This window comes from Rutidosis leptorrhynchoides, chromosome 4 (assembly GCF_046630445.1).
Source record: "Rutidosis leptorrhynchoides isolate AG116_Rl617_1_P2 chromosome 4, CSIRO_AGI_Rlap_v1, whole genome shotgun sequence".
Classification (NCBI taxonomy): domain Eukaryota; kingdom Viridiplantae; phylum Streptophyta; class Magnoliopsida; order Asterales; family Asteraceae; genus Rutidosis; species Rutidosis leptorrhynchoides.
Window position 1 is genome coordinate 88,676,694 of NC_092336.1, and position 72,089 is coordinate 88,748,782.

The window sequence follows — 72,089 nt, forward strand, 5'->3', positions numbered from 1 at the left end:
AGTTTCTGAAAAACACCCCAAACTACGAAACTAGTTCTTCGAATTTTGGAAAAATGTTGATGAAGCAGCAAAAACTGTAAACGAGCTTAACAGTCAAAAGTTTGATGATAAAGAATGGTATGGTGGTAAAGCTGAGAAAAGGAGAAGGTTTGGAACTGAAAAACGGATTGAGCAAAGTATGAAGGAGGCTGTGGATAAATCACAAAGACTGAACCTGCCTTCAAAGAATACAAATGATTCAGTGTCTGCTGAAATCCTTAGCAAATACCTTACTCCTTACTCTAAAATCGTTACGGACAATATTCTGCATCATCATCATTATCTTGAATATTCTAAGATATCATCGTATCTTTCATTATAAATATCCTCAATATTTTTGAAGATAATTTCGTAACCATCTGAAATTATTCATTCCTTCACGCTATCTGTGTTACATCATAAAAGAAACTGTGTTAGTTTCTAAATTCTGAAAAATTCAAGTTTAAAATATGAATGTTTTGAAGTAGTGTTGGGAACTGAAGCATGAATTAGTATAATATAATGACGTCAGGCCAACGTGATTATATTACAGTAAGTCATGCTGAGTTTCTAATGGAACGTGATGAAGGTTCACAGATCCCACCCTCATCATGAACCATGTTACATAACTCTTTCATTCTATTTAATCTCTAAAGTTATTAAGAAAACATATTTCTTGATGATTCGGTCTTTTCCGGATATTCTAGTAATTTGACAAATCAAGATCGTGCCATTACAATTTCTTTCTTAGAACATTAGTTATGTTCATCTCAAAACATCATACCTACGAATTCTGGACCATTATTCGCTTGACTTAAAGTCCGGAAGAGAAAACGAAAGCATGAAGCTCCGAAATATAAAGGAGAATATAAGCCCAATAACAACCTCGAAATTTACAAACCGTGTATATCAATGTGTATAGCGATATAAAGAAACGGGAGAATGAAAAACACTATAACCCCAAGGTAATGGTAGAAGAAAGTAACTTCCTCTGGTGGTAGATGAAAAAGAAGAATGACGGATATGAAAGTTAGGAGTATATCAAGAATCAGAACTGGATGAAGCATTTCACAATCTTTTGGAAGTATGAAATGAGAAAGAAAATGTAGTAGTGGTGAAAATAATGAAACGGAAGTGGTCAATTTATAGTGAAATATCAGACATAGCAATCGAGGCAGATTACGCAAAACAAAATCTCCTTAATTCCCGAAGAATCAAATCTTATTTAGATTATGAAGATTTTCTATTCCTTAAATTCCGGAAATCAATCGTTACTACATCAAAAATTAAGACGAATCTCTATTCCTTCAAATTCACTATTATACGATAACTTCTCTCATACGCTTCGAGTAATCGGATTGTTATATCCATATTATTCAACGATGATAAAACTCTATTTATCGACTCATATACGTCATGAAAGCATTTTTATTGTTAGCCATGACGACCTCACTCAAATTTCGGGACGGAATTTCTTTAACGGGGGGATACTGTGATGACCCAGAAATTTCTGACCAAATTTAAACTTAATCTTTAACGTTTCCGACACGATAAGCAAAGTCTATGAATTTGAATCTCAAAATTTTAAACTATTCAAATACCTTTCGATTGTTCTCAACGATTCGCGAACAATTATATGTAATTAGATATACATACTATAACTTGGAAACGTAACAAAGTGTTATGAAAATGATACTGTGCATTAACCTTATTGGTTTGATTATCTGATTGATATATTTAACTACGGAGTTAAAAGATTATGCCAAACGATTGAATTAAAAGATATTTACTAAGTCTTTTAATGATTACGATGTTGTTACGGGTCTCTGTTGTGAGGTTCACGCTGATTTGAGAAATCGTTCATTCTTAACGATATTCAGAAAATATGGTAAAGTGTTTGTTTAAATAACGTAATCTAGACGATACAAAAATAAGGAATATTAACTGTTGGAATTGGATATATGAATAACTTGTGACGTATATTTAAAACGTGTTTATAAATATTAATTTGGTTACAAAACGTTTTGATTTAAAAACAATATTATTAAAAATACTTCGTTAGATAACGAGCCATTGATTTATAGAAGTAAATGACCAAAACACTCGAGAGTTTAAGATATATTTTGAGTGATATAGTTTAGGGATAATTTAAGGCTATATTTTGACAAAAATACGTGTCACGAAGTGTAAAATACAAGTTTTCTCAGTGTACGAAGGGACACTCGAAAAACCGGAACCGGAACATAAGTCGCGTGATGACGTACGACTTATCGGAACAAAAATTACAAGTCAACTATGCACATGAATTTAATATAATATATAATTAATTATATAAATTATATAAATTATATATATAATTAAATATTATGTCGACAAACAAGAAAACAAAAGTTTGTGAGCTGGATCAGAGGGCCATGCGATCGCATGGAAAATAGGCACAAAACCCATGCGATCGCATGGGAGTCAGAATCAGGAATTATTCTATAAATAGCCCAGGTTTCTGCCGAACTCTTTACCCACTTTCTCTCAATCTCTCTCTGTTATACATAAATATATATTATTATTATTATTATTATTATTATTATTATTATTATTATTATTATTAAGATTAATATTATTATTAATCTTATTATTTTAGTATTGATATTATTATTAATAATATTATACATAAAATATTACGACGTGAGTAGGTTCGGGTTATTTCAAACCAAGTTTTCAAATGAGTCAAAGCTAAGGAAACTATGGGTTATTACTAAGGAGGTTATGGGTATTGTTCGAGGGTATTGCTCGTGAGTCAAATTAGTGTTTATCATCTTCGTTGCGTCTACGTACTTTCCCTACAATATTAAATCTCAATATTGATACGTAAGTACTTATATTTTATCCTTTATAAATTAATAGTGTATACATGTCTAATGCTCGAGTATATATATTTATACATGCTTGTATGCTAAATTTCATCGATAAACAGTTTATAATGAATCACGAATTAAATACATATATTACTGGTAAAAGGTATATGATATACATGTTTTTGGAAAGCTGGCGAAAAATCAATAATTTTTCATTTAGATATCGAATAATTTTGATGAACGGATTAAAAGATATGATCAACTAAATTATGTTTGACGTTAAATGAAATTGCTTTTGAATCTGCAATTGAGATTTAAACAACTTGTTTACAAGATTGATAAAATGGATTTTTAAATATTACCAGCCGAGTAAATGAATCCTTAAATAAGGTACGTCTCGTTTTGTTGAACTATTGTCAAAATTGACTTTTTGAAATGACTTTGGATAACTTTTGTATGTCGATCTCGAGCATTAGGATTGTGATACACTATGACCAGACCTAGCTTGATAGACATTTATTGACCAACCTATGTTCTCTAGGTTGAGATCTACGATTATTTGATATTCTGAGTTTCGATCACATTACGATGAACAACTTTATATGCTGCTAAGGTGAGTTTCATATGCTCCCTTTTTAATTGCTTTTACAATATATATTTTGGGCTGAGAATACATGCACTTTATTTTAAACGCAATGGATACAAGTACATACTAAATTCTACACCGACTTTGAACCGAAAATCCCTTAGCTTTGGTAACTAGTAACTGTCGGTTATAAGAACCGATGAGCGCGAATAGAGATATATGGATCCATAGGGTTTGACATCCCCGTCTGTTCCAGGTATAGAAAGAAACTCTAGCCTGAACTATAAAACAGACGTATGCTATTTGAAGTTAGTACACGTTGGATTGCGTGTATTGTACATGTTGGTTGCATGTTAAACGAGGGGTACTTATTATAGACGTTAAGGCTTGGTTACCAGGGTGCTCATTCTTGTAGAACATTTTGATAAACGTTTCTGGATGAAACAACTGAAATCTTGTGATCCATTTTTATATACAGATTATGTGAAATACTAAAACTATGAACTCACCAACCTTTGTGTTGACACTTGTTAGCATGTTTATTCTCAGGTTCCCTAGAAGTCTTCCGCTGTTTGCTTATATGATATACAAGCTATGTGCATGGAGCCTTACATGGCATATTTTTCAAGAAAACGTTGCATTCACCAATTCATCACCATGTACCTTATTTTGACTGCATTGTCAACGAAAGCACTATTGTAAACTATTATATACGGTGATTGTCTATATGTAGAAATCATCAGATGTCGAAAATCTTTGATTTAAATATACATTTATGGTGTGCCTTATCAAAAGAATGTAATGTTTACAAAATGTATCATATAGAGGTCAAATACCTCGTAATGAAATCAATGAATGACGTGTTAGTCCATATGGATTTGGAGCGATCGTCACACTTATGGTCTTATTAATTTTACTAGATCTTAGCTTTCTAGCTTATGGTCTCATTAATCTTGTAAAGATCCAAGCTTTCTAGCTTAGGGTTTTCTTAATACTTGAGATCTAAGTTATTATTGTAGATCTCACTTACTTGGAACCTTTTTGTGATTGTTGTGATGATAAAGATCAAGTCTTCATCATCTCATATGATGAAGATGTATTAACTTGTGTAAAAAGGACAAAGGTTGAAGCTTTATTAGGTTTATGCAATAAAGAGGCAACCTTGATGTTCAAAACTTGTAGAATGTTAGCTTTTACTCTTAGTTGTGTGTTGATGGTTGAAACTTGGTCAAAGTGATGCTAAGACATCAAAGAGTTGTACACTTGAAGCTTACACGCATCAAGGATGAGAACCGTGATGAGCATCAAGCACCAAGTAACCCACTGAAGCACTTGTTTGCTGTTTTTCGGGGTCCGATCAGACTCCTGGACTTCTGGAAAACTGATTTTCAGATAGTTCATTTCGAGTAGATGACTTTTCATTTAGGCCTCGCCTAAATCCGATAAGTGGTTTAGGATTTATAGCCTTCCGAAAGTCACTCCGCCTTTGTAACGTTGTGCTGAAATTTCTGACCTACTCGTACTTAAACCGTCGCCACGATCAAACGACGTCGAGTTAGGTTCTGAAAATTGGACAGTGGTTAGAGGACTCACATAAGGAGCCTTGTCCACTGACTACTCATCTTTTTCGATTTGTATAGAGGTCGTAACAGCTGTCCAAAGTTAGCCTATTGTTTCGATCTCTATTCTTGTTAAACTTACTTTAGCTTTTATGAATGATGAATGATGATGATGACGATGATGATACTTAAGACTTAATTTATTCACTTTTAAACTTTTGGGGACAATATACTGACTTAGTGACCTTTGACTTAGGTTGACGACCTTTCGGACCGACTTACTACCTGCATACTTTTCATATCGACTTTTACTGCTTATTCACGGTGAGTTATAGCTTCCCTTTTTACTTTAACTATTTTTGTGACTAAGAATACATGCGCTTTTTATGTTTTACATACCAGACACGAGTACTTAAACTTTACATATGCGTGGGTGATATAACGGCACAAAGATTCCCCTTAACACGGTAACGTTTAATCATTTGGGTTTTGAACCGGTGAACGCGAATATTAGATATGGATCCATAGGGTTTGACATCCCCACTCGGGCTAGTCGCGCTAGCATTTAACGGGTGTTTGATACTTTGAGGACATACGCACTCGCCAAGTGTACTTTTAGGGGGTATTGTTATTACGTTAAGTTAGTTATCGGGTGCCCACGGATAAGCATATACTTTTCATACTGTTTTGAATACGAAATCTCGTGGTCTACATTACATTATTGAATACAAACTATAGCTCACCAACATTCGTGTTGACCTTTTAAGCGTGTATTTCTCAGGTGCTTAGACGTTGTTTCTTCCACTGTTAGACTTGCTGTCTTGCTGTTACAGACTCGCTGTGTTAGATTTCCGCTGCATTACTTAGAGATGTCTCAATCATGGAACTTTTATCTTGCATTCATAACTTATGTTATTTGAATAATGGCTTGTAACGACCTTTGTGTCGCGTTATCTTTTGTAAAACGTTACCCTTTTTTGAATGCAAAACTTGTTTTAAAACAGCATGTAGTATTATACCGTGTAATGGACCTGTTGTTGACGATTCGCACATGATGGTTTTGTACCGAGCGTCACATCTACACACTTAATGATTATCTTAAGACATCATTTAATTAATCTCTACATAATCTTAAAATGAACATGACTTGTGATTAATTGAAACTGGGAAGTTAATGACATATTGACTAGCCTTTAGAATTGAACCAAATGCATTAATGTGACTAACTAAGTCTTGACCAAACTGAGATTTTCCAAAATATCAATCAAGACACTTCTCCAAGAATGTTTGGTTTACCACTATTGGAGTGTTATGTCACTTTCACTCAATAAGACCAAATCTCACACACTTAATGTATATAGTACTTGTATAGGATGTTGGGTTTCTTTTGCAGGTGCTAGATGGAGTAAAGGTTCCAAAATGTGGTGTTCAAATCTGAATCAAACGTTCATACAACGGATACATATTTTGGACTGGAGCATGCACGGTCGAACCACGGTCAACCATGTTGGCAATCATGTGACAACGGCTATTTTTGAATCCTACTATAAAAGACAAGCATTGAAGAGCATTTGAAGCTGACCCTCTTGCATATTTCAAAAGCTTATTTTCAGAGATCACAAGGGCTCTAATTACTACTCAAATGTGATCAAGCAAAAGAAGATTATATGATCTTATAGATATAGAATTTGGTTGTTGTAAACTTACTAATCAAAATCATTAATCTTGTGAGTTCAATTAGTAGAAGCATAGGCTAGCTTAGTGATCTACTTCCTTAAAGAGACTTAGGAAGTTGATTAATCTTATTTGGAGATTAATACTTGTCCAAGGTGAAGACAAGTTGATCTAGTTTGGAGTTAATCTTTCAAAGGGATAGAAAGATTAGGTTTGTTGTCTACCAAAGAAGTTGAAGACTTGTAAATCGGATCTCCGCCGGGTTTGGAGAAAAGTGCTTAGTGAAGCAACAAATCTCGATTAGTGTAATCGGGGAGTGGATTAAGGTGGATTAGTTAACATCCACCCGAACCATTATAAATCCTTATGTCTATGTTCTTTACATTACTTTATTCATCATTTTGAACATATACACTACACACATCAAGTTTGAGTTGAGTTGGTTGATCATAGTTAATCGAATTTGGTGATCAATCGAAAAAGTGTTAAAAACGTATTAAGTAACTATTCAACCCCCCCCCCCCAGTTACTTACAAAATCAATGGCGATAGCCATAAAAGAGGTTTTTAAGACAACAAAACATAGACTGTGCATGTGACACATTATGCGAAAGGTGTCATCAAAGGTATGAATTTTGTTATTGAACAATAAATGTATTTAATCACATGTGATTGATATGTTTAATGATACATGATTTTCTTAATATGAATGATTAAACAATCATATGTAATTACGGATTCAAGAAGCAATTCCTACTATTGAAGACATTGAAGACGAAGTAGAAAAAGACTTCATGAATAGACTTAATAAGCTTGTTTGGAATATGTACATTGAACCAAATGTTTTTGAAGAAAGATGGGAAAAGTTGATGCATGATTTCTCAATGAAAAATGACAGTTGATTCAAACATATGTTTGATATTAGATCAACTTAGATACCATCATATTTTATCGACACTGAAATTTTTGGCTTGATGCGAACTACTTCAAGATCAGAGAGTGAGAATGCTTTTTTTTCAAACTTTACAAGATCAACAACAAATATGTTAACTTTTATGGACGGCTTTGAATCTGCAATATTAAAACAGAGGTCAAAGCAAGAATCTTTAGATACAAAGACAATCAACAAAAATCCAAAATTGTTAACTATGCTGAAAATTGAAAAGCATGCATTAAATGTTTACACACATGCTATTTTTGCAATCATTCAAAAAGAGATTTATGAAGCATTGTATAGCTGTTTATTGGATAAAATGGACAAGGAGGAAGATACGGAGATCTACGTTGTTAAAGAGAAAAAATAGAAGACAAAAGAGGGCTCGAATGAAGAAAAACAGTTCTTCCATTACAAGGTAAAATTTAATTACATCTATATTTATGTATATAATCACATGTGATTGCTGATTCAAAATGTAGCTACTTATATCAGAATCTGTGAAGATAATTTACATGTCTGTTTATATATGTAATCACCTGTGAGTGGTCCATCCCATAAAAACTTTTTATCAATCACATGTGATTGATTATATATATATATATATATATATATATATATATATATATATATATATATATATATATATATATATATATATATATATATTGTTTGAAGGTACTTCATAACAGCAAAGACGGATCAATGGTATGTACATGTAGACACTATCTACGATTTGGTCTTCTGTGTAGGCACTGTTTTTGGGTTTTAAAGAAAAACAACATAGAAGAAATCCCTGAAAAATACATAATGAGACGTTGGAGAAGTGACATAATACCACTTGAGTTAAGATCAAGGAGAAATGGATATGGCAATGAAAACATAGTTGTACAAGATTCTGTTAATGTAATCACCTCGATTGTTTATGATTTGTGTGGAACTTATTGGCAGTGATGAAAAGATGCTACAAGTGGTTCTTAAAAAAACTTAAATTGTTGAAGAAAGAAGTTGAATCTCAAGTGCCAAAACAGTCAAAGAAGAAAGATGATATAATAGGAAACATGATTGGAGTTTCAAAGCCTAGTACAATAGAAATACAAAATCCACCCATTGAAAATTACAAAGGATGTGCAAATGATAAGCGTCTAATGAGTGGAAAAGAGAAGGGAATAAAGGAAAACAAAAAAGAGAAAGATTACTTGCTGTGACAACCCGGAAATTTTCAACCAAATTTAAACTTTAATCTTTATATATTCCCGACACGATAAGCAAAGTTTGTAAGTTGAATCGCAAGAATTTTAAACTGTGTTCATACATTCATTTAACCTCGACCAAATTCCAAAGATTCACGAACCATTATAGGAGCGGATATGATTATATATGTATATATGTATATATTATAACTTGAAAACAGTAACAAAGTATTAGACGTATAATACTTTACATAAACGTATTTGTTTCGAAATATGTATTCAAATAGTTATCGATGGGATTAGAAGATGTTATCAAATGATTGACTTAACAGATACATTGAATTAGGATTACGAGTCTCTGTTAAGAGGTCCACTTTGATTTTGAAAACCTTTCCTTTTAACGATATCCGGAATATTTAATAAAAGTGATTTACAAAAGTGTCATTAACGTGAGTTAGTCAAAAGTTAGTAATCATTTCCGTTTAAATTTCAAAAATATACTTTACTTGATTAACTCATGTCCCTAGATAAAGCAACCCTTTAGTTTTCACAATAAAAACATTATTTGGCAAAATAACTACTATTATTTAAAAACGAGTTAAAACGAAATTTGAAATCTATTTGGTTTTGAAAGGCTAAATATTATATCATTAGTTAAAATATTTCAAATATAATTATTAGGTACAAATTTACAATTATATATATATATATATATATATATATATATATATATATATATATATATATATATATATATATATATATATATATATATATATATATATATATATATATATATTAATTTAGTCATAAAACGTCCCAATTTAAAATAATATATCTTGGTAAACAACGAGTCACTGATTTATAGAAGCAAATGACCACGACGCTCAAATTGTATAAGATACATTTTCATAAAGTAATTTATTGATGAATAAGTCAAATTATTATTAAGGGTACACGTCGCGTAACGTAAAAGGCTAGTTTTCTAAACGTACGAAAGTGCGCTCGAAAAACCGAAAGTGGTATATGAGTCGAATGACAACGTACGAGTCATTTGAACAAAAATTACATTTTTACTACGCACGTAAATATAATATAATATTTAATTAATTCTAAAGATTAAATATAATATATATTAAATAATATATAAATTTTACTTATGGTGTAATGTAAGAACGTGGGTGTCGGCAATTTAAAAGTCGAATGATGGTAGGTGGGCAAACATTGTGTTTATATACGAATGAAAACTGGTTCAGCTTCTCATTCAATCTCACGACTTCTTTCTCTATGTATATATATAATTATATTATTATTATTAATAATATTAAGATTATCAATATTAATCTTATTAATATTAATATTAGTGTTGGTATTATTAGGTAGTGTTATTAGCAGTATTATACGTAAAATATTTCGACGAGGTCATGAGCTAGTTATTTTCAAAATGGATTTTTTCGAGCGGGGAAGAGCAAAGGAAATTATGGGTTATAGCTATGGAGGTGATGGGTAATGTTCGAGGGTATGCTCGAGAGGTCAATCTAGTATTTATCGTCTCCGTTGTGTTTACGTACCTTTCCTGCAATATTGAATCTCAATATTGATATGTGAGCACTCATAACTTAACTTTTACATATTAATAGTGTATCCCTGACTAGTGCTCGGGTTTATTGGATTATGCATGCTTGTACTTTTGATATTGTCATTAGATAGGTTATGTTGAATCCTGAATTAGTTACATATGCGGTTGAGATAAGGTATAAGATATGCATGTCGTTGGAAAGCTAGCGAAAAATAGTTGAATTTTGGTTTAAGAATCGCTTGAATCCAAGTAACGGTTAGAAAGTTATGAAATAAACAAATTTCATAATAAATTTCGTAATTAAAATTGCTGATGATAATTAGTGAACTAATTTTCTGGGTTATAAAAAGTGGTTATTTGGATCCTACTCGTTGAGTAGATGAATTTTCATATAAAGCACGTCTCGTTTCGTTGAACGGTTGTCAAGTTATGGACAAAAGAAGTTTTGCAAATTTTGATGAAATGTCGAAACGGGAACTGAAATTCTCGCTGATCTGCGTTGTTTCAGACTTAAAAAAATACCACTGAATTCTTTGCTGTAAGGTCTAACAAACGACTCTGGCCGTTTGTCAATTCGAGTCTCGACGATTTTTCTAAAAATCGTCAAAGTTGACTGTTTGGTTACATTTTAAAATTCTGAAAAGAGCTGAAACTTTTTTGTTTAAAAATGTCAGTTTTGTATCAGTTGTCATGGTCGGCCTGATGTGTGTTTACTTTTGCCAAAAATCATGTTATATCTTTGTGGTAACGAGAATTTACAGGCTTTGACCGTTTGTCAATCCGAGATTCGAGGAATTTTCTAAAAATCTCCAAAGTAGGCTACTCGGTCACTTTTGTAAATTTATTAAAGCTGAAAAATTAACTTTGAAACGCCGAAACCGCGTTGGCAACTACGAGTTTTCTAGGTTTGGTTTACTTCTGTAACATTTGTGCTTAATCTTTTTAGTAATGTGTAACTTTTATCTTTGGCCGTTTATCAATCGTTGCTCCGATAATTTTTCTAAAAATCGCTGAAGTGGCCCGTTTAGTCATGTTTGACCGAAAATCATTTTTGTATAAGTTATTGTATATTTGCATGCGACCTCATTTTTACTTTGACCTTTGACTTTTGACTTTGAACTTTGACTTTTTCCGTTAACTTTTCAGTTAACTTTTTGTGTTGACTTTCTCTAAAAACAAAAATACTATTTTATGATTATGAAACCATTTGTGTTACGTTGTTTTACACGTCACCTTTTACTAGAATCTTAATTGAGCATGAGTAATATAACATGTTACTATACCGTTGAGTCAGACTCGAGCTATAGGATAGGATTACACTATGACCTGACCTAAATTGCTATACAAATATTGACCAACATATAAATATATATACTTAATTTAGGTTAGTGAATTCGAGGCCAACCTTGCACTTGTTCAATGACGTTATATGTATTTTTACTACGAAATACAATAGGTGAGTTTCATTTGCCTTTTTACCCTTTATATTTTTGGGCTGAGAATACATGCGCAACTTTTATAAATGTTTTACAAAATAGACACAAGTAATCGAAACTACATTCTATGGTTGAATTATCGAAGCCGAATATGCCCCTTTTGCTTGGTAACCTAAGAATTAGTAAACTGATCTACTAATTGACGCGAATCCTAAAGATAGATCTATTGGGCCTAACGAACCCCATCCAAAGTACCGGATGCTTTAGTACTTCGATGTTGTTTTTATCATGTCCGAAGGATTTTCCGGAATGATAGGGGATATTCTTATATGCATCTTGTTAATGTCGGTTACCAGGTGTTCACCATATGAATGATTTTTGTCTCTATGCATGGGACGTATATTTATGAGAACTGGAAATGAAATTCTTGTGGTCTATTAAAATGATGAACATAATTTTAACACCCCGTCCTAATCCATCCGGACGAAGTCCATATCGATTATAAACGATTCACAACAGTTGATTACATCGCTAGGTACTTGACCTCTATATGATATATTTTACAAACATTGCATTCGTTTTTGAAAAGACAAACTTTTATTTCATCGAAAGTTGACAGGCTTGCATACCATTTCATAATATATCCAACTATAATTGACTTGATAATAATCTTGATGAACTCGACGACTCGAATGCAACATCTTTTGAAATATGCCATGAATGACTCCAAGTAATATCTATAAAATGAGCAAATACACAGCGAAAGATTTCTTTCGTACCTGAGAATAAACATGCTTTAAAGTGTCAACCAAAAGGTTGGTGAGTTCATTAGTTTAACATAAATAATCATTCCATAATTTTAATAGACCACAAGATTTCATATTTCCATTTCTCATAAACATACGTCCCATGCATAGAGACAAAAATATCATTCATATGAATTGAACACCTGGTAACCGACATTCACAATATACATATTAGAATATCCCCATCATTCCGGGATCCTCCTTCAGACATGATATAAATTTTGAAGTACTAAAGCATCCGGTACTTTGGATGGGGCTTGTTGGGCCCGATAGATCTATCTTTAGAGTTCGCGTCAATTAGGGTGTCTGTTCCCTAATTCTTAGATTACCAGACTTAATAAAAAGGGGCATATTCAGTTTCGATCATTCAACCATAGAACGTAATTTCGATTACTTATGTCTATTTCGTAAAACAATTATAAAAGTTGCGCATGTATTCTCAGCCCAAAAATATAAAGGGTAAAAAGGTAAATGAAACTCACAATACTGTATTTTGTAGTAAAAATACATATGACGACATTGAACAATACATGGTTGGTCTCGGATTCACGAACCTATATCAAGTATTAACACATTATAGTATAAATCAATTAAGTTTATATATTTGTTATGTATTAATTATTCTTATAACATATTATGATACTTATTTGATATTTAATTAATGTTATATCAATAATATTAGTTGAAACATAATTTTATATAATATTAGTATATTTTATGTAATAATATATTTACATATATATCTTTTGTTTTGCAAAATTAATAATTGTAGAAATACCTGACTAAGGATAATAATAATAATATTAATAATAATAATAATAATTTTTAAAAGTATAAAACTACCTTAGGAGTCAGTTCTAAAAAGATTGCACCAAGCCGGGCTCGAACCCGAGACCTCTCGCTCACTCATCAACACCCTTAACCATTCCTCCATTTCAGTTTTTCTGATTTATAATACAAACCCAAATACTTATCTATTACATGTTTCAACCCACTTCATCTTCTTCACCAAAATCTAAACAATCAAACAACTTCATTCTTAATAGTCAATCATCAAAATGGTTTTAGGACTTCTAAACAAACATGAAACAAAAAATAAAAATGTGTGTATGATATAAAAAAAATGAGAAAAAAAAAACAAAAAAAATCCTACTGCTTGCTTGTAGCTAAAGAAAAAAAATTTGTTTTCAATTTTGAGTTCGTTTTGGACAATCTTTACAACATGAAACATGTTTCAAATCATTCCTAAAAACTATTGAAATCGTCAATTGAACTTAAAACATCAAAACAAGCTCTAATTTCTCCAAGAACAAAACAGCTGACTTTTGACAATTTAACTTTGACTCGCAAATTCGAATTCGTTATTAAGAATTGGAACTTGAGATTTTGCAGGAAGTTTAAGTAAATGATTCCTAACAACTCTGAATTTTTAGTTTTTGAAATTTGTTTCGAATTTACGTTAGTGTATATTACTGTGAAGAACTCAAGAACTCAAAAATTGATTTTTTAGATTAAGAGTGTTATAGGTTATGATTACAACATGAATTGTGTTGCAAATCATTCCTATAAACTTTATGGATCATCAAATTAACTGGAGATATCAAAACAAACTCGAATTTGATTCAAGAACACTTAGTTGACTTTGAAAACCAAAACTTTGACTCTCAAATTAGAAATTGATAGAAAGAATTGAAGATTGAAAACTTACAGATAGTTTAGATAGACGATTCCTAACAAGACTGCATTATTACATTTTGGAAATTCATTCGAAATCAAAATATGGTGAAAAAGATGAATGTACATAGTGTCGAGCTTATTTTGTGATTTTTTATGTTTTACTTAATGAATTGCAGAATAATTCTTTTATAGAGTGATTGCATTGATCCTAATTGAGTTGTGAAATGGACATCTAACAGATTACAGACAGAAAACAAAATTTGAAAAAAGTTGGATTGAAATGGGTAACGGAATGGTACTAGTTCTTGACTTTTTTTTTAGATTAATATTAATAATTAATAAATATATTAATAATAATAATAATAATAATAATAATAATAATAATAATAATAATAATAATAATAATAATAATAATAATCATCATCATCATCATCATCATCATTATATCCATAATGATAATAAGTAATAATGATACAAAAATCATAAAAAATGATAATAATATTATTAATGATAAAAAAATAATAATGGTTTCTTTAATAATAATATCTAATTCACGGAGTATTATATTGTGTCCATTGCTAAACAGTTAACATATAAAAGTGTTCCTAAAAATCCCAATTTTTTTGATTAAACATATTTAATTATTTCACTCATTACCTGTTTGAAACCTAATCAAAAAGGTTCGAAAAATATTTATTTTCTGTTCCAATTTATATGTACGGAGTACAAAAACTTAGATTGAAATGGTAAAAAAAATGTTTATCAAAACTATTGTCTTTTTAATCAAATTTTGAAACAACATTTATTTTAGAACTTCTTATATATATATTAGATCTATTTTAAAATAATTAAACGTTAACCGAAAGTTACAGACATTTACCATTTAAGCTCAAAATTAAATATATTTAATATACACTATGTATATATATATAAACAGTTTTAAATAACAAAATTTACTATTCACATAAATATATATTAAATGATTAAAATATATATACATATAAAATAATAGTTTTTATTACAATGTATTTTATTGTACATATTTATTTATAACAATAAATGTATATAATAGTTTATTAATGTTCATGTTATTATATATATTATACATATATTTATATATACACATATTTATATATATCCACATATTTACAAGCAATGGTTCGTGAATCATCGGAAACAGTCGAAAGTCAATTGAAAATATGAACATTGTTTCAAAATTTTCTAGACTCAACATTACATACTTTGCTTATCGTATCGAAATCATATCAAGATTAAGTTTAAATTTAGTCGGAAATTCCCGGGTCATCACAATAATCGATTATGATAAACTAATGAACTCACCAACCTTTTGGTTGACACTTTAAAGCATGTTTATTCTCAGGCGTTAAAGAAATCTTCCGCTGTTCATTTGCTCATTTTAAAGATATTATTTGGAGTCTTTCATGGCATATATCGAAGAACGTTGCATTCGAGTCATTGAGTTCATCAAAGATTATTATTAAGTCAATTTATAGTTGGATAGTGGATATTATGAAATGGTATGCATGCCTGTCAATTTTCGATGTAAAGAAAGTTTGTCTTTTAAAAACGAATGCAATGTTTGTAAAATGTATCATATAGAGGTCAAATACCTCGCGATGTAATCAACTATTGTGAATCGTTTATAATGTATATGAACGGGTCCTTTCACTTGCGGTAAATGTGGACGTGACGATCACATTCAGAGGACTTGTGACAAATAAAAGAAAGCAAAAGAACAAGACAAAACTTCAGAAATCTGATGCTACTACTGAATTATTGAACGATTTTTTTATTTTTTATTCTCTTTCGTACAATTGTGAAATTCTGATGTTCCTATGAAATGCTTGCATTACATTTTTTATGTTTGTTATTTTCATACAATTGTGATAAAGAAGTGTTTCAATCACATGTGATTAGATAAGCCAATGACATGGAGAACTATTTTGTTATAATCATATTTGATTGCTTGGTAGAAATCACATGATTGCCTTTTACAATCACATGCTTATATCACATGTGTTGCTTATAAAAAGTTACAGTGATTGCAATACAGAATTACAAGTGATTGACAATATATAATCACAAGTGATTAGTAGATAATAAAGAAGTGATTGAAACCACAAGTGATTGCCAATGCAGAATCACAAATGATTGTTAGATAATAATAAGTGGTTAAAAACACAAGTGATTGCCAATACAGAATGACAAGTGATTGGTAGATAATAAATAATTGATAAAAAACACAAGTGATTGCCAATACAGAATCACAAGTGATTGCCAATGCAGAATCATAAGTGATTACAAATGCAGAATCACAGGTGATTGGTAGATAATAAATAAGTGATTAAAAATACAAGTGATTACCAATACAGAATCATAAGTGATTCGCATGTTTAATCACATGTGATTGTAAATAGATTCTCATGTGATTTTTTTTTGAACAGGGATTGGGATCACCCGAGTGGGACTAAACTACCCGTTGCAATCATCTCCCATTTCGACTATGCCGATGCAGCGATAATAATCCCGCCCCCATCGCTGCCTGAGAGGAAACCTTGAAACGGATCCAAGGGCACGGCCAAGTAAACCACCCCCCACCCCCCCCCCCCCCCGGATGTAGACTAAAGATAACAACGAATATATAAGTGGACCCCAGTGGACCTCATCAATAATGTAACATTATGTAACGTGTCCTTGTAATTATTGTATGTAAATACGTGTGTTTAATGTACTGGCCATGTGGGCCATAGGAACCAATAATGTAAGATAACGTGTATGGTTTATGTTTAAAGTTAAATAAGTGCGCGGGCCACATCAATAATGTAAACGATCAATAATGTAATCGATCGTAGTGCGTGGGTCCTAGAGCATCTGTAAATAGTATTATGGCTCGCCTATAAAAGGAAGCCTTGGTTGTCATTTGTAATCAGGTTAAGTTTGATAATAAACCTCACTGGTTTCTTGCTATTCAGAATCTAAAAGACTCAACAGAAAGAAACCAGTGAGGTTTATTATCAAACTTAACCTGATTACAAATGACAACCAAGGCTTCCTTTTATAGGCGAGCCATAATACTATTTACAGATGCTCTAGGACCCACGCACTACGATCTATTACATTATTGATCGTTTACATTATTGATGTGGCCCACGCACTTATTTAACTTTAAACATAAACCATACACGTTAACTTACATTATTGGTTCCTATGGCCCACATGGCCAGTACATTAAACACACATATTTACATACAATAATTACAAGGACACGTTACATAATGTTACATTATTGATGAGGTCCACTGGGGTCCACTTATATATTCGTTGTTATCTTTAGTCTACATCCCTTCCACGCTGAAAAAGACAAATGTTGGAGATTATGATGCTAGGAATGTGTCTTCTTCTTGACAGTATTCGCAACTGTGCCTTGGTGCCCTGGATATCTGTTTACATAAATGCCTTTTTATATCTTCTGGAAGAGCAGAAAGTTGTCCTGTGAATGCTTCAAAGCGTTCTTCAAAATTATTGATTAGATTGAGACCTTTTTCATCAATTTTTTCAATAGTGCTTGAGTAGATTAAGACATTTTTGTGAACGTAATTGATTCTCATATTTTCTTGCTGTTCTTGGCCCTTTCCTATTTTTGAGGATCCGAAATAGACTCTTGCTAGTGATGACACCAGATGATCGATTGTTGGAGTTATTTTTAATGCTTCGTCTCTTGTTGGATAATTACCATTGCTTACTCTGAGATATGCTATTGTAAATGATGAGACAAGTAACTGTTGGTCTTCATTAAATATTGGGTAGCTTGAATGCATTCTGAGAAATATTTCTCTTTCTTTTGAAAAATTGTCTCTGTATCTAGTTATTGCTTTTTGCATTCTTTGAGGGAGTTCCTTGATTTCATGAAGTGTTCTTCCATCGATATATAAGGTATCAATTAATCCATGGACGAAATATTCTGATATTGTTAATGGTGATGCTTCTGGTAAGAAAACTGCTTTAGGGCCAGTTTTCCTATTTTTGGGATAGAACATCATTGTTGCGTAATTTTCGTTGTAATTAACAAGGTTATCCCATAACCTTTGAAAACTGTGTGTGGATGGTTTCTTCTTATCTTCTTTTTCTGTTGTAGAGAGAATACTTTTCATCCTATTCATGGCATTTAGACTTGCTGTTTGACCATAAAGATAATGGTTAAGATTAACCATTCCTGATCCTGAACGTTTTGCTTCATTGGCTGGTTGAGTTGCTATTGTTTTATATGCTTCGTTGAATGCTACCTTTGCTGCTTCTAGAGTTTTGTAACTTTTATGCGTTACGCTTCTGCCTAATATAAACTGATTTGCTGTTGCCCAGTTGTTGTATATTCCTTTGGATGGTCCGTCAAAGATGACATACCATTTTTTCTTTGGTTCTTCTGGATACGATGTTTGTTGAGATTGTTCTTCTTCTTCAGTCATTTCATACCAACTTTGTTTTTTGGGTGTTTCTGGTTCTTCTAAGTTAATGATAGTTGGTTTATGCGGTGTTTGTGAATTTGGTGTTTGTGTTGATGTGGATGATGAGGGTGTTGTTAATGAAGGTGATTCTTCCTTGATTTTTTCTGGGGTTTCTTTTTTGACTATTTTTTGTTGGGTTAAAATGTTTAAGGTTTCTAGTAATTCCTCCTCCTCCCTCTGAAAAATTGATAGTTGTCGTTGCTGTGTTTGAATCTGTTCTCTTTTTTGTTGTAATTGGTGTTGAATCTGCTTGATAACTGCTTCCATTGTTGAAATACCTGCAGAAATATTTTGTATGCTTTTGGTGCTTTTTACTTTAAAAAGCTATTTCATGTACTCGTAAGAGTTGTTTGCTTTTCATATACTCAAAAGAGTTGTTTTCATAAATATGATCTTGCCTTCATCGAGCTTATAATTCATAATGAATATTACTTGAAGATAGATTTTGCATAGAATGTTTGCCCAAAGCAATGTGTGCTTAACAGATTACTAGCTTTGCTGAAATTTCTTTAATATTTTTTAAAGAGCTGTTTACTAATTGTTTGTGTATGCTAATAATAGATGATAAAAGTTCTATGCCTTCAGTGTCTTTTTCTTCTTCAAGATATTTTTCATATTCTTCAATATTTTTAGTTGATTGCGAAATTCTTTCCTAGCTTTCATTTATAAGATTCTTCCAAAGTTTATTTGAAAAATTATTCATTTGAATTTTAGAATCCATGGTAAAACTTTTTTATTATGTTATGCGAAGAGGTGGTACTATTTTATGCCTTTTTCTTGAACTCGATTCTTCTTGATCTGCATAAAATTCTTCTGTATCTTCATATTTTATAGCACTTGTGCTGGCATGTTCATGATTAGTGTCTTGTTTTACTATTTTTATTTTGTTATATTTTCTAAAATTGTTTCTTTTATTTCTGGAAGTTGTCTTAACGCTAGAAAACTTAGAATTTCTATAATATTATTTAATGTGGAGTTTAATATTTCTACTTTTTCTCCTATAGGTTTTTCTGAAATATTTTCTACATCAATCTTGTAAATTGATTCATCGGGTAAATTTTTTTGGTATTTCGAAAAGTGTTTGATTAAATGGTATAAATGGTTTGTTGGATGTGATTCCTTCTTTTCCAATTTTAATATTTGATAAATCCATGAGTTTTTTAACAAATCGTAAGATTTTTAGAATGATATTTTATAGTTTTAAAATTATTTTTAATACTCAAATAATTTTTATGGATCAAGTACTTTTTTCTCTTAATTTCTTTATTAAAAATTACTATCCAATTAATATGCTTACACGCTTCCTTAGGATATAGCTTTTCTTTTTCTAATCCGGCTTCTAATTCGTTTAATTCTTTCTTAAGTTGTTCTATAGTTTCATAATGCCTTTTAATAGCTTCCCATCTTCTATCCAAATATTCTTTCCAAAAAGTATTTAATTTAGAACACTTAATTTGTACTCTAGAACTCATAACTTTAATTCTAATTCTATTTGTTTTTTCCATATTCTTTTCTGAAATCTTTTTCTTGTTTCGTTGTTATACTAATCAACTATGGATAATTCTTCATCTTCTTTAACTTTTTCAGATATTTTGGAGTATAATATTTCGAGTTTATTTTATCGTAATTTTCAGCCTTTATATATTCTAGTTGGTAGGTTTTATGTTCGTGGTTAATTACTTCTAATTCTAATTCTAGTGTTTCACTATATATTATTTTAGGAGTTATGTTTCTGAATTTACTAAAAACTATACTACCAAGTTTATTCATTAAATTCGTTGACTTAGAGTTCGTATCATTTGTTTTAAATCTTTTATTTCATTACTTTCACTAGATGTTTCACCTGTTGTAATGGAAATTGGTTTTTCTATACGTGGTATCCAAACAGATGGTAATTCTAAAGTTGATTTCTCTTTTTCGATATATCTTTGGCTAGTAAATACTTTTGGTGTTTCTAGGCTTAATAGAGGTTCAAAAAGTTTATCTATATATATTCTATCATCAGTTTTAAAAGTAATACTGTGATGAGAATTTGTTAATGCATAATTAATTTGATATGTAACCATAAAAGGGTGATTTCCTTTATACATAAAATTTCTTCTTAATAATTCATATCTTATTGTAATGCTTTTATTTAGATCTTTATCTTTCAGACTTAAACCTAATTGAATGTTTACATCGAACTTAATTTTTCCTTCAGCTAAATTTCCTTTTCCTTTTGCTATTATACTTTCATGTTTATCAATTATTCTATCGTCTCTTAATTCTAATTCAATAGGTGTATTACATCCCATGAAGGTACTTTTGAATATAATTTGTATGGTTGATATGTGTACATAAGCTATTTTAGTTCTGTCTTTTTCATTCATTTGTTTAATTCTGTCGCTTATTTGTTTTCTGTTGATTATAGGAATTAATATATCTCCTTTTGTTTGCTCAATAGGTACAGGTTCTTCTTCAATCATTTTTCCAAAATAAGTAATATTTTTTCTTGAGAAAATATCTTTAATTTTTCTATTATTATCAAAGTTATGTTTTTCAGATAATGTAAAATTTATTCTTCTTATTGCTTTTCTGTTTATCATGATATCAGCTATGAAACCAGATTCATCTTCGATATCATTAATAGTGGTAATACCGTCTATTATTTCATTAGATACTTCCTCTTGAGTTTTAGTCATTTTGTTATTTAAGAATAAGTTTGTAAGTATACCTGAGTGTTTTTTCTTGATTGTCTTTGATGCAGAATTCTGAAGGTGCAACTGCTTCTCTAGAATCGTGCTGCTAACTCTGATACCAGGATCTTTTACAACGTTCTTTTGTGCGGAATTATATTATGTTTATATTAATTTAGATCGTGAGGATCCGACTATAGTTTGCTTGAATGTTGAATAAGATTGTTACGTATGAATTCATGAAAGAGTAAATTAATGTGCCTAACTTTGATTGAGACATATGCCTAACTTTATCTTTTTGGATAAGTAAATGGACGATTGATATGATGAAGGATTTATGTGCTAAACGTATACTGAGGTTATGAATATATATAATGCTTGGATAGGTGTCGCTATTCAGAATCGGTTAAGACTCAACGACGGTGTCGCTATTCAGAATCGGTTAGGACTCAACGACGGGGGCTCTGCTATTCAGAATCTAAAAGACTCAACAGAAAGAAACCAGTGAGGTTTATTATCAAACTTAACCTGATTACAAATGACAACCAAGGCTTCCTTTTATAGGCGAGCCATAATACTATTTACATATGCTCTAGGACCCACGCACTACGATCGATTACATTATTGATCGTTTACATTATTGATGTGGCCCGCGCACTTATTTAACTTTAAACATAAACCATACACGTTATCTTACATTATTGGTTCCTATGGCCCACATGGACAGTACATTAAACACACGTATTTACATACAATAATTACAAGGACACGTTACATAATGTTACATTATTGATGAGGTCCACTGGGGTCCACTTATATATTCATTGTTATCTTTAGTCTACATCCCCCCCCCCAACAATATGAGAAAGGTGCCATGGGTGGATACTTCATGGCAGGAATGAAATTGTGTTTTTAATATGTAGCCAACGAGGGTTGAACTCCTGACCTCCCCTAAAGGAAGTAGACCACCAACCACTGGACCACATCACAACTTCTTCTCATGTGATTTGCTAACAAACATAACTTGTTCAATAAAATTAATCAAACATCTACAATAAAAACCATCAACCATAGTAGATACTATGTCATTTACCATTCAACAAAAACATACATATGTTAAAAAATCTCGTGTACCAAATAACATATTTGTTAACACATAAAACGTTCAACAAAAATACAATCTGTTTTTTTTTCAACATAACACTTCACTTTGATTTTGGTAAGGACTCATTTGATTTCGCAACCCGCTCAACTCTTGATTTTTTTGCATTCACAACAAACTTCCTATAATCTTCTTTTGGATGAAATCTGTTAAACATATTTGCACTTTGAATCATCGCCAAGGCATGCGAATTTTAAGAATGTGTTAAAATTTTTGCTGCATACCTAACTCTCAACTTCCTTAGATGATTTTTTTTTTAACCAACGATTCCGGAGCTAGTTTCTCCTTCCAATTCATATCGGGTGTGTCTTTGAATCTGTCCATGTGATACATGGCAAAAACTCCACAATCAACAACATTATCTCTCGTTGTTCATGGTATCTTGATTCTATGTAGATGCATGTTTTTAATCATCATCGCCATTGGATGATTTTGCATTTTTAGATGCTCGCCAAGGCAATGTTGCTGGAAAAACAAATCAGAAAAATAAACATCAGCTTTTCAAAATCACATGTGCTAAACTAACATAATCTCATTTTAGTTCAATACTTGTGATTGAACATTGTAATCACATGTGATTGTATAATTCAATCACATGTGATTGAATAGTCTAATGACATGTTCGCTGAAAAAAATATAAAGTGCTAATACATATATGAAATATTATACATTAAACAATATGCAGAAAACATATTTAATATACAAATAAGTAATTATAAAAAGATAAACTAACCACAAGGTTGCAGAATTTGGCATATTTTGCGTTGAAGTTTGACACCAATGAAGCGTTGTCAAGTATTAAGAGCGTTGGAACTTTCAAATCAAACACGGGGACAAAGAAATGATTATGTCTGCAGACTGGGAAAAACACCTGTTGCAAAGAATTAAAATAAAATAACAAATTTTCAGCATACAAAAATAATTGATTAGTATATTACAGCAAAAAATAAACTAAAATGTAAACTAAAATAACATACCAGATCAGTTTTGCGGAAAGAAATATCCTTGGGATACAATTCAAACAATGATGAGGCATTTTGTTGAAATGACTTTAGTTTATCTTGTTTTTTCATCTTGTTGTCATACATGTATGACCACTGTATAAAATAAACGAAAATATATTAAAAACTGTAACAAATTAATGCAAACCCTCATGTAATCTTTATTTTTAATTATTAATAATATTGCTTTGCCTTAAAAAAAACAAATTAATGCAAACAATAATTATGATTGGCATGCAGAATCACAAGTGATTGACATGCAGAATCACAAGCTATTGGCATGCAGAATCACAAGCGATAGTAATAAATATGAATAAGTATAAAAAATCATGTGATTATGTGTTTACAATCACATGTGCTTCTAAAACATTAAGATTTGTACAGTATGATATATGTACCTAAAATCTAAAAGTTAAAACTTACAATGATCGACGTTGGAAAGAAAAACTTTGTTCGCCTGGCTGGATCTCTATACTTTCGCTCGTGATTTAGTATAAAACTCCAGGTATCAATCACACAAGCCTCAACGTATAACTCTGGACAAAGTGATTCCAACGTCACACGATGAACATTCCAACCAGCATTTTTAACTTCAAATATAATTTCACTAAAAAAATACAATAAAAACATAATTACTATATGTCAAATAGTGATTCTATGTTTAGTTAATCACTTGTGATTGAAAAACATAATCACTTGTGATTGACTAACATAATCACATGTGATTGAATGATATAAAGTGCGAGTTAGATTAAATAGAATATTAACACAACAAAATTTAAAAAACAATAATTCTTAAATTCCAATAATAATATCACAAGAGAACGAGAAATAAATATAACATTCAAAAAAGTTAAGTTATTTACCTTTTCTAAAGCTCAAAAACACATCATGTTAATAGCTCTTATGATCGGGATGATATTGAATCAAATGCCATTGAAGATTTGCTTTATGGATTTTAATATACCTCATCTGGTAAATTTAGCAGCAAACAAAGAATAACAAAGGATAAATTTTGATCTAACCGAAACAACAAGATCCCCTACAAGAAAATCAAAACTAATCAGATTAAACGGGTCAAATACCGATTAATCGATCAACACCCGATTTAACGTTCAACCTAACCAGTGGTCAACGACGGTCAACGAAGATAAGAGATTTGAGAAGGAAGAAGTTAAAAGAAATTAAGAAAGCTGAGAAGGAAGAGATCTTGAAATAAGGAAGAGTTATTGACCGATTATATGAAGAAAAAAATTAGGGTTTGGGTGGTGGCGGCGGCTGAATTAAAACAAGAAGAGTGGGAGTGAAAGTGAAGGCTTGAGGAGTGAAGGATTGTGGGTTAAATAAAGAAAAGGTTCTATTACTCAGTATTTTATTTTTTTATCATCTGTCCAGTTGTCTTTTTCTTTTTTTTATGGAGTATTTGTTTTATCTGTATTCTCTTTGTTTGTTTTATCTTTATCTTTATTCTCTTTTGTTTCTATGGAGTATTTTCTTTTTTCCCCCCTACAAAGTAGCTATGATTATTATTGAGATATCAATTATACAGAGTACATCTTACAAAGAGTATATGGCAAACACTATACAATATTTACATTAGAATAAAACTAGTTCTTGAACCCTCGCTTCACGCCGGAGGTTCGGTTTTCAATGTATTTTATAGCGTTTAGTTTGTAAAATTATTTTGTGGCTAACGATGATATCGTTGAAGCGCAACTCGAGTCGAACTAAAAGGTATAACCCACGAAAGATTTAAATGTTATTTTAAATTAACAATATATGTGCATCTCTGCGTTTCGCTATAAAATTTTCGGCTTTTAAAAATTTAACGCAAAATCAACATGTATGAAAAGTACGTCAAATATTTAGCGTTTTTTTTAAAAAAACGTCCGTTTTGCGTATAGTTAGTGACATTATGTTCCTAAAATTATTTCGAGTTTAACGATGGTGTTGGAAAAATTTAACTCGTTGCGAGCGAGAAGATATGATCCGTTGAATATTTGGGTGGAGTTCATTTAATTTTTTTATTATTAAAATGGTTATTTGACGGGGGTCGTTTTGAATTTTTGAAAAAAGTGTAGAGGGATTTATTGGTGTAATGAAATTAGTTAAAATTTAAAAAAAAAATGACGAAAATACCCCTGATTACTATTTACCATTTTTGTCTATTATTAAATAATAAAATAACATTAGCAGCTTCATTTGTGAGATTGCATGAGCTAACCAATACCCATTCTGGAATGTGCCGGAAATTTGTTTCATACAAACTAATCCCTTGAGCGTTTAATCAATAACAGACGCTATAATTCAAACTTTTAATTTTAGCGTTAGTTATTAATTAAGAGTTTGAGAAGTGTACAAAGTCCAATAGTATCTTGCAAAGTAAACTACTGTCATATGCAAGAATATTGTAACACAATCATCAAAAATAATAAAAACTCTATTGTATCCAATAACTATTATGTTTGTTGGTCTATGTTTCTTGCTTAAAAGGCACTAAATAGCATGATGGCATCATCAAGAATCATTAGGGAAGATTCTAGCACTTTCGGTTTGTCAACGATCTGCTTGCGTGTTTTAAACACCTCATCGCCAACGGTCAATTGGAGACTCTGAAAATGTATATGCATATATAAGACATGTATCATAAACGACATATATACATATATGAGATAATTGAAGTTGATAGAAGTCTTCATACGTCTTTTGCTAGTTTAAGCTCATGAACAAGGCGGAGTCTTAAGTTGAGGGCAGCATGATACATGTCATCTAAAGTTTGTTCACAAATAGCACGCTTATTCAACTTCCACAGCAAAATTTCCGTCTTTTGAGCATCGATTTTTATTCTCTGTAAGATATCATTAGTATTAATTAAAATCTGTCAAAACAAATATGATCTATATATATATATATATATATATATATATATATATATATATATATATATATATAGAGAGAGAGAGAGAGAGATTGATTTAATCAAGAGGGAAGCACTTTTTTGGGGGAAGTGGGTGGAAGTAATTTTTTTCCGTTTTTTGAAAAAACTTTGTTCACCAACATTATAGATTAGATGAAAATATGAACATTTAATAAAGACACTTTGTGATGAATGTCATTATTTTGGCGAGAAAACGCTCGAAGAATAAAATAAAAACATTCAATGCATTGAATGTTTTGCTGCTGAGTTTTTTTTAAGGGGTTAGAAATTAGGGTTTAAAAATTAGGGTTTAGAAATTAGGGGGTTATAAATTAGGGTTTAGCTATTAGGGTTTAGAAATTAGGGTTTTGGGTTTAGAAATTAGGGTCTAGGGTTTAGAAATTAGGGTTTAGATTGAATATTTTAACACGAACGGTTTAGAGTTTAGGGTTTTGGGTTTTGGGTTGAGGGTTTACGGAATCTAAAGTGGGTTTGGACCAGAAACTAGCAACTCAAAAGTACCCACAAACATTCATTAGCCAGTACCTCCATGTGCAAAACGTCATCTTTCCATAGCTGAAAAAGAATCTTTAAAGCATCTTTCTTTTCAACGAATGTAGTGCTAGATATCTAAAAAAAATTAACACATGAGTAAATATACAAGTATTATTAGTCTATTTCACAAGTATATTATCTTAAGCTAAAAAGAGAGAATAAGAGCCTTAAAAACATGAAATTGCACGTTGTCTAACTTCAGCAATTATTAACACTAGAAGGGTTCAATTGTTTAATCATACATGCACTCATTTGGAAGACCTGCATAGCATCTGACAGTAGAACGAATCATCATATGCTAATACAAAGTGACAGAATAAACAGTAAATACATATAAGTTTATAGAATTTTTTAATTAATTAATTTTTTTTTTTTTTTTTTTTTTTTTGGACAACTGATCAATAAGATGTCTCACACACACAAAAAAAATTACCTTATCGGTATCATAAAGCCTTTCACGTTCTGATAGTAACCTGAATATCCTATAAGCTTCTCTTCCATATTTTTTCAGCACAATAGATTCGACCTGCAGAAGATAACATGTGTTAGGACTTCAAAAATATATTGGTAAATTTAGCCAAACTTGTATAGTATGAATTTTAGCAGTAGACAACAAATCAAATAGGTTGAAGTACTTTTTTTTTTCAATATATAATATACAACATTCCCACCTCATACTGATTCGCCTAGTTTTGGAAACATTTTTTATGTACCATTGATTTATGCATAATCTTCAGTTTCCATCCATATCAAAAGTTACAATTATGACCTATTCTTTGAGATATCAATATTGCCATCTTTAATAAGTAAATAGAAGAGAATGAACCTCCTGGGCTTGAGCCTGATCAATAAATTTCTTCAAATCTGTGTAAAATATCAATAACAAATTAAAACACATTAACAGGTCAAACAGGTTTAGTAGCGTGACGACAAATAAAATGGGCTTACCAATGCCATATGTTTCGTCTAGCCTGATTGTTGGGAGTTCACAACCCAGCTGGACAAGGGAAGCTCTAACACGCTCTAAAGTCAAAGTCCGGCCTTGTTGACTTTTCGTTGCTTCCGCATATATGGTTTCCAAGGTAAGGGGAACTGAAGATAGAAAAAACACAGAATACTAAAATGTAAAAAAAGTAAAATAAAAAAATAATAATTATCAGTTGATATATATTTTACAGCAAAAGATAAATCTAACCTGTTTTTTCCATCTTGACCTTAGTTTCATCTCTTCTAGTTGCCTCAAATATTGCATTTAAAACGATGCCGACTACACTATCCATACGTGTTGTCACATGGGAAACACAAGACTATACACCACGTATATGATGAATCAGACCATATATATAAAGATTTCTAACAATAAATTGACCAATCTCAATAATTATGCAAGAAAAACAACCTTATGACGAAGACGTCGAACGAATTCCTCAAAATTCACACGCCAAAGAATTTCTTTATTTCTATTTGTAGCCCAAACTTCTGTTTCGGGTTGCTTGCGCTATAAAGTATAATGTGTCAAAACGGGTTGTTTTTAAGAAAAAAACTAAAAAAAACAAAGATCCATATCTACCTTTTGCCCGACAATTTCGGTTGAAGAATTTTTTTTATTATCGCCATCAAGGGCCCCGTTATTCCATGTATCTGCTTCAACTAAAAATCTTATTGATTCCATTGAAGCCTCAGTCCTTAGTGCACGTTCTTCTACAGTTCGTGTTACATCACCTATCTAGAATAATAAAATTTACTCTATCGATAAATGCGATACACGTGTGTCTCTAAGACATAATTAGCAACATATTTGACACAATTTGTTCAAATATTTTATGAAAATATTCCTAATTAGTTCAATTTTTTTCGTCACTACAGGGAAGCATCTAAAACGTATTAATCCAAAAGGATATAAAGATCTAGAGTTGATAAAACGATAGAATTTTTAACATTTATCACCTCTGATGATGGAAGAAATGGTTCGTGAGCAGGGCATCTTTCGATATAGCGTGCCTGAGCAAGTTTATTGAAGTTTTCATGTATTACATTAACAGAAGTATTATTATCTGCATGATAGCAAATAGATTTTAGTATATTTAACAGAGTTCTATTTGAAATCTAGCGGAAATAAGATAATCACAGGACTAACCTCCACTTGGTTCATCAACCTTATGCTTATCCATATATCTATCCCTAATCTGATTCAATGATAACCTACCATGTTCAAGTAATTCTTTGATAATCTCCATGCACTGCCGGAAACAAACAAGCGATATTGTCAAACAGAAAGTTATAAAACAACAACACAAAAGAAGGTACCACAACCAACTTACTTCTTGTCCATATTCATCTGAAACTATAGCTGAAAACTTAGGGAACCTCATATGGTGGATGATATTGTCATGTAAGGCCATATACTGAGTTACATCCTTTGGTGCTTCCCCAAATCCACCTGCATACACATATCTCTCATCAGTTTATTGCCACATATATACAAAATCTTTTTATTTTAATGTTTTAAATTGTAAAAAGGCAATTTATCAAATTCTCTATGATTAAATAGGTTCTAACTTCAAAAAAAAAATAATCTATACGGACACTTCAACAAAAAGAACCAGTCTACTGACTTTTATATGTTAGGAGAGTTCTAAAATACCACGCGGGCTTGCCTGAGTGGCCACCGAGTTGCCCAATGAAGCACAACACCCGGGTTCAATTCTCGGCTATGCCAAATTGTTCAAAAAAGGGAGTGTGACTAGAGGGTGCGCATAATTGCGCAATTCACCCGGTACCAGGTCTCGCGCGGGGGGTTTTGATTACCCGAGGTTTTACCTTCTATGGGGGAGCCAGCCAATGTGCTCGTTCATAGAAGTGTTTCTCGCTTACCCAAAAAAATAAAATCCCACTACATAAATTTCTATTTTCAAGCTACTACTAAAAGAATTGTTTAGGTGAAAACCTTAATACAAAAATACAATCTAAATTAATCAATCAGTTCCTCATGTGATTTGATATAATCAATAACAGAACCCTAATAATGATTTTAAATATATAAATATAAACTGAGTACCTGAATGTTGAATAGTGAATGCTTGAACACAATTATGTTGAATTAACGTAAGTAAAGCATTTGTGACGTTCTGTTCACTGAGCTCTGCATATCGTATCACTTGCACTAACGATAATGTTCCTTTACGTAATAGACATTCGCATACTTTCTGCAAGTAAAGTTTTATGTTGACAAAATTATTATTATTAATTATAATTTAAAAAGACATTGTTATTATAATAATTAGGTTTTAATAGGAACTTACAGAGACGGTTTCGCCGAAATGAGTAGCGATGAGATGGACGGCGAGTTTAATTCCGTGCGGCGACGCCATGTTCGGTGGTTGTGTACGGCGGTTGGCCGGAAAGATAAACGCAACAATAGAATGGAGAAAAAGGTATAATTTTTTATGTATATATTAAATTAATACTGTAATAATGTAAATTTAATTGTGTTAGTTTCGTAGCATCGTGGTAGATTATTGAACTTACGGGTCTAAAAGTCACACTTTCGAGCCCAATTTCAGTGTTATTTTTAGTTTTTAAATATCTTTTTTCTAAAGAAGGAGCTAATGATATCTACAGGATTGCAAAAGCTAGAGAGCGTAGGAGGAGGGATATAGATAACATCAAGTTTATCAAAGATGAAGCCGGTCAAACCATAGTGAAGGAAGACGAAATTAGAAAAAGATGGGAAGGTTATTTCTCATCTCTTTTCGTTGGAGGGGTACCCGGGCGCCAAGAGGAACCGCGCGACTGTGGTATAGGTCAATTCCAGAATAACAATTTCTGTAGGAGGATCAGGCAGGAAGAAGTTAGAGTGGCACTACGAAAGATGGGTAGAAACAAAGCTGTTGGACCAGACCAGATTCCAATAGAGGTGTGGCGGTGCCTGGGCGATGATGGTGTTAGGTGGTTGACGTGTCTCTTCAATAAGACGTTTAGAAGCTATAAAATGCCCACTGAATGGAGACGCAGCGAGATTATCCCCATCTTCAAAAATAAAGGGGATGCCCAAATCTGCGGTAATTACAGAGGCATAAAATTACTTAGCCATACCATGAAGCTTTGGGAGAGAGTGATTGAGACTAGACTTCGACGCGAAACTACAGTTTCGGAAAACCAATTTGGTTTCATGCCAGGGCGCTCTTCAATGGAGGCAATTCATATTATAAGAAGCGTTATGGAGAAGTATAGGGAGAAGCAAAAGAGCCTAGAGATGGTTTTCCTTGACTTAGAAAAGGCCTATGATTGTGTTCCGCGAAAGTTAATTTGGAAGACCCTAAATGGTAGAGGTATCCCAAGTAGATATATTAGAGCAATTATGGATATGTACGAAGGGGCGAAGTCCTGTGTTCGGACGCCTGTGGGAAACACAGAGTATTTCCCGATAGAAGTAGGCTTGCATCAGGGATCTGCCCTAAGCCCTTTTCTTTTCGCTTTGATTCTCGATGAGCTGTCTCGAGGAATACAAGAGAACATCCCATGGAGTCTGATTTTTGCCGACGATATTGTGCTTGTAGCGGATTCCAAAGAAGAGCTTAATAGAAGACTAGAACAATGGAGGGAGGCCCTAGAACAAAATGGGCTAAGGATCAGTAGACAAAAGACGGAATATCTTAGGTGTGATTTCAACAGTGTTGAAGATGAACAATACGCTGGAGTGAATATCAGCATTGGGGACCAGATCTTGCACCCGCAAGATTCCTTTAGATATCTAGGCTCGGTCCTCCATAAATCGGGGAGGATAGATGAAGACGTGACCCATCGTATTAAGGTAGGTTGGTTGAAGTGGAGGGCAGCGAAAGGGGTCTTGTGCGACAAGAAGATTCCACTCAAATTGAAAGGGAAATTCCTCAAGGTGGCAATTAGACCTGCCATGTTGTACGGATCAGAATGTTGGCCAATGACGAAGGCCCAAGAGAGAAGGATGGAGGTGGCCGAAATGAGGATGCTTAGGTGGACATGTGGCAGGACCATGTTAGATATGATTCCAAATAAAGTGTTTAGGGAAAACCTTGGAATCGGAAGCATTATCGACAAGCTAAGAGAAGAACGACTTCGATGGTTTGGGCATGTGATGAGGCGACCACGAACTGCCCCGGTTAGGAGAGTCGAGGCACTCACGGTCGACGGCGTTAGGAGAAGGGGTAGACCTACTCGTAGGTGGGTGGATAGACTAAGGCTCGACATGAAGGAGCTTTTGTTGACCGAGGACATGACTTCTGATAGGAATGCGTGGAGGGCTAGAATACGAATAATCGAGTAGGGTGCGTATTTTTTTTACTATTATTATTATTATTATTATTATTATTATTATTATTATTATTATTATTATTATTATTATTATTATTATTATTATTATTATTTTTATTATTATTATTATTGGTAGTGCTACTCTACTATTATTTTTATTAGTACTTTTTTATTATTATTATTGTTTGTATTGTGTATTAGCAATATTATCTCTTGTATCATTATTAGTATTATTGTTATTACTACTACTACTACTACTACTACTTACTTTATTATTATTATTATTATTATTATTATTACTATTACTTATACTTTCACTATTATAGTACTATGTATTATTATTATCTTTCACTATTACTACTATTACTATTACTACCTACCATTATTTGCTTTTTACCATTATTATTCCCTATTATTAGTATTTGTATGATCAATATTAATACTATTACTATTATAATTTTTTACTATTACTATGTACTTTTATTTGCATATTACTATCGGTATTAGTATTATTAGTGTCTCGGTATTAGTATTATTAGTGTCTGTATTATTATTAGTATTGTGTATCATAATTATTAATTGATTGTGTATTTGTATTTGTTTTACAAATATTTATTACTATTAATATTTATATGAACTATTATTATTACTATTATTGTATTACTATTACTATCGTTTTTATTAGTTTTATGTACTATTATTATTAATATTAAATGAGTTTGTTTTTGGTATCCTTGAATATGGTTGTATGCTTGCTTGCTTGGTTGTACGTATGCACATAGGCTCATGTAGGTGGTTGTGTGATGTAGGTACGCACATTTTTTGTATGTTAGTTCGATTTTATATGTATGTATATATGCAGGTATGTATGTTTGTATGCGGGTTTTTACTTGTCTGTAGGTGTGGAATTTTCACTCACGTATGTATGTTTTGCTAATAGGTTTAGGTAGGACTTGGTACGTATATTCGTATACGAATGTAGGTATTTTTTTTTTTTTTTTTTTTTTTTTTTTTTTTTTTTTCATGTTTTTAGGCTTATGTTTGTGTGTATGTATGGCGGTAGATATATTTTTATGTATATTTGTATTATGTATGTACGTATGTATGTATGCTTATGTAGGTGTATATGTTATGTATGTATGGTTGTATGTATGGTTTTATGCATGTATGTATGTACGTAGGTATGTTTCATGCATGTACGTAGGTATGTCTTATGTATGTAAGTAGGTATGTCTGGTGTACGGTTGTATGTAGGTTTATGTATGTGTGTATGTATGTACGTTTGTATGCATGTATGTATGATTAGGTGCTTCGCATCGTTCGGTGCATCTTGGGACTATTATGGCCGAGGACGACCTTCCTTGTTCTTGAGCTTGGTTGGTCTCTTTTAGTTGGGTGGTTTCGGGGGTGTCTACCGTAAAGGTGCATGAGTGGTTTTTGGTTTGCTAAGGGTGGTTGGCTCTTTGCTTGCGCAACAACTTCCACCCGGCATGCCCTCGAGTTGCCGTCCATAAGGTCTTTTGGCTCTACTTTTTGAGGCAACGACAAGCGTCGTTTTAGTGGCGTCTTGACTGCCGCTTAAAGCCTAAATTGATTTTCAGGCAGACTTTAAACCCATGAAAATTTGATTCTACCATTTTCATGGCGTTTATCTTTTTTTTTTTTTTTTTTTTTTTTTTTTTTTTTTTTTTCATTTTATTTTTATTATTATTATTTATCTATATATTATTTATCTATATATTTATTTATTTTATTTTTACTTATCTATTTTTATTTATTTTTTTACTTTTTTTATTTATTATTTGTATTTTATTTTTATTTTATTTTTTATTTTTATTTATTTTATTTTATTTTTTTTTTTTTTTTTATTTTTTTTTATTTATCTATCTATTTAAAAATAAAAAATTCTTTTTTAGCCGGAGGTCCTCACGGAAGCAATCTCTCTACCCTGGAGTAGAGAGGGGGATGAATTTTCTTTACTGTGGGTGGAGATTTCCTTTTCTTGACTCGTGGTTAAGGAAACGACTTCTCTTCTATTTTAGGGTAGAGGAAGGATTGTCTACATCTTACCTCCCCCATACCTCGCAGGCGCGGGATTGGGTATTGTTATTGTTATTGTTGTGTGTTAGTTCGTACAACAATTTCAACCATTTTTTTTATAGCAAAAAGTAATGAATGTTTATATTTATATAAAATGAAAATTTCAAAAATTCTTTAAGTAATTCTTAGTACACAATAGTATTGAGAATAGATTCCATTCTATTTTTTTTTTTTTAAAGATCAAACTTTATTATTAAAGAAAATATGGTACAAGATACAAACCTAAATCAACTAACATCACAAGGAGCTCGAGGCTATACATTACAGACTCGAATACTTATGTATCTAACACTACCAAAATATAGGGGCCCAAAACAGTTAGCAGGAAAAAACCCTTAACCCTTTTTCATAGTCGAAGGTGAGATGTCACTTGAAAAAACAAACTGGTACGGTACGCTTTACAGTGCTGTCAAAAGCAGCGACAAAGTAAAACGCAACGCCACATTTGATCCCAAACTAAGACTAATCGAAAAGGAGGAGGATGAAAAAACCTACCAGCTAGCCGACCCCCTCTTTTGGTGCCGGGTCAACATCGGCAACTAATGGATTTGCAATCCATTGTTGTCAACTAATGTTGAAGTGTCTTCCTCGACAACTAAGCCATTCAAAACTTTTTGATTGGATATCCGAAACTATTTTTGGGGCACACGAATTGGATTTTCCAAACACGATTTCGTTTCGATTTTTCCAAATGTGGTAGCTTGTGATCCAGATTATGGCTTGCCAAATGGTAGCACCCGTTGAAGTTTTGAGGTTTTGATTTTTAGCAATCGATAGATCAGATAAATTGGAGATATTGAGCTGATCAATTTTCCACCACGAGCGGATACGATTCCAAATTTCCGAAGCTTTGCTGCAATTTATAAGACAGTGTTGGAGGGTTTCGATGTCGTCATCGCACACAGGGCATCTCGTAGTATGAAGATCAATGCCTCGGTTGTCAAGTTCGGTTCTTACCGGAAGTCTATTTTGCTTTGCGCGCCATATGAATATACCGATTTTTTGAGGAATTAGCTTATTAGTCTCGGTAGGAACCGAAGTAGGAGATGAAGAAACTTCCAAATCAGTCAGGACATTGACAAGGGACCTGGGAGTGAATTTGTTGGAGGAGCTGAACTTCCAGCACCACTCGTCACCATTTTTGTCGGAGAAGGAGCAAGTTGTGATCATCGAAACAAGTTTATTTAATTCTGACTCAACCCGCCATTTGGGCTCAACAGTCCAGGCCCAACGAAAAGTAGTAGTAATGTCGGTTTTTGAAACTCTATCTGCTACAGTGGCACTTTTGGAAGATTCAATTCGATACAGTCTAGGAAAGGCGACTTTTAGAGGTTCATCACCGCACCATTTGTCTTCCCAAAAGCTTGTTTCGACCCCTTTACCTATCACCTTAAAAAACGCATTAGAAATATCGCACCCTAATTTGCTTAGGGTGCGCTCAACATTGACAATATTAAACCAAGTGCGGCCTGAAATTTTTTTTACATTATGGTCAGACGATGTGGAAAAACACCCCAACCCGCCGTTTTTCCCATATATGCTCTTGATTACCCGGGCCCAAAGGGAGTTGTTATTGTTAAGAAACTTCCACCACCATTTTATTAGAAGTCCAAAATTTTTATTTTTTAGAGATCCTACATTTAGTCCTCCCATGTCATAAGGTAGTAGGATTTGTTTTCATTTTACCCAAGCTATTTTTGGATCATCCGAAGTCCCACCCCAAAAGAAATCACGACGTAAGCCTTCTAGTTCATTTAAAACTCGTGTAGGTGCTTTAAAAAGCGAAAAATAATAAAGAGGTAGGCTATTGAGCACCAATTGATTAAAGTGAGGCGCCCTCCAAATGAAATTGTTTTGGCCTTCCAATTTGATAAGCGTTTTTTGAATTTATCTAAAATAAGTTGCCAATTTTGATGAAGCTTAAGGTTGGCGCCAATGGGAAGACCAAGGTATGAAAAAGGGAATTTACCTTCTTTGCACCCGAACCACTTAGCTAGCAGATTTAATTCAGAGTTAGAAGTACAAATACCGTACACACTACTTTTACTTAGATTGATCTTAAGCCCTGATAATTCCTCGAAACACTTAAGAATTTTCAGTGTATTTCTTACCTCTAATTTATTCCATTTACCAATGATGATCGTGTCATCCGCGTATTGCAAATGGGACACATTAACATTATCGGATCCTAACTCGACACCTCTGATTATTCTTTCATTGATGGCAACGTTTAAGAGATAGTTCAAACCTTCACTTGCAAGAATAAAAAGAAAAGAGGAAAGAGGATCTCCTTGTCTAACCCCTCTTTTTGGGAAAAATTGTTCCGAAGGTGATCCATTTATGAGAACGGATATTGAAGTAGAGGTTAGACAAGAAAGGATCCATTTGATCCATTTAGCCCCGAAACCCATGTAATCCATTATGTCCGACAAGAAATCCCAGTTTAAACAATCAAAAGCTTTTTCGAAGTCTACTTTAAAAATAAAGCTTTTTTTTTTTTTTTTTTTTTTTTTTTTTTTTTGCTTTGAGTTCATCCACAGTTTCAAGAGCAATGAGGATGCCATCAAGAATATTTCGATCCTTAATAAAAGCACTCTGTTCATCACCTATTAATTGTGGAATAACTTTCCTGATTCGATTTGCAAGAATTTTAGAAAGTATTTTATAGTAGCTCCCGATGAGGCTAATGGGTCGATAATTGGAAAAGTTTAGCGGGTCGTTAACCTTGGGAATGAGAGTGATAAAGGATGCATTGCAACCATTAGAAATAATACCTGACTCCCAAAACCAGTTGAGTGCTATCATGAGATCTTCTTTGATGATGTCCCAGAATTTGATGTAAAAAAGTATGTTGAAGCCGTCCGGGCCCGGAGCTTTGTTTGACCCGCAAGATTTAATGGCCTCTAATACTTCTTTTTCGCTAAATATAGATTCCAGGTTCTCGGCTGTGGAACTGATAATGCTAAAAATGAACATATATTTCATAGCATTATCCCTCAAGAAAGACAAGCTTTTGGTTGCAATTGTTTTATTTACAAGTGATATTCGTTTAAATAATAAAAGGTGAAGACAAAAGACAGATTCGACGAATTGAAGACGCAAACGACCAAAAAGTACAAAGTACAATCAAAGTGGTTCAAATTATTGATGAGAAACGTCTCAAAATTACAAGAGTACAAGACGCAAAACGCAAAGTACAAGATATTAAATTGTACGCAAGGACGTTCAAAAATCCGGAACCGGGACCAAAGTCAACTTTCAACGCGCGACGCAACGGAGCGAAAATTACAAGTCAACTATGCACATAAATATAATATAATATATAAATAATTCTTAAAATTATTTATATATTATATATATTTAATAAAATCGTCGGCAAGAAGAAAACAACAACATGTGAGCTCTCCCAGCTGGCCATGCGATCGCATGGCCAGGAAGTAGAAATGTCATGCGGTCGCATGACCCCAATATGCTGGCCACATCTATAAATTTCGCAGTTTTTGGCCAAATAAAACACATCTTTTTCTTTCTCCATCTCTCAAACGTGTGTGTATATATATATATATATATATATATATATATATATATATATATATATATATTATAATTTTAATTTTAATTTTAATTTTAATTTTAATAATAAGGGTATGTTAGCGAATGTTGTAAGGGTGTAAGTCGAAATTCTGTCCGTGTAACGCTACGCTATTATTAATCATTGTAAGTTATGTTCAACCTTTTTAAATTAATGTCTCGTAGCTAAGTTATTATTATGCTTATTTAAGCCGAAGTAATCGTGATGTTGGGCTAAAATATTAAAGATTGGGTAATTGGGTTTTGTACCATTATTGGGGTTTGGACAAAAGAACGACACTTGTAGAAATTAGACTATGGACTATTAATGGGCTTTATATTTGTTTAATTAAATGATAGTTTGTTAATTTAATATAAAGATTTACAATTGGACGTACCTATAAATAACCATATACACTCGATCGGACACGATGGGCAGGATATTTATAAGTACTAATAATCGTTCATTTAACCGGACACGGGAATGGATTAATAGTTAATGGATTTATTAAAACAGGGGTGAATTATGTACAAGGACACTTGACGTAATTGTTAACAAAGTATTAAAATCTTGGGTTACACGCAGTCGATATCTTGGTGTAATTATTAAACAAAGTATTAAGACCTTGTTACAGTTTAAGTCCCCAATTAGTTGGAACATTTGACTTCGGATATAAGGATAATTTGACGAGGACACTCACACTTTATATTTATGACTGATGGACCGTTATGGACAAAAACCAGATGGACAAATTGAATAATCCAGGACAAAGGACAATTAACCCATGGTAATAAACTAAAATCAACACGTCAAACATCATGATTACGGAAGTTTAAATAAGCATAATTCCTTTATTTCATATTTAATTGCACTTTTAATTATCGCAATTTTATTTATTGTCATTTTATTTATCGCACTTTAATTTATCGCACTTTAATTATTGTTATTTACTTTACGCTTTAAATTAAGTCTTTTATATATTCAATATTTTACATTAGGTTTTAACTGCGACTAAAGTTTTAAAATCGACATAATTTGTCATTAAACGGTAAAAACCCCCTTTTATAATAATAATACTACTTATATATATATATATATATATATATATATATATATAAATATAGTTTTAAAAATATAGCGTTAAACTTGGCGAGTTCCCTGTGGACGAACCGGACTTACTAAAAACTACTGTACGATTAGGTACACTGCCTATAAGTGTTGTAGAAAGGTTTAAGTATATCCACTCTATAAATAAATAAATAACTTGTGTAAAATTGTATCGTATTTAATAGTATTTTGCAGTAAAAATATAACTATTTTGTATACACCTCGCATAACATCAAGTATTTTTGGCGCCGCTGCCGGGGACTGCTTAAACGCCGGAAGCAAAACGCTATATATATATATAAAAGATTTTTATTAATTTTTAGTTTACTTTTATAAAAATACGCTTTTGTAAAAATACGTTTTAAATATTAAAAATACAAAAATATAAAAAGAAAAATAAAATATATATGTTTTTAAGAATTGTTCAAAATATATAAATTATAAAGTATTTTTATTTCTATTTTTAGTTTGTAAAAATATAAGTTTTTATTTCATTTATAAATATTTTATATAAATATTAAAACAGAAAAAAATAATATAAAGTAATCGAGCCGAGGACTGTAGCAGCCCAACACCTGGCCCGAAACCCTACTCCATGCGACCGCATGGATTTATAACGCAAAGACCATGCGATCGCATGGCCTGATCTGACACGCCAGGTTTGACTAATTTCAGCAATAATTACGGTGTATTAATTATTATTATTATTATTATAAACCCTAATTAGGGTTATTTATTTAATTAATTAATTTAGTTTTTAGTTTTAATTTGTAATTTAAGTTTTAATTAGTTTTATTATATATAAAATTAATACTTTTATAAAATAAATAATATAAAAATAATATTTTATAAAAATTGTACTTTTTACAACTTTAAGTTTATTTTTATATTTTGTATCTTTTTATTTGTTTTAGCGTAATATTTGTATTTTTCGTTCATAATTAGTTTTAAGTCATAGTTTTTGCCGTATTAATTTTTATTTCTAGACTCTTAGGCTTTGCTGTAAAATCCCTTAAGTGCTTTTTCTTTAGATTAAGATTTAGGTGCTTTAGAATTTTGCGACGCCGTTTTATAAATCTTAGTACTTTTTAAGTTTATACCGTTTTGGATATAGAATTTCTTTTTAGCTTTAATATCTTTAGACGCAACTTTTAATTCTTAGTTTTTAGACTTTTAAGTTTCTACGCGCTACGTTCTTTTTATCATTTTTCGACCTTTTATTTTTCGACGTTTTTCGACGCGCTCTTTTTCTTTCTTATTTCTCGACACTCTAGTTTTTAGGACTTAGAAATTTTTTTTCTATTTCTTCTCTAAAATTTCTTTAAATTTCAACGAAAAATTATTTTAAGTGGTTAAATTGATAGACATCTAAAATTTTCTGGTTCGTAGTAATAGTTGGATTTGTTAGTGGCGAGTTGTGGGCTTCCGATTTAAAGGGTCCTGGCTACCTGATGCATCTATTGGCTATTCGAAACGTGGGCAAAATCAGAAAAGTCTATTAATTTGATAACTTATATAATTTTTATTTTTATAACTAATAGGATATTCAGTGAATGCACCGAGCAAAACGTTCACCATCTTTTATACGTTCACCACCTGTAACTCGATCAAGACATCTAGCCAATATTGTTGCCGTTGATTTTTCTTTAGAATCGTCATCTAGTCGACCAAGTACTCCAATTCAAATTTTCGATAATCCATTTTTTGAACCAGACCTCACAATTGGGAATCCGGAGGATATTGTAGTGACCCGAACTTTTCCATGTTTATATATATTAATTGAGATTGATATTTACATGATTAAATGTTTCCAACATGTTAAGCAATCAAACTTGTTAAGACTTGATTAATTGAAATATGTTTCATATAGACAATTGACCACCCAAGTTGACCGGTGATTCACGAACGTTAAAACTTGTAAAAACTATATGATGACATATATATGGATATATATATATTTAACATGATACTATGATAAGTAAACATATCATTAAGTATATTAACAATGAACTACATATGTAAAAACAAGACTACTAACTTAAAGATTTTTAAACGAGACATATATGTAACGATTATCGTTGTAAAGACATTTAATGGATATATATCATATTAAGAGATATTCATACATGATAATATCATGATAATATAATAATTTAAAATCTCATTCGATATTATAAACATTGGGTTAACAACATTTAATAAGATCGTTAACCTAAAGGTTTCAAAACAACACTTACATGTAACGACTAACGATGACTTAACGACTCAGTTAAAATGTATATACATGTAGTGTTTTAATATGTATTTATACACTTTTGAAAGACTTCAATACACTTATCAAAATACTTCTACTTAACAAAAATGCTTACAATTACATCCTCGTTCAGTTTCATCAACAATTCTACTCGTATGCACCCGTATTCGTACTCGTACAATACACAGCTTTTAGATGTATGTACTATTGGTATATACACTCCAATGATCAGCTCTTAGCAGCCCATGTGAGTCACCTAACACATGTGGGAACCATCATTTGGCAACTAGCATGAAATATCTCATAAAATTACAAAAATATGAGTAATCATTCATGACTTATTTACATGAAAACAAAATTACATATCCTTTATATCTAATCCATACACCAACGACCAAAAACACCTACAAACACTTTCATTCTTCAATTTTCTTCATCTAATTGATCTCTCTCAAGTTCTATCTTCAAGTTCTAAGTGTTCTTCATATATTCTACAAGTTCTAGTTACATAAAATCAAGAATACTTTCAAGTTTGCTAGCTCACTTCCAATCTTGTAAGGTGATCATCCAACCTCAAGAAATCTTTGTTTATTACAGTAGGTTATCATTCTAATACAAGGTAATAATCATATTTAAACTTTGGTTCAATTTCTATAACTATAACAATCTTATTTCAAGTGATGATCTTACTTGAACTTGTTTTCGTGTCATGATTCTGCTTCAAGAACTTCGAGCCATCCAAGGATCCGTTGAAGCTAGATCCATTTTTCTCTTTTCCAGTAGGTTTATCCTAGGAACTTAAGGTAGTAATGATGTTCATAACATCATTCGATTCATACATATAAAGCTATCTTATTCGAAGGTTTAAACTTGTAATCACTAGAACATAGTTTAGTTAATTCTAAACTTGTTCGCAAATAAAAGTTAATCCTTCTAACTTGACTTTTAAAATCAACTAAACACATGTTCTATATCTGTATGATATGCTAACTTAATGATTTAAAACCTGGAAACACGAAAAACACCGTAAAACCGGATTTACGCCGTCGTAGTAACACCGCGGGCTGTTTTGGGTTAGTTAATTAAAAACTATGATAAACTTTGATTTAAAAGTTGTTATTATGAGAAAATGATTTTTATTATGAACATGAAACTATATCCAAAATTTTTGGTTAAACTCAAAGTGGAAGTATGTTTTCTAAAATGGTCATCTAGACGTCGTTCTTTCGACTGAAATGACTACCTTTACAAAAACGACTTGTAACTTATGTTTCCGACTATAAACCTATACTTTTTCTGTTTAGATTCATAAAATAGAGTTCAATATGAAACCATAGCAATTTGATTCACTCAAAACGGATTTAAAATGAAGAAGTTATGGGTAAAACAAGATTGGATAATTTTTCTCATTTTAGCTACGTGAAAATTGGTAACAAATCTATTCCAACCATAACTTAATCAACTTGTATTGTATATTATGTAATCTTGAGATACCATAGACACGTATACAATGTTTTGGCCTATCATGTCGACACATCTATATATATTTCGGAACAACCATAGACACTCTATATGTGAATGTTGGAGTTAGCTATACAGGGTTGAGGTTGATTCCAAAATATATATAGTTTGAGTTGTGATCAATACTGAGATACGTATACACTGGGTCGTGGATTGATTCAAGATAATATTTATCGATTTATTTCTGTACATCTAACTGTGGACAACTAGTTGTAGGTTACTAACGAGGACAGCTGACTTAACAAACTTAAAACATCAAAATATATTAAAAGTGTTGTAAATATATTTTGAACATACTTTGATATATATGTATATATTGTTATAGGTTCGTGAATCAACCAGTGGCCAAGTCTTACTTCCCGACGAAGTAAAAATCTGTGAAAGTGAGTTTCATTTGCTCCCTTTTTAAATGCTTTTGCAATATATATTTTTGGGACTGAGAATACATGCGCTGCTTTTATAACTGTTTTACGAAATAGACACAAGTAATCAAAACTACATTCTATGGCTGGATTATTAAATCGAATATGCCCCTTTTTAGTCTGGTAATCTAAGAATTAGGGAACAGACACCCTAATTGACGCGAACTCTAAAGATAGATCTATTGGGCCTAACAAACCCCATCCAAAGTACCGGATGCTTTAGTACTTCGAAATTTATATCATATCCGAAGGGTGTCCCGGAATGATGGGGATATTCTTATATATGCATCTTGTTAATGTCGGTTACCAGGTGTTCACCATATGAATGATTTTTATCTCTATGTATGGGATGTGTATTGAAATATGAAATCTTGTGGTCTATTATTATGATTTGATATATATAGGTTAAACCTATAACTCACCAACATTTTTGTTGACGTTTTAAGCATGTTTATTCTCAGGTGATTATTAAGAGCTTCCGCTGTCGCATACTTAAATAAGGACGAGATTTGGAGTCCATGCTTGTATGATATTGTGTAAAAACTGCATTCAAGAAACTTATTTTGTTGTAACATATTTGTATTGTAAACCATTATGTAATGGTCGTGTGTAAACATGATATTTTAGATTATCATTATTTGATAATCTACGTAAAGCTTTTTAAACCTTTATTGATGAAATAAAGGTTATGGTTTGTTTTAAAATGAATGCAGTCTTTGAAAAACGTCTCATATAGAGGTCAAAACCTCGCAACGAAATCAATTAATATGGAACGTTTTTAATCAATAAGAACGGGACATTTCAGATATTCAGGAACAATTCAGAGATCCTGAACCATTAATCTTTCCTCCGGAACCACCAATCATTCAAATAGAGATTGTCGAGGAACAACCCATTAAATCAGAATCCTCTAGTGATTCAAATTCAACAAATTCAATCATGAAAAATCTGGAACCTCTAAGTATGGAAGACCGAATGAGAGCTAAACGCACTGGCCAAGGTCACACAATTACTCAACCAGACATTAATGCGCCAGATTATGAAATCAAAGGACAAATCCTACACATGGTAACTAATCAATGCCAATTTAGTGGTGCACCGAAGGAAGATCCAAATGAACATCTTCGTACCTTTAATAGGATTTGTACTTTATTCAAAATAAGAGAAGTGGAGGATGAACAGATATATCTCATGTTATTTCCCTGGACTTTAAAGGGAGAAGCCAAAGATTGGTTAGAATCGTTACCTGAAGGGGCGATTGATACATGGGATGTTTTAGTTGAAAAATTTCTTAAACAATTCTTTCCGGCATCTAAAGCCGTGAGACTTCAAGGAGAAATTGTTACGTTCACATAAAAGCCAAACGAAACTCTGTATGAGGCGTGGACAAGATTTGAAAAGTTATTGAGAGGATGTCCGCAACATGGTTTAGACACCTATCAAATAGTACAAATATTCTACCAAGGATGCGACATCACTACAAGAAAAGACATTGATATAGCAGCTGGTGGTTCCATTATGAAGAAAACCGCAACTGACGCTTACAAAATTATTGATAACACTACTTCCCTCTCACATGAGTGGCACCAAGAAAAAGATATCGTTAGATCATCTAAAGCAGCTAGAGCCGATTCTAGCCATGACTTTGATTCCATTTTTGCAAAGATAGATGCTGTCGAGAGACGAATGGAAAAGATGACTAAAGATATTCACTCAATACGAATTAGTTGTGAGCAGTGTGGAGGACCACATTTGACAAAAGATTGTCTCAGTATTGAACAAACAATGGAACAAAGAGAGAATATTTCATACATAAACCAAAGGCCAGAAAATAATTATCAGAATAATTATCAACTGCCAAGACCAATCTACAATCAAAACTAGAATTATAACTGAAATGTTCCATACAACAACCAACAAGGTCCTAGCAACCAGCAAGTATCCAATAATACTTACAATCAGCAAAGACCTATTTTTCAAAATAAATCACCACAAACCGATGATAAAAAGCCAAATTTAGAAGATATGATGTCAAAGCTAGTTGAATCTCAAACTCAATTTTTCACATCTCAGAAACAAACCAATGAACAAAATGCTCAAGCATTTAGAAATCAACAAGCTTCTATTCAAAATCTGGAACAAGAAGTAAGCAACCTAGCAAGGTTAATAGGTGAAAGAAGACCGGGAAGTCTACCTAGCGATACAAATGCTAACCCCCGGAATGAAACAGCTAAAGCTATTACCACGAGAAGTGGTATTACACTTAAACCACCTGAAATACCTGTAATTTCTGATGACTCTATTCCTACTCCACAAGAACCACAATCTGAGCAAGATAAGGAAAAAGAACCGGTAGTTGAAAAGGTTAATGAAGATAACACAATTAAGGCTAAACCTTATGTTAAACCATACCAATCACCACTTCCTTACCCGAGTAAAATGAGAAAAGAGAGACTTGAAGCCGAGCAATCCAAATTCTTGGATATGTTTAAACAAATAAATGTAAATCTTCCTTTCATTGATGTAATTTCAGGAATGCCAAGATATGCTAAATTCTTGAAAGATCTAATCACAAATAGAAAGAAAATGAAAGAACTTTCGGCTGTTACTATGAATGCTAATTGTTCTGCAGTGCTGTTGAATAAGATACCAGAAAAATTATCAGATCCAGGAAGTTTCACAATTCCATGTTTTCTGGGTAGTCTTAGTTCAATAGAAGCATTGGCAGACTTAGGTGCTAGTATAAATTTAATGACGTATTCACTATACGCTAAACTAGACCTTGGAGAATTGAAACCAACACGAATAAGTATACAACTAGCTGATCGATCAGTAAAATATCCTAGAGGGATAATGGAGAACATGCTAGTTAAAGTTGGTACTTTAGTATTTTCAGTAGATTTTGTTATTCTGGACATGGAAGAAGATTCTCGAGTTCCTCTCATATTAGGAAGACCATTCTTAAACACGGCTAAAGCAATAATAGACGTGTTCGGTAAGAAACTGACCCTAAGTATAGAGGACGAGAGTGTTACCTTTTCAGTTGATAGAGCCATGCAACAACCACAATCTGCAGATGATACATGTTATTATATTCAAACTATGGATTCACATGCAGAATGGTTAGAAGAATTTCCAGAATTACAAAGAACAGGAGAATGTTCTTTAGGAGAATGAACTGAACCAATTGATGAAGCTGAAATGTTAGCCGCACTCATGACTAATGGATATGAACCAACAACGGAAGAAATTCAAATGCTAAAAGAGGATGACAGATATCGATATAAATTATCGATAGAAGAACCACCGACATTAGAGTTAAAGCCACTTCCAAACCTTTTGGAATATGCTTATTTACATGGTGAATCTGAATTACCTGTAATAATATCGTATTCTCTTACCGAAAATGAAAAATCTCAACTCATTTCTGTGCTAAAAGCTCATAAACCAGCTATTGCATGGAAGATTCATGATATTAAAGGAATAAGTCCTTCGTATTGCACACATAAAATCCTTATGGAAGAAGGTCATAAAACGTATGTGCAACGCCAACGAAGACTAAATCCTAATATGCAAGATGTTGTTAAGAAAGAAATTATTAAACTACTAGATGCAGGTTTAATTTATCCAATTTCTGATAGTCCATGGGTAAGCCCAGTTCAATGCGTACCTAAGAAGGGTGGCATGACTGTCATCACAAATGAGATAAATGAGCTTATTCCTACTAGGACTCTAACAGGATGGCGTGTTTGTATTGATTATAGAAAATTAAATGACGCCACCAGAAAAGATCACTTTCCCTTACCTTTCATTGATCAAATGTTGGAAAGATTAGCCGGAAATAGTTATTGTTGTTTTCTTGATGGTTTTTCCGGATACTTTCAAATTCCAATAGCACCCGAGGATCAAGAGAAAACCACATTCACGTGCCCTTATGGTACTTTTTCTTACAAACGCATGCCATTTGGACTTTGCAACGCCCCTGCAACCTTTCAAAGGTGCATGATGGCGATTTTTCACGACATGATAGAAGAATGCATGGAAGTTTTCATGGATGACTTTTCAGTCTTCGGTGATACATTTGAATCATGTCTAGTTAATCTTGAACGAATGCTTATTAGATGCGAACAATCAAATCTAGTACTTAATTGGGAGAAATGCCATTTCATGGTTAAAGAAGACATCGTTCTTGGTCATAAAATTTCAAAGGAAGGAATTGAAGTGGATAGAGCTAAAGTAGATGTAATTGCTAAACTTCCACATCCCACCAATGTTAGAGGAGTTAGGAGTTTTCTAGGGCATGCCGGTTTTTACCGACGTTTCATAAAAGATTTTTCTAAAATTGCCACTCCTATGAATAAACTCTTAGAAAAGGATGCTTCATTCATCTTTTCAGATGAATGCATTAAATCTTTTAATATTCTTAAAGAAAAACTTACTAATGCGCCGATCATGATAACTCCAAATTGGAATCTACTGTTTGAACTAATGTGCGATGCAAGTGATTTTGCAATGGGAGCCGTTTTAGGACAAAGGATTGAAAAACGATTTCAACCTATTTATTATGCTAGTAAGACGTTACAATGAGCACAAATAAATTACACAACTACTGAAAAAGAACTCCTTGCCATTGTCTTTGCTTTTGACAAATTTTGTTCATATCTCGTTCTAGCTAAAACGGTGGTCTATACCGATCATTCTGCTCTTAGATACCTATTTTCGAAACAAGATGCTAAACCAAGATTAATCCGTTGGATCTTACTCTTACAAGAGTTCGATATTGAGATCCGAGATAAAAAGGGAGCAGAAAATCTCGCAGCTGATCATCTTTCTCGTCTTGAAAATCCCAAATTAGAAGTTCTAAATGAATCAGCTATACAAGACAACTTTCCTAATGAATATCTATTGAATATAGATTATAATGAAATTCCATGGTTTGCAGACTATGCAAACTACTTAGTATGTGGATTCCTTGAAAAAGGGTTGTCGTACCAAAAACGAAAGAAATTCTTTAGTGATATAAAACACTATTTTTGGGAAGATCCACTTTTGTTTAAAAGTTGTCCCGATGGAATAATACGTCGATGCGTATTCGGAGATGAAGCCAGTCAAATCTTAAACCATTGTCACACAAGACCAACAGGAGGGCATTATGGGCCTCAACTTACAGCAATAAAAGTTTACGATGTTGGATTCTATTGGCCTACAATATTCAAAGACGCACACCTTCTTTGCAAATCATGTGATGCATGTCAAAGGGCTGGAAAAATAAGTCAACGTGATGAAATGCCACAAAATGTCATTCAAGTATGTGAAGTATTTGATATTTGAGGTATTGACTTTATGGGTCCATTTCCAAAATCTCATAATAATCTCTACATTCTCGTTGCCATTGATTATGTATCTAAATGGGCGGAAGCACAAGCTCTCCCGACTAACGATGCACGAGTTGTGGTCAATTTTTTAAAACGTCTTTTTTCAAGGTTCGGAACACCGAAAGCTTTAATAAGTGATCGGGGTACTCATTTTTGTAATAATCAACTTGAGAAAGTTCTCAAAAGTTATGGAGTAACTCATAAAATCTCCACTGAAAATACCAACCGAGCTTTAAAACGTATTCTAGAAAAAACTGTAGGATCAAATCCGAAGGAATGGTCCATGAAATTGGAGGATGCACTCTGGGCTTTTAGAACAGCCTACAAAACTCCAATTGGAACCACACCTTTTAGACTCGTTTACGGAAAATCATGTCATCTTCCAGTAGAAATTGAACACAAAGCATTTTGGACTTTGAAGACATGTAATCTTGATTTACATGAAGCTGGACGTCTACGGTTAAGTCAATTAAATGAATTAGAAGAATTAAGTTATGAAGCATATGAAAATTCGTTAATATATAAAGAAAGAACGAAGAAATGGCATGATAAAAGAATCAGAAGTTCAAAAGAATTTAAAGAAGGAGACAGAGTTCTTCTTTTCAATTCACGATTCAAGCTATTTCCTGAAAAATTGAAATCAAGATGGTCTGGACCATTCATAGTCAAAAGAGTTTTCCCGTACGGAACAATAGAATTAATAAATTCAAATGGGATTGAATTTAAAGTTAATGGTCACAGAGTTAAACATTACATAGATAGTCCAATGGAAGTTGAAGATGAAGTTAATCACAATTTCGACACCACATCTAATTAAGTGTGGGAAGGTTCGAATCTTTTTAGGGTAATATATATTTCTGTTAGAGTTAGATATTCTGTTTTCGTGTAGTTTCCGAGAATGGAATCCGAATGGTCTTTCCCTAGCAGACCCTAAAGAACTAGTCTTCTCCTTCCATTCTGAATTTTTATTTTTTTAGGTTTTAGGAGATGAAGAATTCCTTTGATCTGAACCATGGTCTAATGCTACACGCTTTGATTACTAAACGTAATAATGACACACTCCCGAGTGACCCGGTGTCAGTAATAAGAAGCAGATGTGACAAAGTAAGGAAAGAACTCAGAAAAGATCATCATAAGATACATTTTGGTAAAGGAAAATCAAAATCCGCAACAAAAAAAAGAGCACGACACCTTGAAAGATGTTACAAATGCGGAAAATGGTCACACGAAGGTAAATGTTCAAATAATCAAACATATTCAAACACCGAATTTGTTACTCTATGCAGAGAAGGACCGTTTATATGTTTAGAAGAAAAGATATTGAAGATTCGAGGTTATGCTTACGTAGCTATGGAGAACAAAATCACACGACTCTCCTATGAGTCGGCTAAAGCAGGTCTCTGAGAATTCTTTCTCACAGGTAAGTATGTAAAGTTTTTATTTTTATTTTTATTGCTTTTAACCTTTTGATAATAAACGCTGAATCGTTCGCTATAAAGTATTAAATTGGTATTCAATAAAATTAGGTATGCGTAACCGAAATTATTGATATCATACAAAAATTTATTACATCACTGCGAAATTTACCGTTTATTCTTAAGGTATAAATATCTTTAATCAATCAACCCAAAATATTTCAAAAATTCGTCAGGAGTAAAACTAGGTAATATAGCCGAAATTACTTTACCGAAAAGAGGGGCGTATATTTTTGATAATATTTGATTGATTAAAGTGGGATAAAAGACCAAAAAGATTTTGAATTTTAATTTTTACCATGTTTTTAAAATTAATATATAAATATTAAATTATTATTATAAATTTTTTAAAATCAATATATTTAAGTTTGTACCTATTTGAAAAATTAATATTTTTAATATAAGTTTGTATGTATAAAAACAAAAATATAATATAAGTTTGGTGTGATTTTTTAAAATATTAATAATATGAATTTTTAATTTTATGCATTTTAAATTAAAGTTTGGTGTGAATTTAAAAACAAAAATTTACTTTATTTCACTAAGTTAAATATATAATTTTTAAAATTCGTCGTGAGTTGAAAACTAGGTCGTTGAACCGAAATTGCTTTACCCAAGGGAGGGACGCGAACTTTTATTACCATTATTTTTAATCTTATTGAATTAAAGTATGCCAAAAATATTAAAAAACCCAAAAATCTTTACTTTTAAAATAACGCTTTAAAATAACAAAATTTTAAAACTTTGTTGAGAGGCGGACTAGGACAACGATCCGAAACGTCCTCACTCCTAAAAAGAAACAAATTTTTAAAATTTATTAATTATTTATTTTAAAAAGTATAATGTTTTTATAAAAAAAAAAAATATAGCAGACCACATGCGATCGCATGGGGTTTCCCCTTCAAAACCATGTGATCGCATGGAGAGAGAAAACTGGTCAGGATTAAAACTCTCAGCGAGCTGCTCTCTATCTCACTAAAAACACACACATACATACGAACACATCCACAAAAACACCCCTAATTTCATCAATTTTTCACCAAAATCAACCAAATTTCTTGCTATAATCCGCTCTAATCATGAATTTGATAAGAAGTTTATCAAGAAGGGTAACAATTACACCCCTAAACCTCTTTAAATTTGATTTTTAGTGTTCTTGAGCTATAATTTTCCTAATATGATTTTGTTAATTTCTAGTGTAATTAGAGTTAAATTGTTAGTATATTATGCATGTATAACTTAGATTGATGCTATTTAACATGATTTGAAGCCAAAAACTTCAAAATTTTTAGGAATCTAGGGTTTGTGTTCTTGAACAATTTGGGGCTTTTTGATATAAACAGGTTATGGTCAATTTTTGTCATGAATTATTGCTAAATTAAGTAGTGTAACATGTTTAGGTAGCTAAATAATCCAAACTTTGATCCTAAACATGATTTTTGAGAATTAAAGTGGACTTTTTAGGTCTAAAATTCATGAACTTGATTAAATTGATGTAAATGTCATTTGAAACTTGTTTAATTGCTAGTAATGATTATTTTAACATGTTATTTGAGTTGAATGCTTATGAACTTTGTAAACATTTTCATATATGCTTATTTGAAAAAGTGTAGAATTGTTAAAATTGTGAAAATGTGTATAGGTTTAATTTTGATTAAACATGTTATTGTAATTGTTTCAAGTTGTTATTTTGCTAACACTAATACATATTTGGATGCACAAAATTTGTGTTTAATGTGTTTTGCAGAGATTTACTAATACTGATGGTGCATCATCATCATCTAGACAACCTGCTCCAGAACCTGAACCGGAAATGCAACATGAACCGGAGCAACAACAGGAACAACAACAACAACCTGATCAACACGTACCTTATTATGATCCGCAACAAGAATATATTGATGACTACGTAGTATTTCTGATGCATCCGATAGTACAACACCCAACGATTCATGAAGAACAGTTGCATCCCAATTTGAGATTTGATCGGAGTTGGAGAGATTACCCGACATATCAAAGTAATAAATTCAAATTGGTAACGAAAAATGTAGAAGTGCCGAGGGTAATCGATTGGGAGCCTTTAGAAAGGGTCCAACTAGCTAACTCAGTTAGACAGCATTTGATCCAAAGGTATGGAAGCTCTTCTTTTCCCGATTGGGAACGTTTATTCATCATTCGTAGGCCTGTATATAAGGAATGGTGCATTGAGCTTATGAGTACTATTTCACTTAATGCGGATGTAGTTAGATTAGATGATAGAAGTTTTCTTAGATTTATACTTGGCCGTAGGATGTATAGGATGTCCATACTGGACATGGTCAGGGCTTTACAGATATATACGCCCTCTGAATTACTATTACCCGATTGTACAAATTTAATTTATCATGGTGAAAGGGTAGATAGGAATTTTGATGCTAACGCCGTCTGGAGGCGTATGTCAGATTATAATGTTTTTGGGCGGGCAGGAACACACTCCTACTTACATATTCACAAAGCCGAGCTTCGTATAATTCATAGATTTCTGGCTAAATCGATTACACAGAGAGGTCACAACAAGGAGAAAATGACCTTACATGATTTATTCTACCTTAAGTGTATTCGAGACCCAAGAGTCTTTGTTGATATCCCCTACTGTGTTGGTTTTTATTTGTCTAAGATAGTGGAAGGAATACAGGAAGGGGGAATAATAGGAGGATGTATTTTTGTTACTCTCATTGGAGAGTATTTGAGTGTAGATAGGGATCAAGGGGGTCCACTCTTGGTTTGTAGGGAACAGAATGATACTTTAGGATTGAAGGTCTATCAGGGTGCTAAGGTATTAAAGAGCAGACGCAATCAAGCAGTACCATATGTTGGTCGTCATCTACAGGTAGAGAGAGGTTCAGATGAGGAAATGGAGGAAGCAGATGACATTAGGGATGTCATTAGGGAGGCTATGACTGACGTCTACTAGCGTATAGATGAGGTAGAAATGACAAACTAGGATAGACATAATCGATACGAGCAGTGGCAAGCCCGGAATGAGTACGAGCATTCCAGGCAACGACAGCATGATAGATGGGACTATCATCAGTGTCAGATCATGAGCCGGCTATCACCTCAGGATCACTACATACCGACCCGACCTGCTTACTATCCTTCACACCAGCCCGATAAGAGACCACCATTTACTCTCTACGACCCTAATCAGGCCTATCAGTACACCTATCACCAACCATGGAACTCGACCGACGACATGAACTGGAACCCCTATCCAGATTGATATAGTTCCCGTTGGTGATTTCTATGATTTTTATCTTTTTATTATTTCTATTTATTTATGTTTAAACACATTATATTTTGATACTTTTATGTAAGTTTTAACATTTTTATTATTTTGTACTAATATTTCATATTTGATTTGAAAGTGGGATGTTAAGTCCCATGTCAAATTACCATGCATGTTTATATTTGTATGTATGTATATTGTCAATTGTATACAACAGGGTAAAACAGCGCATTTTCAAAGACTGGCATTAAGTTCAGCAAAAGCTACTAATTTTGACGACAAAACGAAAAACAAATGTGATATAACAACAAGACGGAATGAACAAATGATGTGCACCATTTATCATTCAGCAAAAAAACGCCAATATGTTTGGAAACTTTGGTAAAATTTAATCATTTTTCTACGCTAATCACCCGCAATAATTTAAATTGTTACTGATTTCTTGCAAATGAGGGCATTGTAAGATCTTAAGTGTGGGAAGGGGTTAAATTCTTTCGAATTTTTAAAAATTTTAACTTATACACTTGGTTACCATTAAAAATACTAGTAACGCAGTAGTTGTATTAAAATCTAGTGCTCTCTGATAATAAAGAACAGCCCTAGTCTTATATACTGACTACCCAATTCTAGTAAAATTTTTCAAAATTTTCAAATAAATGAATTCAAAATCATGTTTATACATATTTATGAACGATAAAATTAGGTGTTAACACCGAAATTATTGTTACCTCAGAGAGAACATAAATGGAGAAACAACCCAAAATGCTTGAATTCATTTAAAATGGAATAAAAGAGAATAAAAAGGCAAAGAAAAGAATAAATAAAAGCTAAGTGTGGGAAGAATTTACCAATTTCTTTAAAACACATATCACATATTTGGTACAGATTATTGCAGGTACTTTTGTTTTGGACTAAACTAATCAGTTTTACCCGATTTATTGTAATACCTTTGAAAGAATAGATGGATCTACACGATGAATCAATTCCATCATTAAAAGGAAGTAAAGTCTTCAGAAAAAGACACGCGCTTCTTGATTTAGGTCAGGAAGTTGTCGTCCAGACCAGTTGTAGAGTCTACTAAAAACCTTGAAAATTTTTCTCAAAAATCAGCTGGAAATCCACGGACCTCAGCATCAAACAGGGTCGCCAAGTGGTCAGACTTATCCTAACCATGAGAGGATCTGTCTCGTAAAATGGGGAGGGCGCCGTGCAAATTAGCTTGATAAGACTAATGAATCAGACCCCAGAAAGGATAATCTCCTTAAAGATCAAAAATCAGCCTTTTAAGTCTGATATTACTCAATCCTTGAGATTGACTTTTAAAGATTGAGAATTCAAACTCATGGAATTCGATGATATCTAAACTCGAGCTTGAATGAGAAAATATTTTGATCAAACTATAAACCGATTTGTTTTCTGAAAACCCATTTTTAATGCGTTCATTACCATTGAACGTAAAATCCTAGAAATTCATCTGGAATTCATTAGGTCACCTGAAATAATTCGGGTGTCAACCGTAAGAACGGTGGTTGTATAGCATGGTCGAAGACAAGACCTTGTGCCAGACCGAAAAACCAAAGGGTGATCTTTACTATTGCTCCTACAAAGGATAGTAATTGCATCCGACACGTTATAGACCATAATTAAAAGCATGTCACGGGACATTGCCTTAACAGTTGCTTGTTCAACGCTTTCCTTTACAACCGAACGGTAGTTTACCGAAAGGTAATATACAGAGCAAGTATACTGGACGTGTTACTTTCCCAATACAAGGTTAGCAAGTGGGTGACACAAAACCATAAGTTTTGAGCTAAAATTTTCAAATCTGAAACCCACCAATCCCACAAAAACAATTTGCAAACACTGGTGAAGGGTTATTTCGAAAAACTTATCTAGGGTAAAAGCTAGATTAAATTTTCAAAAGATCAAATGTTTTCATAAAGATCTAATTTCCTAAAGGATCTAAATTTTCATAGTCATGTGGGACTGTAAACCACAACGTTACTACCATTGTTCATACCGCCGTGTAGAAATCACTGATGTACAAAGTGTGAAGAATAAAGAAGTGATTCTAGTATTTGTATTTCAAGACTATATTGCTTGAAGACAAGCAACGCTCAAGTGTGGGAATATTTGATAATGCTAAAAACGAACATATATTTTATAGCATTATCCCTCAAGAAAGACAAGCTTTTGGTTGCAATTGTTCTATTTACAAGTGATATTCGTTTAAATAATAAAATGTGAAGACAAAAGACAGATTCGACGAATTGAAGATGCAAACGACCAAAAAGCTCAAAAGTACAAAGTACAATCAAAGTGGTTCAAATTATTGATGAGAAACGTCTCAAAATTACAAGAGTACAAAGTACAAGATATTAAATTGTACGCAAGGACGTTCGAAAATCCGGAACCGGGACCAAAGTCAACTTTCAACGCGCGACGCAACGGAGCGAAAATTACAAGTCAACTATGCACATAAATATAATATAATATATAAATAATTCTTAAAATTATTTATATATTATATACATTTAATAAAACCGTCGGCAAGAAGAAAACAACAACATGTGAGCTCTCTCAGCTGGCCATGCGATCGCATGGCCAGGAAGTAGAAATGTCATGCGGTTGCATGACCCCAATATGCTGGCCACATCTATAAATTTCGCAGTTTTTGGCCAAATAAAACACATCTTTTTCTTTCTCCATCTCTCAAACGTATATATATATATATATATATATATATATATATATATATATATATTATAATTTTAATTTTAATTTTAATTTTAATTTTAATTTTAATAATAAGGGTATGTTAGCGAATGTTGTAAGGGTGTAAGTCGAAATTCTGTCCGTGTAACGCTACGCTATTATTAATCATTGTAAGTTATGTTCAACCTTTTTAAATTAATGTCTCGTAGCTAAGTTATTATTATGCTTATTTAAGCCGAAGTAATCGTGATGTTGGTCTAAAATATTAAAGATTGGGTAATTGGGTTTTGTACCATAATTGGGGTTTGGACAAAAGAACGACACTTGTAGAAATTAGACTATGGGCTATTAATGGGCTTTATATTTGTTTAATTAAATGATTGTTTGTTAATTTAATATAAAGATTTACAATTGAACGTACCTATAAATAACCATATACACTCGATCGGACACGATGGGCGGGATATTTATAAGTACTAATAATCGTTCATTTAACCGGACATGGGAATGGATTAATAGTTAATGGATTTATTAAAACAGGGGTGAATTATGTACAAGGACACTTGGCGTAATTGTTAACAAAGTATTAAAACCTTGGGTTACACGCAGTCGATATCCTGGTGTAATTATTAAACAAAGTATTAAGACCTTGTTACAGTTTAAGTTCCCAATTAGTTGGAATATTTGACTTCTATAAGGATAATTTGACGAGGACACTCGCACTTTATATTTATGACTGATGGACCGTTATGGACAAAAACCAGATGGACATATTGAATAATCCAGGACAAAGGACAATTAACCCATGGTAATAAACTAAAATCAACACGTCAAACATCATGATTATGGAAGTTTAAATAAGCATAATTCCTTTATTTCATATTTAATTGCACTTTTAATTATCGCAATTTTATTAATTGTCATTTTATTTATCGCACTTTAATTTATCGCACTTTAATTATTGTTATTTACTTTACGCTTTAAATTAAGTCTTTTATATATTCAATATTTTACATTAGGTTTTAACTGCGACTAAAGTTTTAAAATCGACAAACCGGTCATTAAACGGTAAAAACCCCCTTTTATAATAATAATACTACTTATATATATATATATATATATATATATATATATATATATATATATATATTTATTTATATATATATATATATATATATATATATATATATATATATATATATATATATACAAATATAGTTTTAAAAATATAGCGTTAAACTTGGCTAGTTCCCTGTGGACGAACCGGACTTACTAAAAACTACACTACTGTACGATTAGGTACACTGCCTATAAGTGTTGTAGCAAAGTTTAAGTATATCCACTCTATAAATAAATAAATAACTTGTGTAAAATTGTATCGTATTTAATAGTATTTTGTAGTAAAAATATAACTATTTTGTATACACCTCGCATAACATCAGGAACGCTCATGTCTCGGCCCGAACCAATGATTTAATTTATACTTTTCACCCACCTGATGTTCAAACAGAGATTTGAAATGCTTGTGAGCTTCTATTTGAATGTCCGAGGGGTTGGTTGACCATATACCCGCAATATTGATCCCGTGAATATTATTTTTGTGCTGCCTTCTCTTGATAACGGAATGAAAGAATTTGCTATTCTCGTCCCCCTCAAGTGCCCATTTGTACCTTGACTTTTGTTTCAACATCTCGCTTTGTGTTTTTTTTTTCTGTAGAAGACTTTCGCGATCACACATCCATTGTTTTCTTGAATTTTCATCTAGATTTGTGTTTTCAGCCCTAAGTTCCCAATTTGTTACAATCTTCGATAACTCTTCGATTTCAAAGTGAAGTTTATCCTGGGTTGTGGAGAACCATTTGCGGAGCTCAGATTTGACATTTTTCATTTTATCGCTAAAGATACAGTCCGGTTTATTACTTTTTACTTCGATCTCCCATGCCTTTTGGACGATTTCATACGCATCCTTATGTTTTAGCCATTCGTCGAATACCTTTATGGGCTTTGGGCCGAAATCTGTGCTGCCATTCTTTAATATAATCGGACGATGGTCCGTATGCTTTTTATCAAGAATCAAGGCAGAGAGATTCGACCATTATTGAAGGCAATTATCTGAAATTAAAATTCGATCAATTTTACTAAATTTGAGACCGTTGTCGCTAATTCTAGTGTAGAGTCTCCCGGCGAGTGGTACCTCAAGTAGCTCGTTATCCTTAATAAAATTGTTAAACATAGCAGCCCTGCTTTCCACGAATTTAGTATTCTTTCTTTTGGATGCAAATCGGACTTCGTTAAAGTCACCTAAAAGTATCCACATTGCCCCGGCAAAGTTCATCACCTCAGTAAGATCGTTCCACATCTTCTTTTTAGCTTCATCGGTATGTGGTCCATAGATGTTAATGATGACTAATTCAGTACCTGCATCTGTCCACTTTTCTTTTATCGCAATTAAGGATTCACGTTCAACAACTCGGTTAGCAATAAAAAAAGAGTATCCCAAACCGTTAGTATCCCACCTGAATTTCCCTTAGAATTTTTAACAGCATAATTATAACCGGAGTTCCCCCAAATCGTTTCTATCCAACTTTCTGGGAACTTTCTACATTTTGTTTCCTGTAGAGCGATTATGTTAGGGATTTCACGATGACAAAGTTTTTTGAACCAATTTTTTTTTACATTATCCTCTAACCCTAGACCTCTAATGTTTAGTGTTAATATCTTCATGTTAAATGATATTTAAAGAAAGTATCACGAAGGGGTACCTTTACATCGAGTTTTTGACTCTGGTAAGTCCGAGAGTAGAACCAACTTCATCACAGTTTAATGATTTACCTGACAAAGATTGAGATCCAATATAGCTGCTGCTATGTGAAATTGATTTGTTTTTTAACTTCTTATTGTTCCTAGTAGATGCTTTGTCTCTGGCTTGAGCCTTGGCGTTTAAGATTTCGGATGAGGTGTTCCAATTTCTGATGTTAGTCCAAAGAATATCGGCAGAACTCTGGGAAGGAGTAGCACAATGATTTTTATTTCTTTTTTTATTTGCTATCTTCGAAGAATCATTGATCATATTGAAGGTTGGTTTGTCTGTGTGTCGTTTGAATTTCTTTGGTACACTTCGTGATTTTGATTTGAACTGGAACGTTTTTGATATAGCTTGAGGGATTTCGTTGAAGCAAGGGTTGGACAGTCCTAAGCAATCTTCATCTTCTTGATTTTCAATAGAATCAACAGAATCGGTTTGGTTATGGGAATCAATAGGATCAACAGATAAATTTATATGTTCAATGGATGGCTTGGGGTATCGATCTATTGATGATTCAATAGGATACATTGGGCTATTTTTATTAGAAGGAGTATGGGCCTTGTTGTTGGGTAGCTGATTGTCAGAAAAAAAGTGTGGGTTGAACTTGGGCCTAGGATTTAATTGGGCTAATGGTGTTGCTTTTGTCAAAAATTGGGCTATTAGGTATAACCGATTCACATGGCTGATTAAATTATTTGGGATTAGGGATATCAAGGTGAACCGGCAATGAAGATATGGAGTTAATTTCTTGATTCGATTTACCGTTGCACCCATTTATTGTATCAACTTTTTGACAATTCTCAATATTTGTGCAATCATCACTTGTGTTGTCAACGAGGTGGGTTTCAATTTTTTTGGAAATCGATGGGTCAGAATGGGTATGTTTGGCGTTAGAATCAATGTTATCATTAATGTGGGAGTAATTGGCTGACGTGGCTTCTTTTGTGTTTCCGTCGACTGTTCCGGCGAGTGGTTTATAGTGACCCGAACTTTTCCATGTTTTTATATATTAAATGAAATTGTTATTTATATGATTAAGTGTTTCCAACATGTTAAGCAATCAAACTTATTAAGACTTGATTAATTTAAATAGGTTTCATATAGACAATTGACCACCCAAGTTGACCGGTGATTCACGAACGTTAAAACTTGTAAAAACTATATGATGATATATATATATATGATTATATATATATAGTTAACATGATATTATGATAAGTAAGTATCTCATTAGGTATTTTAACAATGAGTTATATACATAAAATTGAGTTTATTGAATTAAGAAACTCGAAACGATATATATAACGATTATCGTTATAACAACGTCTTACTAAATACATATGAATCATATTAAGATATTTATACACTATGTTTAATCATGATAAATGATAAGTAAACATGTCATTAAGTGTTTTAACAATGAACTACATATGTAAAAACAAGACTACTAACTTAATGATTTCGAAACGAGACATATATGTAACGATTATCGTTGTAACAACATTTACTGTATATATATCATACTAAGATATATTAAGATATCATAATATCATGATAATGTAATAATTTAATATCTCTTTAGATATAATAAACAATGGGTTAACAACATTTAACAAGATCGTTAACCTAAAAGTTTCAAAACAACATTTACATGTAATGACTAACGATGACTTAACGACTCAGTTAAAATGTATATACATGTATTGTTTTAATATGTATTCATACATTTTTTAAATACTTCAAGACACTTATCAAAATACTTCTACTTAACAAAAATGCTTACAATTACATCCTCGTTCAGTTTCATCAACAATTCTACTCCTATGCACCCGTATTCGTACTCGTACAATACACAACTTTTAGATGTATGTACTATTGGTATATACACTCCAATGATCAGATCTTAGCAGCCCATGTGAGTCACCTAACACATGTGAGAACCATCATTTGGCAACTAGCATGAAATATCTCATAAAATTACAAAAATATTAGTAATCATTCATGACTTATTTACATGAAAACAAAATTACACATCCTTTATATCTAATTCAAATACCAACGACCAAAAAAACCTACAAACACTTTCATTCTTCAATTTTCTTCATCTAATTGATCTCTCTTAAGTTCTATCTTCAAGTTCTAAGTGTTCTTCCTAAATTCTATAAGTTCTAGTTTCATAAAATCAAGAATACTTCCAAGTTTGCTAGCTTACTTCCAATCTTGTAAAGTGATCATCCAACCTCAAGAAATCTTTCTTATTTACAGTAAGATATCTTTCTAATACAAGGTAATACTCATATTCAAACTTTGATTCAATTTCTATAACTATAACAATCTTATTTCGAGTGGAAATCTTACTTGAACTTGTTTTCGTGTCATGATTCTGCTTCAAGAACTTTCAAGCCATCCAAGGATCCTTTGAAGCTAGATCTATTTTTATAATTTCTAGTAGGTTTATCCACAAAACCTGAGGTAGTAATGATGTTCATAACATCATTCGATTCATATATATAAAACTACCTTATTCGAAGGTTTAAACTTGAAATCACTAGAACATAGTTTAGTTAATTCTAAACTTGTTCGCAAACAAAAGTTAATCCTTCTAACTTGACTTTTAAAATTAACTAAACACATGTTCTATATCTATATGATATGCTAAATTAATTATTTAAAACCTGGAAACACTAAAAACACCGTAAAACCGGACATACGCCGTCGTAGTAACACCGCGGGCTGTTTTGGGTTTGATAATTAAAAACTATGATAAACTTTGATTTAAAAGTTGTTCTTTTGGGAAAATGATTTTTCTTATGAACATGAAACTATATCCAAAAATCATAGTTAAACTCAAAGTGGAAGTATGTTTTTCAAAATGGTCATTAAGACGTCGTTCTTTTGACTGAAATGAATAGCTCTTACAAAAATGACTTGTAACTTATATTTCCGACTATAAACCTATAATTTTCAGTTTAGATTCATAAAATAGAGTTCGATATGAAATCATAGCAATTTTATTCACTTAAAACGGATTTAAAACGAAGAAGTTATGGGTAAAACAAGATTGGATATTTTTTTGATTGTTGTAGCTACGGGAAATATTGTAACAAATCTATATTAATCATATCCTAGCTAACTTATATTGTATTATACATGTATTCTAATATATTATGTAATCTTGGGATACCATAGGCACGTATGCAAATGTTTTGACATATCATATCGACCCATCTATATATATTATTTGAAACAACCATAGACACTCTATATGCAGTAATGTTGGAGTTAGCTATACAGGGTTGAGGATGATTCCAAAAATATATAAAAAATATATATACTTTGAGTTGTGATCTAGCCTGAGATGTGTATACACTGGGTCATGGATTGGGTCAAGATAATATATATCAATTTATTTCTGTACATCTAACTATGGACAACTAGTTGTAGGTTACTAACGAGGACAGCTGACTTAATAAACTTAAAACATTAAAATGTATTAGAAATGTTGTAAATATATTTTGAACATACTTTGATATATATGTACATATTTGTTATAGGTTCGTGAATCGATCAGTGGCCAAGTCTTACTTCCCGACGAAGTAAAAATCTGTGAAAGTGAGTTATAGTCCCACTTTTAAAATCTAATATTTTTGGGATGAGAATACATGCAGCTTTTTAAATGTTTTACAAAATAGACACAAGTACATGAAACTACTTTCTATGGTTGAACGATCGAAGCCGAATATTGAAAGGACCCGTCCTAATCCATCTGGACAAAGTCACCAACAACTGGTTCCATTGCGATGATCGACTCCAATTAATGTCTTTAATATGAGCAAATGCACAGCGAAATGTTTCTTTCGTACCTGAGAATAAACATGCTTTCAAGTGTCAACCAAAAGGTTGGTGAGTTCATTAGTTTAACATAAATAATCATTTTATAATTTTAATAGACCACAAGATTTCATATTTCCGTTTCTCATAAACATACGTCCCATGCATAGAGACAAAAATATCATTCATATGGATTGAACACCTGGTAACCGACATTCACAATATACATATAAGAATATCCCCATCATTCCGGGATCCTCCTTCGGACATGATATAAATTTCGAAGTACTAAAGCATCCGGTACTTTGGATGGGGCTTGTTGGGCCCGATAGATCTATCTTTAGGATTCGCGTCAATTAGGGTGTCTGTTCCATAATTCTTAGATTACCAGACTAAAAAGGGGCATATTCGGTTTAATAATCCAGCCATAGAATGTAGTTTTAAGTACTTGTGTCTATTTCCTAAAACAGTTATAAAAGTAGCGCATGTATTCTCAGTCCTAAAAATATATATTGCAAAAGCATTTAAAAAGGGAGCAAATTAAACTCACAGTACTGTATTTTGTAGTAAAAATACATATGACGACATTTGAACAAATGTAGGGTTGTCCTCGGATTCACGAACCTATATCATTTGTATATGTATTAAAATATATAATCGTAATCGAACAAGTATGTATATTATTAGTAATATAAATTTTAATATCAATACTTATATGTTTCATTATATTCATTTTATTCATTTTTTTAATAAATAATATATTAATATAGTTTACTTTTGTGTACTAAATATATTGTTATATGAATATCATTTGTTAGTTATTTTAATGTGAATATTAAGATATGGGTAATAATACTATCAGATTTAATAATAATAATAATGCAATTTTTATATAATATGACAAGTTTAATAATATTTATAATGTTAATGATGATGACTACTTAGTTTTTAATGAAATTATAATAATGATACTTATAATGTTAATAATAATATTTTGCGTTTTATTCGTAATAACAATATTCATAATAGTCATATTCATAATAATCACGCTTATACCAATAATACTATTAATACTTAATGATATTACATAATAATAATTAAAATGATAATAATAACAATAATCTTATTAGTCGCATTAATACTAATTATAATAATATTCATAATAATGCTAATAACAATGGTATTTATAATTATATAGTGATGTTAATTCTATTAATAATAATAATTTGAATTTAGAATAATACTTATAACAATTAACATAACAATAGTAATATCTAATAATATTAGTAACAATAATAATAATAATAATAATAATAATAATAATAATAATAATAATAATAATAATAATAATAATAATAATAATAATAATAATAATAATAATCATATTCGTGATAATAATAAAAATCATACTTTATATTAATAATAATAATAATACTTTTAATTCATAACAATATTGCATAACAATAACTAAAATTATAATACTAGTGATCATAACATCAATTTTTAACATAATCAAAATTTATAATGACAATAACAATAATAATAATAATAATAATAATAATAATAATAATAATAATAATAATAATAATAATAATAATAATAATAATAATAATAATAATAATAATAAATGTAAACTACCTCAAAAATGCATTAAAAAGAATGTATGCCACTAGCCGGATTTGAACCCGAGACCTCACGAAACTCCATAACAGCTCGAACCATTGGGCTGTTGCCCGTTTTTCAGATTTGTAATACCATTTAATTTATATATCCCGTATATAGTGATTCCTATCCTTTCTTCTTCTTCAATTCAATTTGATCAGGAACCGTAACTCATAACAGCAAATAATTCGTTTGGTTTTAAGATTCTTAAATGAAACTAAACGACTTAGATTTAGTTGAACTAAATTCTATAACAGAAAAGAAAAGAAAAAAAAATATCGAATGCTGTAACAGATTCTGATGAACATGATGAACATAGATTCTGATTTTGAAATTGAGACGGTTTTAATCCACGACTTCTATATAAAATAGTTTACAAATCACATTTAGAAACTTTCCCAATCATCAGTTGTACGTGAATTGTAACAGAAGAATCGAATTTTATTATTGAAACCAGTTTGACTTTTCGATAACAAAACTTTGACTCAAGAATTTGTACACGATAGGAAAAATTGGGTGTTGAGGTTTTGCAGTTAGTTTGAGTATCATAATTCAAACAAGACTGCATTTATAGTTTTCAAAATTTATTACGAAATCAATCTAATTGAAAAATGAAATTGAAACAGGGAACAAGCCGTGTTCTTGATATTTTTATTTTAAATTAAATCAAATAAAGACTGTTAAATTGATAATTGAAGATGATAAAAGTCGTATGATTCTTTTAACACTCAATGGATCATTTTATGTATGAATTTTGTGGTTACCCGTAACTGTTCGACCAGAGAAAAAAAAAGGACAGCAATTTAATAAAAAAAATTGAGGAAGAAAGATACCTCTAACAGAATTTGTATATATATGTGGTTGAATTTGTTTGTTATTGTGATTTTATTCGATCTGCGTACAAGATTAAAGACAAAAAAAACAAATCCTCATACTGTTCGATAGTGATATTCACAGCCTGTGATTTCTTTTTTTTTTTAATTTATTTTTCTTTTATATATATAATCAGCATTTTTAATTAGTAATTATAAATGTATTTATAGTAATAATTCTTTCTTTTATTAAATAATAATAATATACAACAATTTACACACTTAAATTTCATATCTATATCTATATATTATGTTTTAATAATAACATTAATATCAATATTAATCATACTAATAATAATTCATAATACTAATAATTGATAAGTAATCTAATTATAATAATGATAAATATACTACTCGTTAATGATAATAAAATTTATAATTTTTAAGAATGGGTATAATAATAATAATATGGTAATATTAATAATAACAATAATGATAACAATTACATTCAAACTTGTAATTAAATTTTAATATAATACAATTTATTAATTATGTTATAATATATTGAATCTTTAATATTTAATAATTACAATTTATATGTAATGATACTTATGCATTGAATATATATATAGATTCATTTTAAGTTACAATTTTATTATCTTATATATTACTGTTATAGGGATCGGTATAGTACAGATTTTTGGATTCTGACTATATCGTGATAGATACAAGAAAGAGATTTTTGAATCTGCTTCCCTGTTTAACAATTAATATTAATAATTATTTAAGTATATTATTGATAATAATATTGTTAATATTATTAGAATATTAAAATTAAAAATACTAATAATAATAATTAATGTAATAATAGTATACCAATTATAATTAAACTTGTATTTACATTTAATATATAATTTTTACAATTTATTACTTATGTAATGTTTACTATTTATAAAATATATAATTAAGTATATATATATATGTATATATATAAATATATATAATAATAATATTTATACATAGAATCATATATATTTATATAGATTCCTTTTAAATTACATATAATAGTTAAACTTTTATATTTATATAATTAATTATATATTTACATACACACAATGGTTCGTGAATCATTGGGAAGAGTTAAAGGGTAAATGCATTCATGTAATTCGTTCCAAAGTTTTCGAGACTTAACTTTACAGAATTTGCTTATCGTATCGAAATCATATAAAGATTAAGTTTAAATTTGGTTGGAAATTCCCGGGTCATCACAGTACCTACCCGTTAAAGAAATTTCGTCCCGAAATTTGAGTGAGGTGGTCATGGCTAACAATAAAATTGTTTTCATGACGAACATTAGTTGATAAATTGAGTTTTATCATCATTGAGTAATATGGACAAAAATAATTCGATTATTCGAAGAGTACGAATGAAGCTATCATCAAAGAGTGAAATAGGAAAGTAAAGATTCATCTTAACTTTTGACAGAGTCAGGGTTGAATTCCGGAATTCAAGGGATATAAAGAAAATCTTTGAAATCTAAAAGATTTGATTCTTCGACGAATAAGGAAATTAAGATCTCTATAATTAAATACGGTGATCTGCCTCGATTACTCTGTCTGATATTTTCATGATAAATTAAATTCTTCTGTTCAATTATTATCATCATTCCTATACTTTCTTTCTTAGTTCATACATTCAAACGATTATAAAAGAAAAATACTTAATCCAATTATGATCCTTGTCCTCATCCTTACTATCGCAACAATCATTCTTCTTTTCCAACTTCCACCAGAGGAATCTGCTTTCTTCTACTTCGCCCTTGGGGTTATTGTCATAACCCGTCCTTAACCATAAGAACGTGTTAGATAACGTATGATTTCATTGCGAGGTATTGACCTCTATATGCGACATTTTTAAAAGAACAACTGCATATATTTTACATTACAAACCATAATTCTTATTTTGATACAAGCTTTAGACAAAATAAAGATGATTATCGTTTAGCGATAATCTTAGACTTACAAACTTTACATGTGATGATAACAATACGATTTCTAGCATATTTTACATTACAAATCCTCCGATATGCAGTTTTATTTTTGACACAAATATGCATACTCAAGATCTTGTTTAAATTCAACATGTTGCAGCGGAAGCTTCTAATTATCACCTGAGAATAGACATGTTTAAAACGTCAACATAAAGTTGGTGAGATATAGGTTTAATGCCGGCAGCGATATAAATATAGACCACAAGATTTCATATATAAACATTTTAATAAAAATATTCTAAGTGGTTGAGCACTTGGTAACCATACTTAACATTTAATCACGTCGCATATTCCCTTTATTATGAAATCTTACTACACCGTACCAAGTGTAGTCACAAAACGAAGTACTGTGCAACCGTTGAATACTGGTCGTCCAGTCCGGTTGGGGTTGTCAGGCCCGATAGATCTATCAACAGGATTCGCGTTTACAATACCGCTGTAAATAACAGTTACCAAGCTACAGGGAAGTATGCCAGTGGTACAACTCAACGTAGAATATATTTTTCAGTTACTTGTGTCCATAACGTAAAACATAAAATACATGTATTCTCATCCCGAAATACTTAGAGTTTAAAAGTGGGACTATATACTCACTTTTGTCTTGAAGATATGTAATTTCAACTTGGTCTCCGATTGATATCACGAACCTATCCATATATAGTTTATCAATATATTTCTATTTTAAACAATCGTCACATATATATACTTTTTATACTTTTAATAGTTTTAATAATTTCTTAGTCCGTAGTTAGCAGTCCGATGTTAGTAATTCAATTTTAATGGTTCATTTTTAGGTGTTTAATAAACCCCCAATGAAATAAATAAAAACCCCCATCGTATATGTATTGGTCGAGATTAATCTTGACCCACGGTACCGGTGTTGTCAAATGACGTGTTGCGTACATAAAGTACCGGTGTTGTCAAATGACGTGTTGCGTACAATCATGGGATCTTATGATTAATCTTCTCGTATTGTTTACGGGTGATCCTGAACCATATAAAATTAAATTATGAGTACATATATATAAAATATCATGTTATTTTAAAAAGATGTGATTTATTTAATTTTCTCCAATTATTTTCGTAGCTAAACTAGTCTTAGATATCCGATCTCGTTTTGGTCATAGTTTCTTCGTTACAACTCCGTTTTGGTTGATTCAACTTGCCACTTCCTTGGATCGAGTCCCTCTTTAAGACTATGAACTGTAAATACCTTAGTTTGTATTCGAAATCACAGGTCATAGGTCAAACTTTAGTGAAACTTATGGAGTTGATCATTTTCCATCATGTAAACAACCTTAAATGATTATTTTTCTAAAAATACTTATACTTTGAGTTAAATCATGAAATTTTTATGTGTTAACATATTCATAGTAAATATCAATTTTCCAGAAAATAAGCCTCCAATTCAAAGTTCAAAATAGTTTTTAATTATCCAACCCAAAACAGCCCCCGGTTACACTCCGACACCGTAGATTCAGTTTTAAGGTGTTCTTTGAAAAACCAAGTTATACCTTGTTAAATTAGCATATATTTAAGTTATATTACAGGTCTTGAAGTATTTTAAAAGTTAAGTTAGAAGGATCTATTTAGTTTGCAAACAAGTTTGAAAACATTCAAACTATGTTCTTGTTGTTAAAATTTTATACCATAAAATAAGATAGCTATATATATATGAATCGAATAAGGTTATGAACAAAGTTACTACCTCAAGTTACTTGGACAAGATTGCTGTAAAAGAGGAGTAAGAACCTAGAACCAAAAGAGTGATGGAATTGGATGAAAGATTGGAAGTAAACTTGTGTTCTTGAAAGGATTCTTGAAGTGTTCTTGTATGGTTTTTCTTATGATGATTAAGGGTTGTTTTTGAAGCTAAATGATGGGGAAAATGCTTGGAGATGATCAAGTATGAAGTTAAGAGTATTTTGAGAGAGAAATGGGAGTGTAAGTATGAGAAAATGGGGTGAAGAAATGGTGTGCATGCATAAAAACGTTTTTAGGTTATAAAGGAAAAAAAGATACCTAACTTTGTTTTCTTGCTAAATAATTCATGCTACTTGACAAATGGTTGGTTCCACATGTTTCTTAATCATTTAAGGCTGCTAAGGAGCAGATTTTTATTGGTATATACCAATAGTAAATACATCTAGAAGCTGCGTATGATACGGGTACATATACCCTAGATATACGTGTAGAAATCTTTGAGAAAACGGAACGAGGATTCAAATATAGCTATCTTTTGTAAATATACTTATATTGTTTTATGTATGTAATCCCTTTAAAAGTGATAAAATACATATCTATACGATGCATGTATAAGTATTATAGGTTATAAGTATTTATGTCGAAGAACGTTACGTATAGTTATCGTTTTGAAAACTTAAGTTACTAGTTTCAAAATATACTTATAACTCATTGTTATTAGTACCCAATGAGATTTTAAACATCCTTAGATCATGTTAAATATATATAAATACATATATATACATAAACGTATAATTATCGTATGTTATATAGTTCGTGATATCATCGGTCAAATTGGACGGTCAAACGTTGTGTAAAACTCTTTTCAAAAACATAAATCTCAACAATTTAGATTGCTTATCATGTTGGTAAGGTTTAATTTATGTAAATATTAATCTTATAAGTATAAATTGATCGAAAAAGTCCGGGTCATTACAGTACCTACCCGTTAAATAAATTTCGTCCCGAAATTTTAAAATTGTACCTATTTTGCGTCATCGAGAAACAAGTGTGGATACTTTTGTTTCATCTGATCCTCTCGTTCCCAAGTAAACTCGGGACCCCTTCGAGCATTCCAACGAACCTTAACGATCGGTATGTTGCTCTTCTTGAGCTGTTTAACTTCACGGTCCATGATTTCGATTGGTTCTTCGACGAATTGTAGTTTCTCGTCGACATGGATTTCTTCAAGAGGAATGGTGAAATCTTCCTTTGCAAGACACTTCTTAAGGTTTGAGACGTGAAAGGTATTATGTACTCCGGCGAGTTGTTGCGGTAACTCGAGTCGATAAGCTACCGGTCCAATGCGTTCGATGATCTTGAACGGGCCTACATATCTTGGGTTTAGTTTACCCCTTTTTCCAAAACGTATTACACCTTTCCATGGTGACACCTTTAACATAACCATGTCACCGATTTGAAACTCTAATGGTTTCCTTCGAACATCGGCGTAGCTCTTTTGGCGACTACGGGCTGTTTTCAATCTCTCCTTGATTTGTACTATCTTTTCAGTAGTTTCATGTATGATCTCGGGACCAGTTAATTGTCGATCTCCTACTTCATTCCAACAGATAGGAGATCTACACTTCCTCCCATACAGTGCTTCAAATGGCGCAGCTTTAATGCTCGCATGATAACTATTATTATACGAGAATTCTGCTAATGGTAGATACTTATCCCATCCGTTTCCAAAATCGATCACACATGCCCTGAGCATGTCTTCAAGAGTCTGAATTGTTCTTTCACTCTGCCCGTCGGTTTGCGGATGATATGCGGTGCTCATATCCAAACGAGTTCCTAGGGCCTCTTGTAGTGATTGCCAGAACTTTGAGGTAAATCTACTATCACGATCAGATATAATGGAAATAGGTATTCCATGCCTTGAAACAATTTCCTTTATATACAATCGTAATAGTTTCTCCATTCTATCCGTTTCCTTTATAGGCAAGAAATGTGCAGACTTGGTGAGACGATCAACAATCACCCAAATGGTGTCGTATCCCCAGGCAGTCTTTGGTAACTTCGTGATGAAATCCATGGTAATACCATCCCATTTCCATTCTGGGATTTCTGGTTGTTGAAGTAACCCTGACGGCTTTTGGTGTTCAGCTTTGACTTTGGAACAAGTTAAACATTCCCCAACATATGTTGCAACGTCTGTCTTTAAATTAGGCCACCAATAACGTGTCTTAAGATCTTGGTACATCTTTCCAACTCCAGGATGTATCGAGTATCTTGTCTTATGTGCCTCGTTCAATATCAACTTCCTTAATCCACCCAACTTCGGTACCCAAATACAATTTGCAAAATATCGAATTCCATCTTCCCGTATAACGAGTTGCTTCTCATACTTCTTCATTATTTCATTTCTTATGTTTTCTTTAGTAAGTGCTTCTCGTTGAACTTCTTTGATTTGTGAGTTGAGATTCATGCGAATTTTTATGTTCATCGCTCGTACTCGAATTGGTTCTCGTTCCTTTCTGCTTAATGCGTCAGCCACTACATTCGCCTTCCCGGGATGATAGCGAATCTCACAATCGTAGTTGTTTATCAGCTCGACCCACCTACGTTGCCTCATGTTCAGCTGTTTCTGATCAAAAATATGTTGAAGACTTTTATGATCAGTAAACACAGTGCATCTATCCCCATATAAGTAGTGTCTCCATATCTTTAACGCAAACACGACTGCTCCCAGTTCTAGATCATGCGTCGTATAATTCCGCTCGTGAATCTTCAATTGTCGAGATGCGTATGCAATAACTTTCTTTCGTTGCATAAGAACACAACCAAAACCTTGTCGTGAAGCGTCACAATATATTTCAAAATCATCGTTCCCTTCAGGTAACGATAAAATAGGCGCCGTAGTTAACTTCTTCTTCAGTAATTGAAATGCGTTCTCCTGCTCCGAGGTCCATTCGTATTTCTTCCCTTTTTGCGTT

The 72,089-nt window shown here is 31.9% G+C and overlaps 2 protein-coding genes across 2 annotated transcripts; both read right to left on the bottom strand.

Annotated features, from left to right (window-relative positions):
• Window positions 1-22,703: 22,703 nt before the first annotated feature.
• Window positions 22,704-24,648, bottom strand: LOC139904502 (uncharacterized). Its single transcript, XM_071886420.1, has 5 exons — window positions 24,541-24,648; window positions 24,098-24,281; window positions 23,651-23,770; window positions 23,407-23,544; window positions 22,704-23,138 (listed from the first exon to the last, which is right to left on the bottom strand). Exons 3-5 carry the CDS (start codon window positions 23,759-23,761, stop codon window positions 23,046-23,048), a joined length of 342 nt encoding a protein of 113 aa, XP_071742521.1. The 5' UTR covers window positions 23,762-23,770; window positions 24,098-24,281; window positions 24,541-24,648; the 3' UTR covers window positions 22,704-23,045.
• A 1,355-nt stretch (window positions 24,649-26,003) lies between these two features.
• LOC139841836 (uncharacterized) lies at window positions 26,004-30,579 on the bottom strand. The gene is made up of 14 exons (XM_071832030.1): window positions 30,449-30,579; window positions 30,205-30,352; window positions 29,468-29,586; window positions 29,284-29,386; window positions 29,094-29,200; window positions 28,717-28,872; window positions 28,546-28,644; window positions 28,342-28,453; window positions 28,095-28,238; window positions 27,973-28,010; window positions 27,580-27,672; window positions 27,138-27,221; window positions 26,376-26,522; window positions 26,004-26,286 (listed from the first exon to the last, which is right to left on the bottom strand). The coding sequence occupies exons 1-14, from the start codon at window positions 30,515-30,517 to the stop codon at window positions 26,161-26,163; spliced, it is 1,545 nt and encodes a 514-aa protein (XP_071688131.1). The 5' UTR covers window positions 30,518-30,579; the 3' UTR covers window positions 26,004-26,160.
• Between the last annotated feature and the right edge of the window lie 41,510 nt (window positions 30,580-72,089).

What these genes read in the sequence shown, in the direction of transcription:
- LOC139904502 (XM_071886420.1), bottom strand. Translation starts at nt 23,761, where the DNA reads ATGTATGACAACAAGATGAAAAAACAAGATAAACTAAAGTCATTTCAA. An exon ending in CTTTCCGCAAAACTGATCTG is followed by an intron (nt 23,545 to 23,650) that starts GTATGTTATTTT and finishes TCTTTGCAACAG; the next exon opens with GTGTTTTTCCCAGTCTGCAG. An exon ending in CCAAATTCTGCAACCTTGTG is followed by an intron (nt 23,139 to 23,406) that starts GTTAGTTTATCT and finishes TTGTTTTTCCAG; the next exon opens with CAACATTGCCTTGGCGAGCA.
- LOC139841836 (XM_071832030.1), bottom strand. Translation starts at nt 30,517, where the DNA reads ATGGCGTCGCCGCACGGAATTAAACTCGCCGTCCATCTCATCGCTACT. An exon ending in CCGAAATTGTCGGGCAAAAG is followed by an intron (nt 28,645 to 28,716) that starts GTAGATATGGAT and finishes TATACTTTATAG; the next exon opens with CGCAAGCAACCCGAAACAGA. An exon ending in GGTCAAGATGGAAAAAACAG is followed by an intron (nt 28,239 to 28,341) that starts GTTAGATTTATC and finishes TTCTATCTTCAG; the next exon opens with TTCCCCTTACCTTGGAAACC.